Source organism: Anopheles moucheti, chromosome 3 (assembly GCF_943734755.1).
Source record: "Anopheles moucheti chromosome 3, idAnoMoucSN_F20_07, whole genome shotgun sequence".
In the NCBI taxonomy this organism is placed as follows: Eukaryota; Metazoa; Arthropoda; class Insecta; order Diptera; family Culicidae; genus Anopheles; species Anopheles moucheti.
In genome coordinates this window covers 76803626-76872306 of record NC_069141.1, presented here as the reverse complement: position 1 = coordinate 76872306, position 68681 = coordinate 76803626, and the positions used below count along the sequence as shown (strand labels likewise).

Genomic DNA, 68681 nt, shown 5'->3' with positions numbered 1-68681 from the left:
CCTTATAAGTAGTTGATAGATGTGTATCGATCCGCACATCACTACTCTGAAACGATCCCAATCTCAAGGGCCTTAAAGCCTAACGTTTTGAGAAATGCACTCCTAATCTCAATCTACCACGCCTCTTCGGCGCCATTCGGTGTCATTCTGCTGACTTGATCCTTCTCTCCGCCGCTGAGAGAACTCATCGAGTCAACCAAAAAGTGATCAAGATTACTCTTGAACCACCTATTGACCTATGGCGTATGGCCTTGGAACTTCGCGTGATTCGCAACCCAAACATACTCTAAATGCTTAGCAATTTCTGTGTAAGTTCATCCATAACCGGAAATACCTGTAATTTGTTCATCCCCAAAGCACGTGTGAAAAATGCAAAACAGTGCAAATTAATGCATCACCTTTTTTTTGCAAAGATAAGGCATGGACCCCGCACCCGGTGCTATTCAAATGCCACACTAATTCTGTTCCCACAAACCCCAGCTCGTAGCGTTGGGGGGGTTCGACTAATTTGCAAAACCGATGCACCGATGTGTTGGGTGGAAATGATATAGGGCAATTAAAATTTCCAGCTTTGTAGCGAACGATACCCCGATGAAAAGCGGTCGGAACGGCACCGTTGTCATTGTGGCTTGAGATGCCAATCTTATTTTATGGCTCAATGATTTGTTCTGTTTTGCGCTTACATTAATGGGTAGCAAAACGGCAGAAATAGAAAAGCCTGTGCGAGCTGGAGCCGTTTAATTAATTGCACTACACGAATCGAGTGAGATGTGTTTATGATTAAGTTCAATGATAAATTATTGATTCTGTTTTGAGTAAATAGCAATAATTTGTTTCTTTATGATCGAAAAGAGATATGATGAACTATTTTTATGAATGGTTACTTTATAAAAGAGACTTTGACAAGGGTTTTATATTTTTTTGAGTTTGGCCTATAGAATAGAAAAAAAAAGTTCGAACATCAACTACGGAAGTATTGTTTTATTTCAAAAATTATTCTGATTAAACTGAAGCGTCCAAATCACTAGACCGGGTGTTCTAGTGTTAATTATTTTACAAGGGTTTTCGGGAATCTAAACAAGAAATTAAGTCTAAAATCTAATCTAATCTAAAATAATAATTAAGTTGATTATAAATGTTATTAAAATAAATATTAGATACATTCTTGTTTAAAAAATACTCCACGTTTTGCGACATACAGCTTAAGTTGGAACACATCGAAAGCATACGAATAAAACAACAACTTGCAATAGTAATATTCCACTTTTACAGAATAAAATGCTGCTATCCTTTTATGATTCTAAGCACCACTGAACAGGTTCTGCCAATTTGAACAGCTCAACTACGGCTGTTACCAAGTACCGGGCCAGCTATCCTTGTATCTCTAACGAGGAAACTATCCAATCGCTACGGGTAGGGCAACGATTGTTCGCTGCTAATTAGAACACATCGATAACGACTCTTGATAAGCAATTCCACGCTACTCGACACTAGTTTTCCCACACTTTTCCTACTTGCGTGCATTGCAAAAGCAAAAAGCCAAAGCTGTAACAATGGCCGTCCGCTAGACGGTTGCTAATCAGCACGTCAAACTGGTGTACAAAATCCACTTCCCATCTCAAACGCTGGCCGTTGGAGATGCTTTAGTACTTGCGAGTTTTACATTCCCCAACCATCCACAAAAAGGTCCCAATTAGTCCGCTAGCGCACGGTACTAGCTAGAAACTTGAGCGCCATCTCTAGACGAGTTTACCTCAGCGAACATCAATATTTCTTTCACAAATAAATAAAGACATTCCAAACCAAAAAAACGGTGTAACGTAAGAGAAGAAACAAACAACAGCTTTATTGTAGCACCACTTTGCAATCATTGCGCCGTGAAGGGATTGCCGGCATTGGTCAGCTGATCCAGTATCGCCTTGTGCAGGTCCTCTATCTGCTCGTACAGATAGGAATGAATGTCACCGGTGCCGGAGTGATTGTACGTGTTGCCCCGATTGTCGAACGATGCAATGTTGCCATTCTTATCGATTTCGGCGTAGCTTTCGAACTGCTGACCCGGGAAGCTGGACTGTTCGGTGGTGACCGTCTTGGACGTCGCCTTGCCCGCCGGATCAAGGCATTCGCGCGTCACTTGAACCTTGTTCACGTCGTCCTTGGTGGAGTTTTTGACGATCACACACTTGAACGATTCCGGTGGGCATGTGAGCGTGTCACAAATGATGGTTCCTTTTTTATTTACGAGGCAGAATGCAAACAATATTATGCATTATGCAACGTTGACTTCGTCACTTTAAAGAATGTAACACTTACCATTTTCTATTCTAGCATTCGATTCGCCGCTTAGCGTTAGGAGGCTGCTAAGCTGCCGTGGTGCTCGATTCAATGAGGCACCTTCTACGGCCACAGTACCGAGAGCTGCAACGGCAAACACTACCAACAACAGAGTTTGGCCTTTGGACAACATATTGTATTTGAACTTTTTCACAACAGCCAAAAAAACACAGTATCACCAACAACACCGACAACGAACACGTTCGATCCAAACACCTGTACGGAACTGAGCCGGGAAATGATCATAGACGAATGTTTTAAATACGCCCCAACCAACTGGATGCTGCTGCTCGTGGGAACGCAAACAAGTGCATCGATTGTTTCGCGGTGTTGCTGCTGATGCGATGATGTTTTATTTGGGCGAACAACTGTACGGCACTCACAGCACGGTTAGAATACACCGGTGTGACGTTGCTAGCTGAGGTGCTGCTGTTTCACTAAACGCAATTACTGTACCCTATTAATCATCACGGAACTTCAGGCACCGTAGGCACAATCTTGACGCGCCGTACGCCTCGAATCTAATTGAAACCGTTTAACACCGCTTCCGAATAACGCACGCACCGGCAGTGTCTATGGCATCATCGTTAGATCACAACACAGCGCACGTCAGGCAGCGCACTAGCACCTGTATTTGCTGGCTCGTTGACTTACTTGTCGCTGCACGCGATATCAAACCCGTGCGCAGAATGTTGCAGATCAAGCACCGGAGATTACATGTTCCGGAATTAGAGACAGGAACTGTAACGTCAAACCGGACTCGGTGTAGCGTTCTAGATCGCCGTACAATCGATTCAGTAAGTTTCAGCGCCGATCGTAGTCGGGCCGATGAATTGCTGTTACGTTCCGGGCATTATAAATGGGTTCGGGGGGCCGATAACGCTTCGGATGGTTGATAAGCGTGCGGTGTCTAGCCGATGATTTTTTCAATGTAGCAGCTCGCAGTTGTTTGTTGGGAAGAATTAAGAAAAGGAGGCCAGCAGGTTAGTAACGGCATATGTATAATATTTAGGGGGCATATGGTTTTATTATGCGGTATGTGTGATCTGTACGTAGATCGTATTTTTGAAGATGTCCAATATTTTAGTAATCTTGAGTCATTCTGAGGAAATATTTACATACCACTAACTCGTGATAGCATGAACTTCAAGTAAATATACAATCGTAGTTTTACTACTCTCACATATTAATGGGGCAGGGCTTCAGACTAATTGGGAAGCTTTTATTTGAGGTCATGCGCGAACTACTCCAAAGCCACGAGCCCTCACTCCTTCCAAAAAAAATAAGGTTACTTCTTGGTAATGCTAGTTACTCGTTACTCGTAGATCTGCTCTTCCAAGTTCCGAGTTTCCAATCGTTACCTCTTTTTCATAGCAAGTGTCGTTTTCTGTTATTCCCACTGAAATCTTCTTGATTTCCATACAATCCCCAGTCTCGTCGGATTGTCTATGCTTCCCAGTTTTTTAGAGTCCCATAGCAATCCATGACGAAAGCGAGAGCAAACCGCCCCTGACATGGAGAACAGACGTTGCCTACTTTTCCTCTCCAAAATTTAGATATATCACCCATCCTCCCAAGAGTTTAGGTAAGGAATGGAGAGCCTATGTCATCCTTCTAGAGATTGTACATCCATTTCCGTATCTGCAGGGTATCGCTACTACAATGTCAACAGAAGTAGAGCCTTGGACAACAAATAAAATAACTTCAAAAATATGTTTTTTAAATCCGAAAGTAACATTGAACGTTGGTTCTATAGCCTTTATAGCCTGGTGAAGATGCGAATAATGTCCAGATCAATTTCGAAGGCTACATTTTTACAGCATGCTCACCTACCAGGTATCTCTATTGGTTATTGGATTTCGTTTGTTATAGTTATGTCATCCTAGAAGTGATCACGCTTGTTACACTCGCACTAGTTTAATATCTTGATAAGTCCTTGCTAGTCATACGCCATCAGACGATCTGGTATTTAAATTTTGTACAGGTCGTGAAGTTCTGCTGGATCTTGAAATTATAGACGATAACTATCTTGGAATCTGTTGTGAAAACTAGGAAAATCTACCCTTTTGTCGATCAAATCGTTTGCTAGCGACAGAAGATCAAGTCTTGAATATACAGCAGCGAGAAAGTTTAAAAACACGATACTTAATAAGTATACTTTAATACATGCTTTTAGGATACCTGTAAAATATCATATTTAATGTAAGAAATAGTTTTTCGCATATTAAATCTCACACTCGCTTCTACTCACGTTTCTCTTCTATTCATTATTCTTCCGTGCACAAAGCCATGACTTTGCTGAGCTGCGAATTAGATCAGATAACAACGCTATAATGCATTAATTTACAATTCAGGCTCATTCGTCAAACAGCACAATTTTTCTTGTTGCACATTAGCATAAAAAAGCAACAGCAACAAAAACGTGTTTTATTAACGCGAACAAGTTTTCCCATGCATCAATAGTGAACATCATGTGTCACGATCGAAACCGTACCCGGATTAGCGCTACCAATGCTACCGGAAGCTGTTGAAACAAAGCGTAATTTTAATGTCTGTTAGGTTTTTGTAATAAACTGAACAATCGAATTTAATTTTAAAACAAACAAAAAACAGGCCAAAAACCCATCACTTTTCAAGGCCAAATATTTACAAGTGAACGTGAATCAATTTACAAGTGAAGTGAATAATACCCTAACTGCACAAGAGATTAGGGTATTATTTTTTCCTGTTTCTACCCCATCCAAAAACGAATGTTCAATATATTATTACTGTAAAGGTTGTGCGGATATTAGTAGAGAAGATTCCTAATCGTTTACCACACCGCAAAAATGTCTAGTCGTTCATCCCATCAACTGCAATCCATAATCCAGACGGTAAGCTACGGGTGTTGGCATCCTTTCGCTCCCTTTCGTTCGCCCACTGTTCGACAGCAAAAAGGGCGAGCAGTGACGTGACTGTGGCTTGGAAGGCTTCCACCATTTGGCGTTAGCGCTAAGTGCTCAAATCTAAATCTAAATTCCACTCCAAGGCTATCGGATGAAATGCTGTGCCTGGCGCTGGCTACCAACACCAGCAACACCTCACAGGAATGCACTATGCTGCTGGTGGGGAAATATGATCCGAGCTTGCCTTCGATGAGGGAGGCGGCCGAATACTATAATAGTTGAGGTAATTTGGCTTCCGGTTCGGAAACCAAATCCTGCTACATATGCACCCACCCCGTGCGAAACCCACGGTGTAATCCCGCTCAGCAATTATCGTAATACGTTCCGGTGTTTGCCTACCCTTCGTTGGCCAGGCCCCGTGCATTGTGATGCCCGAAAAAGGCGCACCAATCCTTTAACCCAGGGCCTTAAATTCTTCTTCCAAGGTCAGAGTAGCGTAGTAATTCCGCAGTATTTCATTCATTTCGTGCGGGAAAATGCATGACACTCACGCATACTTCAATCTCGAATGGAAACGATTCCATGGGGACCAATACCTCCTTATACTGATGGAATGTTAATAGGAAAACCTTCCGATTCGAACCTCAGTAATTATATTTTCCTTATTTCGAATTAGTTTACTGGCATTTTTCTGATCCGTACTCCCGTTGGGATTGCGTTTAAACTTTATTTAATATGAATTAATTAATCTGTGATGAAAATGAATAGTAATTGATAAAAAATCAAACAAAATTATGACTATTTTTAAACATTTTCTATTTCCCCTCTCTTTTGAATTTTATACAAATGTGAAGCATTCTTTACCAATCCCAAATGAATCAAGAACTATTGAGATGTTAATTAACAACATTGTTAATTGTGAATTATTAAGAATTCTAATGGAACTCGACATGCGTGAAAAGTGTGGCTTGGAGAAAAACTTCAATTAGTAGTTGAAGAGGAACCAACCTATTCCGACAACTGATGTTGCTGCGTAGCCAAGTTGGGATTTAATTATGCTTGGATTAATTTGGTTCTTATGAAACATTTGTAAAGCTATTAAGATGAATAATATACAAGCCATGATGGCATGATAATTTACATGCCGGAAAATTTGACAGTTAGTGTCTATCAACGTAAAGCTACAAACAACGTTAAACTCTACTCACCTCGTCTGAGCCTGCTAGATGCTGAAGGTGGTAGTTCCAGTGTCTTGAATGTTAGGACCAAGGTCTGTGTAGGATAGAGGTCGAGTAATAGCCAAGATAGAGGTTCGCCATTTTGGATTTCATTTGACATTTCGTCGCCCGTGTAAGATTTCTTGCGTCTAGCCTACTTATTTACTATATCCCGATTAATCAACACAACTACACATAAAACATTTGAATGTAAAAGGGCGTCCAAACGTCAAATCACGTGTAACGAACTTTTGGCTTCTTGTCAAATTGCTCTATATTACTCGACCTCTATCCTCCACAGACCTTGGTTAGTACTTTCAGTGGAACTGTCTCACGTGTGCTATGCGATAAAGGTGTGAGTCCAACAGCAAAACTTCATTAGAAAATTTTTAATATCAGGCCAGTTCCAGTTCAGTTTCATACTCAGTGAATTACTCAAAGTTTGGTACTATTGAGTTTAGTACTTAGTCCGGTCCGTTCATGTGAAGATTGGCGCCAGACCGCTCGTTCGAAGATCATTCTTTGGAAACTACTCAACATTTAATATTCAGGTGGAAGTTTTCTTTCACAAAAACACAAAAATGACCCTTAAAATGACGTTTTTTTCCCAAAACTTAGCACACAGTTGAAGCGTTGATACAGTTCCAATGCTATCGCCTGTGTAACATTGGAGCAAGTCCGAATCACCGGAATGTATCATCAAGTTTATAACAAAAATAACATACAATTTTGCTACATTTTACACAAGTATCTTAAAAGTAAACACAAAATTACGGAACCAATGCATTTGCTCCATCAGCTACTCAGTGGTGGCTTCAAGTAAGTAAGAAACACCGCAGGTACTTACCACCTTACTTTCATTGGTAAACGCATTGTTTAGCAGCAGCTGTTTTATGAGCACTTCCCAAAAGGAACGACGGAAATGCTCGCCGAACAAATTGTCTGTAACGCCCTGACCTCGACCACCGGCGGTCTGCTGGTGCACGAGCTGTAAGTGAAGGTGAGCCAACCCTGAAGCATACATACATCCCGCCGGAGCCGCTTTAGCCAGTGTCCTTCAAACGCGCCAACCGTACCAAGTACGTTGGCGACACATTTCGACCGAGCACAGCGAGTTTGTTCACTTTTCTGTGAGATAGCAGACAGCGAAGCACGAAGCATCGAAACGAAGCGCCATAGGGATGCAATCGTTCGAAATACGGAAGCGGCGAGCATAAAGCGCGAATTTGTCCACACGGGGGGGTTTTCCCTCGAGAGGGATATTTGGCATTCTAAAAGCAATAAAAGGATAACCTGTTTCCGGTAAGGTTCAATTATCTAGTGAGAATAATAAAGAGCACCGGGACGGCAGGACGCCCGTACCGACGACATCATGCTGTAAGGAATCGTCCGTCGTTATGAACCTTCTTGTAGCATTTGTTTGTGTGTTTGCAGGAGTTTTTTGTCCTTTCCTTAAACCACACTTTCTTTTAAAAGTACATTGGAATGGGTGGTTTACATTTTCTTTTTGCCACCCAGACATACCAGCACCAGCAGGTCGTACTGCCGGATGGTGGTCCGTGTAGCTGCTGCAAGTGAGAGTGAAAATAATGGTTCCCGGAGCCAGCATGCTCTCGGTGGACAAAATCAGAAGAAATTTAATTTAAGGATCAAAGGCATAGAGTGCAAGCAACCGTTTGCTGTATCGGTATTGTTTTCCCATCGATTTCAAGGCCTTCGCCCCCAGGGCCACTTGTGCCGGACAGTGAAACTGGTCCCGGGGGAGAAATCGCACTCAATCGCAGAAGCCCTTCCAAATGGTCGTTGCAGGAAGCGCGCCTCTTCCACATTCCGGCTTGCAACGATTGTTGTGCGAATTTTGTGTGCGTTTTTTTTTTTGGTTTGTATTGTTTTGTTTTGCTCCCTACGTTACGTTACGATGCGATATGTATGCGAAGAAAAGTAAAAGCATTACAGTTAACAGCAAAAAAAAAAAGGTGTTCCCCCTTTCTTTTATCAACTGGTTCTCGTTTGCATTCATGTGAACTACTTTGTGACTCATAAATAAACAAAACGGATTATAGTGGGCCGGGTGGTAACGCTGCCGGAGACTCGGACGAAGGAGCACTGATTTTTATAGCCCAAAGGATGCCTTGGGATTTACTCTAAGACGATGCGTTTGTATGAACGGAGCGAAAGGTAAAACGTGCAGCAGAAAACAATGAATGAATAAAAAATAAAAGACAAAAAAAAAACAATTGTCTGAATCTCCAGAAAGATGAAGCTCAATATTGTGTCATGCTCGAGTGGAATTTTATTTTGTATGGAGAAGAATGCAATTGACTGGAGCTGGAGCTTATGCAACGATCTGCACAAAATAAGAAACAAAATGTAGTAGTTTAGTATTTTATAGTGGTGTTTTGTAGAACAATTTAGTAGAATTTATACTAGCAAACTTCTTGAGGTAGTTAACATATGTTCGGTTTGGATTTTCGTCCAGACATACCTGACGTCTATGAGACCAAAAGGTTGATATTCGAGAGCTATTCGAGATCACATTGTTCTCCGTGATCGGTAACGAACATCCTAATGTTGGGGAATTATCTGGGCTAGGAATTCTTACATGGGAGGGTCCATCGAGGTCGAATGTATTTGACCAGGAACTTCCAGCCAGAAATAGTGGCTGGAGTTGCTTGTGAAAAACCTATTGGACAGTGGTTGACAAGGACAATGCGGACCAAAAAGATAAGCGCTGACGACTCCCACAACATGTTATCGAAGAATATTTTTCAACGATTGACGATCAATTGAAATGAAAAGTTCTTTCCCTCAGACGTTCGATTCGAGTTACGGAAATTTAGGAGATACTCACTTAATGTCGTCCGGAAGTTGCCGCTTACATCAAATAGTATCATACGGATATTAACCTGGTCTCGGCTTACAATGCAAGAAATCATCTCTAATGTCTCCAAGATGTGACCGTCGAAACCTCAAAAAAGTGAATAATCTCCAATCATTTTGGGACCTACATAAGTTTTTGATCTCCAAGATCACGGAGCAAGATCTAGAGATGTGGCGCACGTGGGCACTGATACATTTTCTTATAGAATACTTGATAAGCTTTAGATTCTAAACCAACAAGACCTAGGACTTTGGACAAAAATGAAATAAATAGATATCATAAGTCTCAGTTCTTAGTTAGAAGTTGGAGAAGGACGAGATATATGCTGACTCTGCCTACTACCCTAATGTCCGATTAATCGGAATACCTAGACAATAATGTACCCATTGCTGTTTCACTTTTGTTTCTATGCACATAAGCACTTATGTAATTGTTGATTAATTTATTTGAAAAAACTCAACGGCTTGAAGTTAACATGAATCAGGTTAAAAAAAACCCATTCAACAAACCGCAGAAACATTAACCCAAAAAAAAGCCTCATCATCAACTTCCTCATCCATTCGGGGCAATGAAACTAATCTGCTTACCATTCCGTGGAAGGATTCTGCACAACCCCCTTCGTTGCAGCAATCTGTCATTTTGTCTGATAAATTCATTGCCAAGACACTCGTTAATTAGCTGATCAATGCGATCGCCGTTTGCTTCACAATGTTGTTGCGCATACTATCCCGCACAGGAAAAGGGATCGCCCTTTATCCCTCCGTACGCAAATTCCACGCAATTGGCGCCCACAGGAGGGCGAGTGTGGCGATGGGGATCACATTTCAGGTCGGTTTGCTGTCTGAACGCGTCCGGGCGCTTTAGTACGACGGCGGCACCGTTTCTTTCATCGTTCAATCAGCTGTCAGCTGTGAGCGACAAACGGCACAACAGGCAATGGGTGAAACTGGAACGATAAACCGTGCTAGAGGCCGACCATACTACGATCGGGAAGGCAACGAACGCAGTTGGCTACAGTGGACAAACAACGCGTGCTGTAGCTTTATTGGTAGTGAGCACCGGTAAGATGGAAAGCAATCGATCGTCTAGCGTTGGACGGCGAAAGGAAACGCGGCAAAAGTCCCCCCGGGTCATTCGCTATGCTGTCATCTTTCTTTTGCTGCAATTCACTCATTCGTATGATCGAAACGGAGGGGCAGCGTTATGCCACCAACGTCGGTTATTTGATACCGTTTCCACCCTACCGTCATCACTGCTCACAAATCAACCTTCAACCTGAGAGATTGCGGACGGTCATGGTAAGAACTACGGATCTATTTGACTAGACTGATTCCCATACTTTTTGTATAATTATTTCACACTTTATTGGCTTTATTGACCCAATTTGCAATGTTTGAGCAATTACGAACAGATTTCTAGTGTAACTACCATCACTGTGCACTGTTGCTGTTTTTTTTTTATCTGGATACTTAACATACTTATAATGCTGTCAACACTGGTGTGCGGTTAGTAAATAGGTGATGAAATGAGTAAATAAATTAAACAAAATCCTTCCCATCACAGTTGTTTTCACGCTGGATAACAAAATTTCTTAAAGAAATGTGTAATAAATTAACATTAGAAATGAGCAGGAATATATACGTCAAGGAACTCAAAAGCATAAGCTAATGGAACAAAAGGTTAACAATAAAAGCTGTTTGAAACATACGGAAGGTTGTGATGAAACGATATCTGCAAGTAATACAACGTAATCACTGACATACCTATACACATAGATGGTTATTATATGTTTGCAATTAATGTGACTGTGTTATACTTTAGATCTTTTTCCTGATTTATAGCGTACCGTATTTGGTATTCCTTTCTGTAATATTGTGTAGCTTGTATCGCTACTTTAACAATTGCTGTGTATATTTTATAATGGTTCTTATTAATAATATTATTATCTACTCCCTTCCCTTACTCTATGAAACATTATTTTTCTTTTGAAGCTGTTCCTTTTTCTTCGTCCCGCTTGGCAACACTTGCTGAAAACTACTTTAACACAACTTTCACCCTTGTTGAAAGTTAGAAAAATAGACATCTATTTTTGCAAGCAATATATCTTCGGTTGCCTGTTGCAAGGGACAAGGGCATTAATGAATGCTGGTAAGAAATATGCATCACATGTATTTGTACGGAATGGACGTGATTATCTTACACGGTATTGAATCCCGTTTAATTTGCATTGTTTTTCGCAAAACTAGAAGTTAATGCATTAGGATTGGATGATTGATTGGATAAGGAAACAAAAACCTACATGCAGGCTTATCTATCACAACGATGCATGATACATGATAGAGCGTTTGGTTAATCAAATAAAATTACTTTTTTCGAAACTAATCCGAACAGTTTAAGCTAACATTTTCATGGATAAGGAATTTTCAAGATAATAATGATGAGTTTGCACTAATTTAAGTACAATTCAGCTTTGAGACTAGACATTCGATCCGAATATGACTGTTAGTGGCGAGAAGCTTACATTCCAGGACAGTAAATAATTATTAATTTATAAAGTTACTTCATAAAGAAGTAAAAAGAAGCAGGATTTCACCCGCCAACGTTTTACGCAACTGTATGTCATTGTACTTTCTTCCTACTTCTTCCACAGCAGAAAGTTCGACCAGGAATCCTGGTTTTCCCTCTTTTACACTTATACTCATCTACTCCCATACCGACCGTTGGTGGCATCGTTTAGCTCATCCATCAGGGACAGCGGAAATCGATGATGTAGCTGTTGATGTGCTTGCTGCTGTGGTTGATGGTGAGCGAGTTGTAAAACGGAATTAAGATTGTCCATTTCCTGCTTCAGCGAGGAGACGCATTCGTGCAGCGGTTGCAGCGAGCTGCGTGTTTGGGAACTTTGCTCTACGAGTGCACACAGCTGATCGATGTCCAGGCTGGTGCAAGACAACGACAGGGATTGCCCCTCTGGACTCAGTACTGCAGCGGATAGATGTCCGCTTCCTTCGGCAGAGATATTCCGTGGATTGAAATTCTGTGAAATTAAGAAGGGATATTTCTCGTTACATATAAATTTACCCCTTTTTAGAAAAAAAAACTCGTGTTGTCACACAAGGTTATCAAAAACTCACCTGTAAACTGTTTCCAACCGCGTTAACCATAGTCTGCCGCAGTTCGCGCACTTCTTCCTCCAGTTCGTACTTCTCTTGCTTTTCCAGCAGAATTGCATCCTGCAGCGATTGAAGATCGGTAAAGAACGTATCCTTCGCGGCCACAATCATTGCTTCCGACTGTTCGTAAAGCTTCAACCGCTCGTTTGCCGTCTCGAGACGAATTTCCTGCACCCGCACCAATTGGTTCAGCTCGTGCAGCTTCTCGGTGAGATGCTTTTCGTTCAGTCCCGCCATCGAAACAGTTTGCTCCAGCGACGAGTTCTCTCCGGTGAGTTTGGACAGTGCACGTTGCGATTCTTCCAACTGCAATACTTTCTCCGTCAGTTCAAAGCGAACGTCTTCGGCTTCCGCCGTTAGTACATCAGCCGCCAACTTCCATTCCGCGATGGAAGCTTCCAGCTGTACGATTTTGGCCGCATCGCGTTGCAGCTCATCGTGCAGTCGAACATTTTCCTTCCGTGCACGTTTCAGCTCATGCAGCTCTTTGAAGGCTCTTTTCAGCGAACCCCAAATGTCACCATCGTTTGTCAGCAGACAGTTGTTCTCGAGCAGATCGATCAATCGATCTTTCTCCGAGCGCAGTGTGGCCGCTTCCTGTCTGAAGCTTTCCACATCGGCTTCCATCAGCAGACAGCGTTCGCGGGCCGATGACATCTCACAGCGCAGCGATGCACATTTCGCATGTTCCTTCGAAAGTTCCTCAACACGCTGTTCGGCCTGTTTCCGCTCGCGCGCATGTTCCTTCACCTTCTTCAGCAGTGTCCTGTTGTTCAGCTCATAGCGCTTCATGCGACGACGGTTTTCGCTTTCGATCGCTTTCAGCATTATACGTAAGTTACGTATTTCCACATCTTCCTCCTCGTTGGTACGCTCGGAATATGATACATTTTCCCAACATTTAGAACCATGCTTTGGACACAATGATTTTTGTCTTTTTTCGTTGGTTTGCTTCTTATGTTCTGGGTGAGATGGAAACAGCTTTCGTTCCAACTCCTGTACATCTTGTTTGAGCGTTCTGATGGTCTGTTCGCTTCTTTTAACCATATCTATCGAGGGGATTCCACGACCGGTTCCATCGACACCATCGCCACCAACGCTAACACACTGACCTAGTTTAAGCTCCAGATCTAAATTTTTCGACTGTATGCACCGGAAGTTCTCCATCAACAGCATCTCGTCCTGTTTTAGGTTCGTTTTTTCCGTGCACATGGTTAACGCGGCCCTTAGCTGCTGCTGTTCGTTAATTAACCGATTACACTGCTCCTGTAGGTCGTGATTACGTTGACGTAGCGATTCGCATTCCTTCGCATCGGACCGTTGGCAATCGCGGGTGGAGAAGTTTATCGATAAAACTTTCAACTGCGCTTTCAGCTTCTCCACGCTGACATCTATCTGTCGTTTGGTGAAACATTCGCGCGCCAGCTGCGCAGTAAGTGTTTCAATTTGGCTTTTGTCAGATTCCCGATGTTCCCTAAGGCTGACAATGTCCTTTAGGGCTTCCTGTTCCTTTTTCGACAGTGTTTCGAACTGTTGCCGCTGTGTCAGTAACGAATCGCGAAGTTGGCAAAGTACGGCATGGAGTTCTTCATTTTGCTGTTCCAGAAGCTCATTCTTTTCCAGCAAATCTGGCACAGGGTTTACTGAAGTGTTGATACTCGTGGTTAACTCTTCCGTTAGCTGTTTTGTTTCAATCTCCTGCATTGCTTTCGATCGCTGATGGTTTGCCCTGCTTACTTCCTGCTGTAAGCCCTCTATTTCAGACTGCAAACGCAATGTTTCCTGTCGTGCTGTTTCAACGAGTGTTCCCTTTTCGGTGCGTTCTTTACACAGCAGCTTCTCTAACGAGCCATACGACTCCTTTAATTTGGCATTTTCATTTTGGCAACGATGTAACTCATCCCTGTACCATCTTTCCGTTGATTTTACGCCGCATATCTCACTGCGGCCATCGAACAGCTGATGTTCCAGGGCTTTTATCTTTATGGCGAGATTCTCCTTTTCCACGTGCTGATCTACAATTGTTTGCTTCAAACTTTCGTTTGCTTGCTCTTTGCATATTAGGTCAAGCTTCACACCATCCAGTTCCGAACGGATGCGTAGTAGCTCGCGCCCATTATGATCCAATGGCTGTGCCTTCAGGCGGGCCAGCTCCTTCCGCACATCTTCTAGCTCCTTTTCCACTTCATTCTTTTCGTCCAACAGTTTGTCAATTTTTTTACTCAATCCAAGCTCAATTTCATTGCGTATTTCGTTCCACTTGTACTTGTACGTGAGCAGTTCGGTTTTAGTCTGATAAAGCTCGGTGTTTAGCTGAACGAATCGCTGATGCATGTCTCCGTGGCCCGTGTTCGCTGTGGCAATGGTGAGCTTTTCCTTGCCACCAGATTCGGATAGGGAGAAGTTGCCCGAATCGTAATTGGTGGCACTTTCGTCTATCTCCCCGAATGGTGCGTGGCGCATCGGCTGTTGCAGCGGTGTCGACGGTTGACTACCGACATCCGTTTGGATTTCGGAGACATACGACAGCTGCGAGGAGGAAGGCGATGGATACAGCAACATATGGTGCCAGGTTTGGCTGGGACGTGCGCCATTAGCTTCGCCCATTTCACAGTCCGGAGTCTGCTTCTTAATGTCGCTTTCATCGTGAATTGGTTGGCTGGTCATTTTAGCTTCTACTGCTAAAACGAGAGCAGATACTCACTTGGAAGACGGAGCGTTCATTTAACCAAGCCGAGGATGGTTTACAATACCATAATTACACTATTTTTACACTGCATTGGCAACGCGAGAGCTTGCTTTATTTTGCAAAAACGAAAACCGATTAGAAATGACGTTGCAAGCAAGAAATGCCCAATGTAAACACTGCGCAGCTGACAATCGGAGTGAAAATTTTGATACAGTAGCTGCCGTGCCAACTCTGCTGATGCGTTAATATGACTGCATATAAAATAGAGAGTTTATTTGTATAATCTATAACGCTTTCTTCATTTAATGATAATCTTATACAGAGATTTACAAAACAATCAATCATTTATCTACAACTTACGTAATGCTAGAACTGTGGCATACAAAAATTGATATTTCATAAATAAAATGACAAATAGGCTCAATTTTCAACCGCAAACATCGTATTATTTTACAATCTATACAATAATACATTCTATACAATCTAATACTATATATGTATTAATTTTATTGCATTGTTTACACACTCGTATGTCCATTGAACAACCATACTGTGCACCATTTTCCCACCTTGTTATTGTTTACCAGCACGTCAACCGGGAGGACCCACGACTAGCCCACAGTGAGGCGGTGCATCTTTTTCGGTTGGATCTCGTTTTGTGTACAGAAATGTTCTTCAAATTACAAGCGTGTGATGTTTTGGTGCGTTTTCAAATCAATTATCAGGCGAAATAATTGAACGTGGTTATCGTGACGCGCAACAGCAGCTGAAACGGCACACATGACGGTGAATACAGTAGCAGTTTGTTTACCAAACATCGATCCTGCTGATCAATCGCTTCATACATGGGAAGGAATTGGCCCCCGGGGCTGTGGGCGTAGAAGAATGAAAGCATTCTTTGGCTGGAGATAAACCAAAACGATTGCAACGCGTATCTTCCATGGCCCAGCCTATTGTACTGCTGACATAGAAACTCACCCCCTCCTCCGCGAATGCAGCCGATGCAGCTGCAATGTTGCTGCTCGCTAAACGATCGTCTCTGCTTTCCATTGCGAATCATACACGCCCTCGGTTCGTTCGTTCATTCCACGCTCGCATCCCCGTCGGTTGAGTCGTTGAGTGCGTCTAGTGCCAGTCACCCGTTCTTATGCTGTTTTTCGCAATGGAAAATGTGTATGAAAGGTGTGCAATAGATAGGGAATAATATTTCCACCACCGTCAAGCGTGCGTTTGTGTCCGTGGAAATTTATATTCCCCATCGGTTCACGATACTGCATTTTTGTTGGTATAAAAAAACCTCCCTCCCCAGTTGCTTCGATCCCAAACGATCACGATCGTTCCGAACCTTCCGCAAAAGCCACAACAGCTGGTGCGTTCTGGTGGAAGTTTCTAGTGTTGTATGGTGCTCGGTACGAGAAGTGTCACGGTGTCACCATCGATCTAACAGGTTCTGATCGCTGTGCAAGTACTTGGTGGAAATCATCGGCCACCGAATCAAGCGTATAGTAACAGTTGTTCAGTCTTTGAACGTGATACAACAGAGTGTCGCCGAATTTCAGCGTGTGTTTCAGTGCAGAAGAGCATGGCATCGCTATCGTTACCGCGCGTACTGCAGCACCGGAAGTCTCCCGTTGAGATTGAGCGTGAAAATCTCGTTAAAAATTTGGTATGATTACAGTCCCATATCATATGGTGGTGTTTGTCTCTGTCTGTATGTCATTATTCTGCGCTACGCGAAAGATCATAGAAAATGAATAATGGGCCCTCCAAGAACCTAGCAACCCCCATTCCCGCGGAGTGTGTTTGTCCACCTTTCAATTCCTTTTTGTTTCTTTTTTTTTCAACCTCGAAACCGCCCTTATGCTCTTACACTGTATTACTGTACATCAAAACCAACAGCACACAACAACGCAAAACACATGTGGGCAACACCTGACACACGATGACTCAATCGTCCCATTCATCGATTCCCACTGCATGCACAAAACGCTTTGTCGCCCAGCACACTAACACCACGCACTTTACACACGAATCTCCGCTGTGACCACAACAGCGAGTGGTCGCTGTGTGTATTGTTGATATCATTTGAACCAAAACAATATTAACATGTGTGTAAAACAAGCGCTGTACAAAGAGAAGGGCACACTTCCGTCCGGCCGCCCCGGCACCACACTCGCCACCAGCATGACCGCAACCGTTTAGTCCACCCATCGACAACACCGCAAGAGGAGTGGCATCTTCATGCTACCGGAAAGCTTCGGCTTCCTATGTGCGGTTCTATGAAAGCCGAACCGGAAGTTTCCGTTGACGATCGATTAAAAATGGTAGCATTAATTGCGTGGAATAATGCGCCGGGAGGTTTACTCCATTAACGTTACATTCGAATTTCTATGTGGGTAATATGACCCACGGCGAGTTCACTGTTGTAGACATTCTTTGTCGAAGGTCACCGGCATACAAAACACGCTTTAAGTTGCACTATTTAGTTGGATTATTATTCGAAAAAGAAAGATTAAGCTTCAATTCGTTCAGCGTCCATTTTGCCCGTTTTCGGAAAAAATTGGCCATAATTGAAATCTAATCGATCGGTTGCAACGGTTGTAAATATCGCTTTATATCGAAACCGTTTAAGCGCAAAGATCGCACAAGAAAGTGAATCGGATCAAATCTCTCCTTGTGTGTGTCTCTGTCTGTGGGCTTTTCATTCCACTGCCACGCATCGGTGAGTGCGAGTAAAATGTGTGAAAACTCCACTACAACTTCCACGAATGGTCCCCCTCCTCGGGGGGGAAAAGTAGATCCACCCATTTTCCACGGGTCTTTTCTCTGTTGTTGCCCTCCGACGGGTGCAGTGTTTGGCGGAGGTTTTGGTGAAGAAAAATGCATTCGTTAGGAATGGTGTGTACGCTGGTAGCTATGCCCCGGTCTCGAGCATTATAGGTGGCCAATTGGAAAGTGCATATCGTATACCACATCATAAAGGGTGGAAGAAAGTAGTTTTACGAAGAAAAAAACTGTTGTTTTTTACGTTGCTTCCCATGGAGGTTTTCATTAATTCGGTATAGAACAAATGCGAAATTGTTTGAGTTTACAATATTGGTGCCATAAGGAGGTTCTGGGCTCAAGCTCCAATATTGCACATGCCAACGGTGCATTAAATTTATCTAAGATCCTTGAATAAAGTCATAGAAATGGCCGGCCTTTAAACCTCTTGAGGTTGTTAAAGATGGTTTCGAAGCACCCACAGTAAATTGTCTTGACTAAGAGGCTAGAGATTAAATTTAAAATTGAAATTAGATTCAATTTGGCGATGTATTTAAAATAGCAAGCTCAATGTCAAGTGTCTTTGCTATCATGGAAACATTGCTCCAAAATATGTGTGACAATGTCTATTGCTATTAAAATACAAAAAAATAAAAGTTTTTAACCAAAATATCAAAAATGTTAAAAAAAAGATAAATTATAAATGCTTGACCACAAAGAAAAAAAATGTTTATAAAAACCCTCCCCCTGTGATTGTTTGTACAGCCAAAGAGCAGAATAACCATAGAACAATAATCATTCGGGAATTGTTAAGAACCAACATGCGAAAAGATGCGTTACCATCCAAACAATGAACGATCGATCATTGCGTAAATAAATAAACCACAATCCACACCAAACCTGATACACCTGCTCCCAGAAGAACGTGAGTGTGTGTTTTGGTGGTTCGGCAGTGAGTAATGGTAAAAGGAAGAGAGGGCTCAGAACATGACACACAACAGGTCCATTGGGGCCTGTTTCCGGAGTGAGCTAAAGAAATCCATCCGTATCCGCATTCGTACACTCATGCTTAATCGAATAGAAGAATTATGGTGACTCAAAGAAAAACAATAAAAACGCCTTACCTACATGCACCGATCTACACCCCGTACACACTTGTGTGAGAGGACACTTGTTTGAAAACAGTGTACACACAGTCAGTGCGAAAGTGTTTTGTATACCTACTGGATTTTTTTTTGTTACTCTTCTTATCGCCCGTCTATCGAAATGTTAAACTGATTAGATATGCCCATTTATCTGGGCTGGGCAAGGGCGTACGTTGCGGTCAACATCGGATACCTTCGGCGGTAACCTGACTGGAGCCCCTTCAGTATTGATTTTGAAAGTGAAACAGACAGGATCATCTTGGCGGTTCCTCGCGGTGACTGTTGCCAAAGAGGAAGAGGTAGGATCTATCATCCCGATTACACACTGCCCAACGCTCTGCAACGTTCTGAAGCTTTAAGCAATTTTTTTTGGTCTTCATGCTTTCTCGCATATCGATCGAGAGAGCACGCCGCTACTGGTGTGATTGGCAATGCTTAATTTAATTTGTGCATTATACAGCTGGCCAGGTGGCCTTTTGGGTGAAAATGTTTTTTCCCCCTCCCCCGACTCGCTCCGGATTGTTTCGACCGACTTCTGGGCAATACACACATTGGCGGCCACATTTCGTCCCGATCGTGAACCGTGTGCAGTCCGTGAGTTCCGTACTTGGATGTAGATACGTTTTTTCTTCCGATTGTGGTTAAACCATCATACGTAAGCGAATGATAATTTGAAGCCCGACCGGTGTGATTCACCGACCGCCGTGTGGACAGTTGATGGAACGGGCCAAAACAGATCGCAATGTGTAGTAACGGACCCTTACGGAGATAAAGCCTTTCCTTATCATTTATCAGGCATTTGTTTGGTAGCTCCGGTTTGTTAGAGTGCGGAATGTGTGCTAAAGTTAGCATTAAAAGTTCATTTGCGGAGTGTCGCAGAATATAAAACAAAAACTTCGTGGGATTTAATAGGATTGCATTATTATTTGCTGGCTAAAATACATTACGTTGTGGCAGTTAACGTAATTTTATTGGTGAAATATACAGAGCCTTGAATGTGTACAGTTACAAAAGTGATACAACGTGCAATATTCGCTTTAAACAAGTGTTGTGCTATTATTTGAACTCTGAACATATACTTATTGAAGCTTTATGAATGTTCTAAGCAGTAAGATTAATTCATCTTTCAATAAATGAGTGATATTGTAATTCTGAAAGTTTAGAAATTCTTTCATGTTGACTCTTACGAAATCTTAATTCAAATTCTACATTATTTTCATTTGGCAATCTTCAGAACTCGAGATATCTGAGGAACAAAAATTCAAGTATGAATTTTGGGATTTGAGCGCAATTAAGATAAATTCTGAAATTTCTGGCCCCGAATGCGTGGAATCATAAACGTGGACGCCTGTGGAAAACTGCCTAAAGTGATAAATATTCAGAGATTCATAAATCGCTGAAGATTTTCGAAAGGTTTGTTAGAGTTGCAAGCATCTTTTGAGACCTCGAATTCATAATTCGAACGATTCTTCACTAAAGATCCCTACGAATGACTGCTCTCAGAAGTCTGACTCAAGTACATCATATCAAAAGTAATACCATTGTTACTCCTTGTGATCATTTGATTGCGTCTGTGGTATAACAAACAATCAAATACCGTTGAATTTCACTCTTAAATGTTACGTTCTACATAGAAGATGCGCACGTTTCTTCTCGCAATTAACAACAAACAATTGCAATAGGGGCACGTACACGAGAGTATGAAGACTGGCATCCAACAAAAACTTTTCGTTGTTTCCATTTGGCCACTAACATTGTAATCACTATTGAAGTTGCAACCGTAGAAAAACACAACATTTTGTGTCAACGTAAACATAATGCGACAACGTTTTTGGGAGGCGAGCTGGGTTTATATGTGCATAAAACTATGTCGTTCAAATTGTCTTTTGTATGGGAGATCTGAACTTGTGAGCGCATGGGCTTTGTCCATCCATACATTGTAAATATTTTGTGTTCCTTCCCCAGTACCTATAGCGAAGCATTTCTGCACGGAACTATTTGTAAAGCAAAGCATTTTTGACTGTAAACATGTCGCTAACGGATAAGGAGTATTATAATCTGGTAAGTAGGGGTTTTGTCCACAACACGCGTCAAATGTGATTATAAACCTTTTTAGGATTATATAACGCTTTTCCAGAAAATTAACTGTTTAACTCCATCCTTTTTTTCCGCTCTCCCGTTCCGACAGAGCATCAGTATTTCCAAAGCGCTCAGCAATGTGGAAATGCCCATCAAGGTGAAGCACGTCCGGGCCGCTATCATCGGCACATTCCACAGCAATGGTGGCCACGCGTTTTGGGCCATCGCTATCCGGCAACCGATACAGGACAATCGCATCGTGGCGTGGAAGTTTTGCCATCTGCTGCACAAGATATTGCGCGAGGGCCACCCGCTCTGCTGTGCACATTCGATGCGGCACCGGGCGATGCTGCTGGAGGCGGGCAAACTATGGGGCCATCTGACCGATGGCTACGGTATCTGTATTAAGCACTACACGAAGCTGCTGGTGACGAAGCTCGAATTTCACGATCGCAACCCGCGCATACCGGGCAGCCTCTCGCTGCGCCAGGGCGATCTGGAAAAGATAGGCGAAGGAGACATTAACATTTAGTAGGTGTCTTGTGCTTAAGTGTTGATGATGGTTAACTTACATTGCAAATGATTGCTTTCTATTCTCAGCTTCCAGCTTGCCGTTGAGATATTCGATTATCTGGATGATATCGTAGCGGTGCAGGCGACAAGTAAGTGGCGGTGTAGTAGTGTAGCAAATAATGTAGTGCATTGCATCACTTTCGCTCCTTCTGGTTGCAGTATTCAATTCCATCACAACGTTCTGCGTCAGCTCGATGACGTCGGCGGGTCAGTGCCGGTTGGCACCGTTGATTCCTTGCATCCAGGACTCGAACCCACTGTACGATATGCTTGTGCGGGTGATGTTCAAACTCCACGCCAACTTACCCTCCGATCTGCTCACCGGTCATCGGCAGCGTTTCGGTACGCTATTCCATCAGCTGAAATCATTCTACGGCCAGTCGCGTAATTTGCAGTATTTCGTCAACCTGATCACCGTACCGAAGCTACCGGAGGCACCGCCCAACTTCGAGCAGCAAAGCGATCTCGGCAACTACCAGACGCCGGTGGTGGTGATGCCCGACAGCGATCCGATCGACAATGAGCCGGAACCCCCAGCGATTGACAATCTAATAGATACGGCCGAGGCAACCCCACCGATACCGGAGCTACCGCATGTGAACAGCCACCATCAGCAGGCCGCCGCACCGGTCGTTCCGGTGGCACAAGTGATGGAGCTCGAGCGGTTGATCCAGGAGCGGGACGATCTCATACGCCACCTGCAGATGGAAACGCAACGATTGTCCAACCATCTGAAGGCGGTTTCGATCGAGCAGCGTGATGTGCAGTGCCGTATGGAAGGCCAGATAGCTACACTTAATGCACAGCTCACCGAGAGCCAGGGAGAGCTAACGAATCTACGGTTTCAAAAAGAGGAGCTTGAGCTGCGTACCCAAACGGCACCAAATCTGGAGCGTAAGTGGAATTGCAATTCATGTCCTTCGTAACAGGAGCTTGTTCATTCGATTTTCCGTACATTGCAGAGCGAGCACAAGCGGAAGAGGAACGTGCGAAAGCCAGTGAGGAAAAGTTCCAAAAGCTAAAAACAATGTACACGCAGATACGGGACGAACATGTCAACTTACTGCGTCAGGTAAATATTACTAATATAAGTTCCTTAATACGATATGTAGAATACTTTTGAGATGTTTTCTGCAAACTTTGCCATCGTTGTTTCCAATACGTTATTTTATCAAATTCACTCTGCTCTTTTATTAAATGCATGCACGTATGGGGATGATATCTGTATTATTATTTTCTTTTAAAGATGAAAATTGATCAGTACAGATTAATGTGCTATAAAAAGGTTAGTAAGTTTGAGTTTCACGGCAAACGAAACATGCGATCGTAGAAATGCTCGATTTAGCTTGTGTCTGTAGGTGAAATGTTTTAAAATGGGGATTTTAGTGGACACGTGTTGATGCCAATAATTAGTTAGGAACATAGGAACATTTTGAGAAGAACATCATCATTTAGACTATCTTTCGAAGAATCGTTACTATTTGCATCGTATTAATCTGGCCATATTTCCACACTTTCCAGCACGGTGAAATTAGCAAACAGTTAGCATCATCAACGAAAGTGGCGGCGGAAGCGAGCAAAGCAAAGGAAGAACTGCAATGCCAACTGCAGGAGCTCGAGCAAAAGCAAGCGCTTGTGGCGAACGCCCTACAGCAAAGTTCGAACGACGCACGACAGGAGCAGGAAGCTATCAGCGAGCAACTGCAGAACATGACGCAGAAGTGTGAATCACTGCAAGGTCGCTACGATGAGATGGAAGCATCGCGCCAAGCAGAAATTGCGGAGCTTCGCTACAGCCTGGAACGGCTGGAGGGTGAACTGCAAACATTCCAGCAAGATCGTGACACCCTGTCGAACGAGAAGGGCACGCTAGAAGGCCGGCTGTCCGAGATACAGAGTGAAAAGGATGAGCTGGGTTTGAAGTACGAGCAATGCCTGGGGAAGATTGCTGAGCTTGAGCTTAAGACTGATACGTACGCAAAGGAGGAAATGTCTTTGCAGCAAAGTGTAAACGAAAATTCACTTAAAGCACAGGGTAAGCGATATGTGGTGTGGTTATGCGTTTAAGGACTTAACTTTACCCATTGGTTATCAAATTTATTTCATCAGTTTAACCCACTGACTACAGACAATGTTGACGTAATATTTTTAATCATTTCTGATAATTTATTTCATTATTCTTTATTTAATATGGAATGCAATTTACCTTTTACGTGATTGTTTTGTAAGTTTGATTCTTTTGTAGCAAGCTAGCATGTTAAACTACTATTTACTAGCTACTAAACTACTACTATTTACTACTACTAAACTATTTACTATGTTACTGTCATGTTTATTAATTTGATTGTACTAATGTAATTTTTCAACCTCGTTTGTAGAACTTTCCGATCGAATCGAACAACTGCGGGCGGAAAATGATGCACTCAAACAAAACTACACCGAACTGGAAGCAGCCAAAGCGTCACAGGAGGCAGAATACCAGCGGACGCATCAGGAGGAACTGCTTAGGTTCGATTCGTTGCAGACGGAAATGGATGAAAAGCTGACCGCTCTCGCTACGGAAAAGGATTCGATAGCGGGTGAAAAGCAACAAACATGGGAACAACTGTTAATGCTACAGTCCGAAACCTCCCAAAAGCAGGCCGACTTTGAGTCGTTGGAAAAGGACCTTAAATCCGTTCTGGAGCAAAAGGATCACGAACTGGAGGAGCTAAATGCAAAGTATCGCGAACTGGAAGAGAAATATCAGGTATTGGTGGTGACGATCATTACAGACAAGAATATTGCTTGCACAAAACCGTTCACAACCTCTCCTTCCGGCAATCATTCGGGTGTGGTGTGTTGTTATTAGCATTGGTGTACCACATTTTGGATCATATTTGCATCTTCACTATCCCAACCTCATTTTACGTCACAAAACCAGGTGTGCTTGACAGTAACATTCATCTTGCGCTAGCATTCAAACAAAACCCTCATAAACTATGTGTTAACAGTACGTCTGTGTTGTTGCGTAAGTGTGTATGCGTAAACACAGAAACATATTTTAATTACGTTTTTTTTCGTTTCGTTTCTACCGCCCTTTTTGCAACGGTTCGTTGTTGCACCCGGATATTGTGTAATTTCTTTGTCTTCCTGCCCTGCGCATAAAGAGTCTAGATGCAAATATGGAACGATTGCTTTCCGAAAAGGAAACGATCGAAATTGATCTGCAAGATTTACTTCACCAACAGGAGCAAACGGAACAGAAGCTGCAAGCCGCGCTCGCGCGACTGGGCGCGACAGAGACCGCCTTGATCGATAGTAAAATTAGTGGCGAAACGGCACTCCGCACACTGCTGGAAGCGTGTATTAAATCGTCGGAAAAGTTGACACTGCGCGCCATCGGCGAGAATGAAATGCCCGGTGCCGGAGGAACGCCGACCTACTTCCTGATGATTGCCGAAGAGCTGCAGGAGGTGCTCACTAAGCTGAAGATGGTGCACGAGAACTACCTGAAGGATAATTCGACGAACGTTGAATCGCTGGCACGGAAAGTTATTAGCGGTGCTCACCTGCTTGCTTCGGCCCACGTACAGGGCATGACCATATGCAACCGATCGGCCAACATTGAAAGCGGCGAACGTAAGTATTTTGGTTCTCTGTAACTGGCTTGGATGTAGTTGTTAGCTTCAAATTTAAGTAACAGCGTGTAAGTGTACAAGTGGCGCAATTGGAATAATATCTGATTGCTTTTAAAGTGGAATGCGTAAAGTCAGTTGTGGATCCACTTCAACTTGAAAAAAAAATCCAGAAACGGTAATTCCATTACCGCTTGTATCCGCAAACTTTGTTTAACACTAACAGAATTTCCTAGTTTAGGTGGCTAAGCTGAAACCATTTCTAAATACTGTTCAGGCAGAACTAGAATTTGTCGAATCAGAGTCTTTTTTCTTATCACTTTTTGGGTCAATTACTAATTTCAATCAATTCTATTTAAAACATTCTCAACTGACACACTTCACGGTTGTGTGAGAATTGACAAATCTTTAAACAGTAAATCTTTAAATAATTGGTTCCTGTTTATGAAAAGTTCCAAAGTGGGAAGGATTTGAGATTTCATTCGACATATTAAAGTGCATCCAGAATTGACATCAACTTAACCACTCGAACTGGACTGAACCCTATAATAGTAGTTAAACTAAATGAAATTAAATTAATAGTTTTATTTTCGTACACAATGACTAATGATTTTAAAAGAATTATGATAAAATTTTTATTATTTCTGTTTAAAAAAACGTTTTCTACTGCATGCACTTCATTCTTATTTGCTTACTAATTTATTCGTGAGTATTTTTCTACACGTTTCTTTCCTTTTAAACCGATAGGAAAAAATCAAAATTCCTTTTCAGAACAGTTTTATTTGTAGAAGAACATAAACTTATATCTGCTTTATGACCACAGGCATTGCAGAAGAGTTGAAAAAGCTCGGCCAATCGATCACGACCCTCTTCCAATCGCTGCAGAAAACGAGCGAAGCGAGCACAGTCAGCGAGCATATCACCGATTTAAAGGTGAAGCTGGAAGAGGTAACAACGATGATCGTGGATCTTGGCAAGCAAACCGATGGCACCGAGAATTTGGGTGATATGGTTGAGTCGGAACTGAGCAGCATGGATAAGGCGATAGAGGAGGCGGCATCGCGTATTCAGGTTGGTTGAGTTGAACGATTAAACCCCACAGGCGTAAGCAATAATACCACGGTACCACATCCACATCTGCAGGAAATGCTATCGAAATCCCGTGCCTCCGATTCGGGCATAAAATTGGAGGTGAATGAAAAGATTCTCGATGCCTGCACGAGTCTCATGCAAGCGATAAGAGTATTGGTGCAGAAATCCCGCTTGCTGCAATCGGAAATTGTCGGACTCGGCAAGGGAACCGCTTCGGCGAAGGAATTCTACAAGCGCAACCACCAATGGACGGAGGGATTGATATCGGCGGCGAAGAGCGTAGCCCAAGGAGCCAATTTCTTAGTGTAAGTTTTGTTCGCTCTTGCATTGCAACAAATGAACGCCGCCGTTACTAATCGTTTTCCTGCCCATGTACAGCACGGCGGCAAACAAAACGGTTGCCGGTGGAGCGAAACATCAGCTGGATTTAGTAGTTGCCGCCCAGGAGATCGCAGGCTGTACGGCTCAACTGGTAGTAGCTAGCCGCGTGAAAGCGCCCCGCTCCAGCACCAACCTGACGGCGCTCGGTACGGCATCGAAGAACGTTACGCAAGCCACCGGGATTGTTGTTGCCACGGCAAAGGACTGTAGCCAGCGGCTCGAAGATTCGCAGGATCTCGATCTCGGCACACTGACGGTACATCAGGCCAAAACGAAGGAAATGGAGATACAGGTAAAGGTGCTGGAGCTGGAGCAAGCACTGCAGGTTGAACGGATGCGATTGGCTTCGTTCCGCAAAAAGAACTACCAACAACCGGTGGAGGAGTAGTTACATCGGTTACAGTTCCCGGGACAATCACGCATTGTTTCTCCCAAAGTATAGACGCTTTTTTAGTGTAAGGGGGATTGCGGGTCAAACGTTTGCAACTATCCTTTTGTTTCCTAAATGGCGCCCAAACGATACGGAACACACACACCGAAATCACATCTGTCTGTGCTTCATTAGCTCTCTGGTGAAGGAGATGCATTACTACCGTTTGTGACCTTATTTGGCAATCAATGCTTTGAACATCAAATAATGTTTATAGCAATTCACAGCACGAGGGCTGCACGTGACGACAGATTGTTTAATTGTTTTAAAAGTTTGTTATATTTATGTTACAACGCATCAGAGCCACGCATATCAACCTAAGCAATTAAGGGCAACGATAGGCAACATCGACATTATTCGGTAAGAATAGCGCTTCATCAATCGTTATAGTGTTAATGGCGTATTTAAAGTTTTGTTACATTTAAGGCAGCGTAATGCAAACCAACAACAAAAAACCCGTTATATTGAACATGTATTTCTTGCATCGAACATTGAGTATATTGCTACATACAAAATAAACATCGTGATTAAGCAAAACTGAAATCGCGTCGCGTTTGACTGTCTCTTGCATGTATGCAGCTCTAAACACTTCTGCCCGATTTCTGGCACACAGCAAAAAGGTTCTAAGGCATACATTATTTTTAAATAAAAACCGGTCCCTAACAGAGCCGGTTTTGGGTTCGGAGGTGTGTGGATGTTTTTGGGAGCACAACAAAACACAAACTCAACTGGATATGCCTAACCAGTTAAAAACATCCGACGTTCGAGTGGCTGATAAAAACCATCGCCTGATCAGTGACATGATTTTAAATATGCAAAAAAAGAAAAACATTTGCAACGCATTTTTTTGGAAAGGCGAATAATGTTTTGAAAAAAGTATGAAAATTTGATGGTTCTATTTAATTAACTAGTTTCACTAGCTGTTTATTAGTAATTGAATGTATCCTTACTTTACTATGTTATTTAAATTAATTTATGTTGAAAATTAAAGAAAAAGCAAGAGTGTGAAACAAAAGCCCGTAAAGGCCACATCACACGTCGCTTTAAATTATATCTAAAGATGAAGATCGTGTAAAAAGTGATTGCTTTATTATTGTGAGGTTAGCACAATCGGCCCTAAAGGGCTGAAGCCGAAGAATCATTACTTTAGTATAACATTTTGGACATAAAAAGGGTTGCTACAAGATGGTTGCCTGATCTGTACTCAGTAAATTCCAATAGATTCTATAATCATTTGAAAGCATACTACGTTATATTTGCAAATATCACCATCACGCAATAAAACTTAACATGATTGTACCTTCATACTAGCCCTCGAAGTAGTAAACAACAACAGCATGCAAAACAAGGGGACACTCCGCAGACTAGCCGTTCCGAAGCAACGACGTCAACGTCGCAAGTACCGCGTAGATGTAAACAACTTGCTGGAGGCTCGGCTATCTAGTACTACGCCTGTGCCCACCTGTCCAACGCGTGGTTTATCTGGTGTACCGCGGAACCTGACCACACATGAACGGCATTTCATTGCCATCGCGGCGTATTAAATATTCAAACCTGATTCATTGCAAGATCGTTACGCTTCCACGTGTGGACATGACTGTTACTTTCTTACGATCGTTGTTTCTAACCGTTGGGCAACACCTCAGATTACTAGAGGAATGTCCGTCCGTCGGAAATGCGTTGTCTCCAGGGGGAAAGTGTAAGCACGATCGGAACCGTGAAAGTTCTATTCTCTTGTAGGCTAACATTTCACGCAGCATACCATCTCCAGGACCGGTTTTTGGGGAACCATTATCAACGGGGACGTCATATCGTGGATCGAGTTTGTATGTGTAATTCATTCCGCTCACCCTATCAACAGTGTCACCGGTGAGACGTTAGGAACAGGCGTTTGTTCTTTCGTGCTTAGCAAAACAGGATCTCAAAACCCGTCCCATGCGACATGGTTGTGTCCGATCGATAAGCGGAATGGCGATTGAAAATAAAAACACTTCACTAGGAGACGACCTGTTTGGTGTTCCCATGGATTCGTACCGATGATCAATTCGAAGCTATAAAAGATTCAACCGGTGGGAGGATTAGAATCAGTTTTTCTTCCAGCGTGCTTTCGATAGCGTGGTGTTGTTGCAGTCCGTGACAAAGGATCATTGAAGTGGGTGGGTGCAGATTCAACAAAACTTTAAGCTGTGATCAAGCGTTGTGCATTTGTGTTAGAATCCTTTCATTGCGTGCTGTTGTTCTTTTTTTAAAATAATTTGTTGGTTAGTTTCTTACGTCCATAACCGTACTATGGTGAGTGGTTTTTTTACACTAAATAGTGAGCAAACAGTGTATTATATGGTATCATTACAACCTGCACATTCGTCATGTGTTTCAACCCCTGCAGACCACATACACCGATAAGGGACCCAAACCGGACGGTGGAAAGTTTCTTGCGTTCGATCACATCACATTCTACGTGGGAAACGCCAAACAGGCGGCCAGCTACTATACGACGCGTTTCGGGTTCGAGGATTACGCGTACCAGGGTTTGGAAACGGGCAGCCGCCAGCTGGTGAAGCATGCCGTCCGCCAGAACCGGATCGTGTTCGTGTTTGTGTCGGCCTACGAGCCGGGTCACCGTGAACACGGAGATCATCTGGTACGACACGGAGACGGAGTTAAGGATGTTGCTTTCGAGGTCGAGGATCTGGACGTGATCGTGCGCCGTGCGAAGGAACGGGGCGCCAAGGTGGTGCGCGACGTATGGGAAGAGTCCGACGACCAGGGTACGGTACGGTTTGCGACGGTGCAAACGTACGGCGATACGGTGCACACGTTCGTCGAGCGCCACCGCTACCGGGGACTGTTTCTGCCCGGCTACAAACCACCGCTGTATAGGGACGTGCTGCTGCCCACGCTGCCAACGGTCGGGTTGAACTTTATCGATCACGTGGTCGGCAATCAACCAGATTTGCAGATGGAATCGGTTGCCGCCTGGTACGAGAAGATGCTAATGTTCCACCGTTTCTGGTCGGTGGATGATAGCCAGATCCATACGGAGTATTCGGCGCTTCGGTCGATCGTGGTGACGAACTACGAGGAAACGGTCAAGATGCCGATCAATGAACCGGCCAAGGGGAAGAAAAAATCCCAAATCGAGGAGTACGTCGAGTATTACGGTGGGGCCGGCGTGCAACATATTGCGCTGAACACGAGCGACATTATTGCCGCTATACGTAACCTGCGCGCACGGGGCCAGCAATTCCTGTCCATCCCGGACACGTACTACGATCAGTTGCGCCAGCGGCTCAAGTCGAGCAGCGTGAAGATTAAGGAAGATCTGGCCGTGCTGCAAGAGCTGAAAATTCTGATCGATTACGACGAGGATGGGTATCTGTTGCAGATATTCTCCAAGAATATGCAAGACCGGCCGACACTGTTCATTGAAGTTATACAACGACACAACCATAATGTAAGTAAATCTTCAAACCAGATAAAGGAATAAGTTATTGATATTAAATCATCTACTTCACAGGGTTTTGGTGCTGGCAACTTTAAGGCACTGTTCGAAGCGATCGAAGCGGATCAAGAAAAGCGTGGAAACTTGTAAATGAAACCCAGAACACGAATTTACACGGCTAGAATATGATATCTATTATATCAAGCTCAATGCAAACGGGCATTTGCTTTGTTTCGGCAATGATGCAAACGTAAATAAAAATAAAATTTGTGCATTTTAATCCTTATTCGTTTTTTTCTTTGTAAAAGCATATAGTTGTAACAGCAAACAGGCAGGTGGCTTTAACATATTCCACCATAATATTAACAAGGAAGATAGCTTACAATTAAGGCAACTTACATGGCAATCGTTGATGGCAAAACTGGTTACTGTGGTGTGGGAAGAAAATCCGGATCCCAAAATCCGGGTGGTGTGTGATGCAGCTGAGCCGTCCGGCAGCCACGACAGTTGCGTGTTAGTTTTGAAAGGGCCGCATCGTTCGATATGCCACGTGCGGTGTAAAATTTGTAAAGCTTCATGCAATCATTACACAAAACTTCTCGCAGTGGTTCAAGGTTGTGTTTGTACAGCGGATTGTTCCCTCCCGATGGTCCTCCACCAAAGTCGTGAGTAGTTCTGCGAAACGAAAAAAATATAGAAATATTATGTTAATGGGGCCGTTAATAATGAATACCTCTGTTTTCTTTTATCACCTTTGTACATTATTGCAAAGTATGGAATTCATTCCTTTCCCTGCCGGTTCCCTCATGCGGTTAGCTTGTTCGTTGTGCAATTCGGTAATAAATTCATCATTTTCGTGTTGTGATTCAACGACAGTTATAATGGACTGTTGACTAGGTGTTCGTATAAGTATTATTTCATTCGATTCAGAATCTTCGTTTCTTATCCGCTGCTGGTTCGTAGCCAAGTCAGTCCTCTTAAACGCCGGTGGTTGTTTCGCCTTCTGTGAATCAGGTTCCTGCTTTATGTTAACCGATAGATCTTTTACAGTGTGGTGTATTGATTCAACTCCCGAGCAATACGTTTGGTTAATATCTTCCTCCTGAGACAAATCGCGTTTACAATCATCACCAGTTGTGGCGGATGCTGTAGTCAGAGAGCTTTCCTTGGCCGCTGATCTATCGCCATGCCCTCTGGAAATCATTGAAGATTGCTTTTTCATTCGTAAACTTCTTAACATTTTCGATTTGTTTGCCACTGATGGTGGCGTTGGTACAACAAAGTCACTAAACAGTGTGTCATTCACTGTCTGGTCTGGTTCGTTTCCGGGCGAGTGGTTGTTTTGGCGTGGAAAATTCAACTTTGCTTGACGAAAACGTTGCTTACCATCGGTCAACGAATAGAACCGTTTAAGTCCAGTCGGTGTGTGTTCCACGCTGCTGGGAGACTCTAGTTTACCTTTCTTTCCCGTCCATTTGCCGGTTGAAGTGGGAGTAACAGTGGAAGGGACGATAGGTTTTACCCTATATCCGGAAGATGCTTCTACTGCATTCAATCGGTTAGCTAATTTGCTTTCGCGAATAATTTTCTTCGGTGATTTAATTTCTTCGCCAAACAAAAGCTTTGTACGAGCTGTGGAAGGTTTCGAACATGCGTCATTTCTCGGGGAAAGAGCTTCTCTCACTGGTGGACCGGGTGATGGAGGAGTTTGCGTGAGGGCAAAGAATGGTTCATCGGAATCTATTATATTCTGCTCGAGCTTCGACGACACATCGGAGTCTGACTTGTGTGGAAAAAAGGTAGAATCTTCCAGTATGGATACATTTTCCTTGCACGCCGAAAGCGATGAATCCAACGATTGTACCTTGCGTTTCTTTGCCGGCGATTCAGAATTGTGCGAAGTCACAACTTTATGCAAGTATTTCTGTTTTACTGCTATTTGATCGTCCAGAGCTGCTAACTCTTTATTTGCTTCTGCATGTTTTTTGTGAATTTCTGTAAAACGGGAAAGATTATTTTATATGTGGCCGACTTTCAAATGCATCGCCCCTGTCGCTCTCTCACTTACCAAATGCGTTTTCCAGTATTCGATCAATGTACAGGAATATATCGTTCTCTACTTTGCTGAAATTGTTGTATTTCAGGAGTAAACTGCTCAAATTGACCATATTTGAAAGGTTTTCACTTTGCATTACTACACTTTCAGCGCATTTTAAGCGAATAATTTCTACTGCGCAAGCGGAAATCTGTGTTTACTTTGCGGGCTAAACCAGGAGCCCGCACTTTTTTGGAATGTTAAAAGGGGTAGGGTACTAAGGGTATTTGTTTTGATCATAGAAAGTATTTTTTGTACAGTACTTTAAACTCTTTTTTGTTTTTGAAATCCTTTGAAAATAGTATCTTTCATTAGAAACACTTTTAAGCACATAAAAACAAAGTAAATAACTCAATAGGCTTGAAATTGTTTGAAAAAATCAATATACTTTGATATGACTGTCCTACCCCATACTGTCAATTTAAATGACGTTTCCGAAACATCAACAAATCAAGCAGCCCATTTGATGTAAACGAAAATAACGAAAGCTTGGTGTAGATTCTGTGAAAACCTCCGCAAAACGAGAAGGTTTTTTTTATTGAAAATCAGCAGATTACATTCAGTTCAACATGTCTTCGCCCTCGGACCACAACCCGGAGCAACGGAATAATACGTGCTATAACGACAAAAGCCCCCCACTATATCCAAGTACGGATCGGTTTAATCCGCTAGGATTCAGCACACCCCAGCAGCGCGGGAATTTCTCATCTCAAGCGAGAAATTATTATTCTGTGCAGCCAAAGCACATGTTGCCCAGGGCTAAAGGTTCGGATGGACGCTACCGACACAGGCAGCAAAATACTCAATACCAGGATCGATCAAGCCACTTTTCTCAAGATCATTCACATGATGGCGCAGAGCAGGGTAATGCTGATTTCAGTTCCGGAAAGCGGCTTGGCGTTGGTCACAGTTGGAGAGGATATCAGAATAAAAACCAACGTTTTGGAGGGTACAGATCACAGCACAACTATCGACAAAAGCATCAGGTACGTGTGCAATCACAAATCGAAATATGGCAATACGCTAATGGTTGTACTTATGTTTACAGGCCAAACCCGAGTCATGTAATATTGCGGATTATTTTCACCCCTCTATGCTGGAAGATCCTTGGAAGTGTTTCGGGCAAAATGATGAGTATGCAGCCACCAGTCCAACATATGCTCCAAGCAGTCCATCATATAGTCCAACCAGTCCAACAAATAATTTAAACAGGTATCCAATCCAAACTACAAGTCCTTCCTATACGCCACATGAAGATATTGGCAAATCAGTTGAATGGCAACTAATGAAGAAATAGTTTAGTAACGTAGCAAAAAGATCAAACAACCCAGATCATTCATTAACTTGGATGGTGTAATGGACGACGATGCATAAGAATTTTGTATACTTCTACATTATTGCAGGAACTAATTCCAAAGCAAAGTAGGAGAGGGTAAATAAGCATTAATTAAACATTAAAAGATTATCTCATTGCAAAAATGGGAAAACAAGTAGATGTGGTAAAACCTTTTATTTCCCATAATTTCTGTCGCCGAAATTTAACAAAATCAAATTAGCTAAATAAATTATTCTGACTGAAAAAATAGATTCTTTGAACCTAGACAAAGCTTCCAGATAAGCAGCATTGAAGTTGCATCAGCTTTTTAAACCGCACTTAAGAAGCATAGACGATGAAAAGTATGAAATCGATAGGCTGCATAATTAATCATCTTTTCCATACATTAATTTAGGAAAAGCAGAGTTCCTGAGAGATTTTATGTGTTTTACTCTATATGAAGTAATACAGTTAAAACATTTTAGCGAAATATCCAAATTTAAAGTTGCAGTCAATCCAAATAAATTCATGAGTCAAAGCAAACATTCATCCGCATCAATATTACGCTTTATTGCAAACATCTTTATTCGACATCTAATGAGGGATCAGACTGTTTATGGCAAATGTTTATAGACAGAAAATCTTGTCGAAAATAACAAAAAAGGTCCCTCCAAAAACGTTCGACGTTGAAACGACGCTTAACTGCTGCCGTCAGGGAACGCAATCGATGCCCTGTCAGTGTGTGCGTGTCACTTGCATTCCATTCGTAGCCGCCGTTATGTGGTGGTCGCTTAGGCCGCAGGCATCGCAACCATGATCAATGACTGAAGGGACTGCGTAGAGCACGCTTGCAAGAGCCCAGCTCCGAAGATCGTTCGTTGTGCATAGTTTTGTGAAATTTATACATAAAAAAAGAGTAAGTGCAGTTGTTTATAAATTATCATCATAGTGTAGCGGTATTTATGTGTACAAAGTGATAAAAGCGATGTGCTTGTTTAATATGATTAACGTGCTTTAAAATGTGGTTAAATATGAAAATGGTGTTCGAGAATGAAAATACCACCAAACCGTGTATCGTTTTCGGTGTGAAATTTCAAAAAGCTCACAACGTAAACCAGCATCCTTGGATTGTGCAACTCAAAATTCAATGAAGCAACTCTAGGCCGTGCTATGATGATGCACGCGGTCTCTTCTGCGGGACGGTATTGAAGGGCGAGGTCGTCAGTTTCTGGAATTCTGGACACATTCCTGTACCTTATCGATGTTTCGATCAGAATCGGAACCCGCGTACAAGCGCTACAATACCATGGACTTACGGGGGGCCCTTACATGCTGTTTGTGTGCTTCTATGTGCTTTGCCTACAGGGATCTTGTGCTGCTTTGCGTGTGCCAAACCAGCTTGAGAGTGCCTTGTTCGCATTTTTTCCGGCGCTTTTTTTCTCTCTCTTTTACCCCGGGTTGCTAATAGAGACGCCCGGTACGCGTGCACTGGAGCAAAAGAGATGATCGTTCGCATCTTTTGGCCGAGGTCATTCCATTGCGTGTCTTGTCGCGCAAGATGTTAAACTACGTTTTTTCGTGAAACAAATGCACAAAGTTCTGCGTATGATCATATGCAGGAAGATTGTTGCGTTTTCATATGTCTGTTATGTGTCGTGACACTGATGAAAGGGAATTTAGCTATCGCTTTAAGGAGTGCGTGTAACATAACAAAGGAACCGGTGTTTTTTTTTACTTCTTCCCTCCTCCGGCTAATACAGTTGCTAATGTTTTGTTTTGCGTGCATGTGTTGGTGAAACTATGTTGAGGTTGAAAGGAGATGCACTGTGCAGATGCTGCAGTATGTGTGGTGTGTGCGTCTGTTTATGTTGCGTGCGTGCAGAAGGAAACGAGACAGAAAAGTGTGCATTTAAGGGTATTTTGGAGCGGATGAAAGTGTGTGAACAAAGGATATAAATTGGTACAGACCGCGTGCATAGATGGTGCTGTTTGCTGGTACCGCGATGTGTGTTGGTGAGACGACCTAGTCCGACAAAACTGCCTCCGACGTTCGACGCATCCCATTCAAAACGTTGCCAATGTACGTGTAATAGCCGCACACCAGCCTAACCCGTAGCAATGTGAGTGGAAGGCAAAAATATGCATTCTGATGCATATTGCATGGTTTGTTGGGTTTCTGTAACCCGAGCAAAAGGGCGTGATAAGCCAAATGGATGAAAAATGCAAATGCAAATTTCGGTTCAGGCTTAGAAAATGAAAATATGTTCTATTTCTTTCCCTTCAGGTTGTCTGTTTTGAAAAGATGAAGGGCGTGCATGTGCAGAATGCACACAGTTGCATGGATGGTACTATTCTAATCGCACTCCTGCATATGCTGTCTCCTACGTTTGATACGCGGGCATGAAGGTTAACGCGTCGGAAATATGCGTCTACCCAAATAAGAATTCTCACCCAACCCTGAGTCGGCCCGAAGAAGGCGAACTCCCCCCTCTGAAAGCACGGATCAAAGTGGAAATAAGAAAAAAGCCGGTTTAGTACGGCGCTAGTACCGCCAGCTTCTTGGTACGTCACACATTCCAAGGTTCGGTTCGGTCGCAAACATGCGCGCGTGTTCCTCCCTTAATGCAACGACCCCCATTTCGAGGTGGGGGATTTTGGTTAAGCCGATTCCCGAATGTTTCATAAGAGAATCTAAACACTGTTAACCATCGGTAAAGCAAAAATTTTGATCTATTGTCAGTGCACAGTATAGGATATATTGATCAGCAGGTACAGAGTTCAGAGCAGATATTCATCCAGGAGTTAAACAAAAAAAAGTCATTTTTGAGATATTTTAATCCACATCCGTAGAGAGAGTGTTTAGGATGAATGGCGTTTGGGAAGTACCTCAACTATTCGAGTTTTTTAGTAATTCTCACGACATTCAAGAATTTATGGAAAAAGTTGTAACAAAAGCCCATAAGTTGAGGGTCCTTTCCTCCCAGTCAGCCCGTTTTTGAAATTTTGTTTGTATGACAATTGGCTGGAATTGGAATTGGTTGGAATTTTATAGTAATTTTCACGACATTCAAGAATTTGCGGAAAAAAGTTACAACAATTGACAGTTTTGGTAGTCTTTGTTCGAAACGCTGTGAAAAATGTCGTGTTTGTTATTTCCAAAATCCATCATCAGTTCATTTCATCAAATCCCATGCTTATGGTAGTTTATGGTTTTACTTTGGTTTTTGAACTTTTACTTTGGTTTTGAATCGAACTGCAGATGTTCGATACTGTATATAACACATATAGATATCGTACCCATATTCTTTAACTGGTGGCGGACCATATTTGACACTCATATCAAACATATATTGAGTGTGCTCTTGCACGGGAAAACACACCAAGAAAAAAACGACCAAACCAACTCTGCAGATGCACTTTGAAGCGAGACACAAATCAGTGCTCCTAACGGTGCCGGCAAGATGTATTTAGCTGCATCTAGAAGCTCATTTGTTTATCATCAAAGCGGCTTTTCCGAGCGTCTCCTCCATGTCCCATCCCACTTGTCCCAACCTGCTGCTTGTACAATAGCATCCAATCATACAGTACCATGCAGTTGGGTTCGAAATGTTTGGTAAGGCCTGGGCCCGGTTAACCTCCCCAGTTGAAGTTTTCCATCCGTTTCGTATTCCCATTCGATTATTTCATTACCTCTTTGCTCTCACATGTTATGTTGTGACTGCGGTCCGGTTTTTACGACCATTTTCCAAACCCCCTTTCCGGCGGCGGTGCCTTATGGGCGCGATCAGATACGAAACGGGCGATGCAACATCGACGGCAAACGGGCGAGATCATGATGCACAATGGAGATGAAAGTATGCATGTGTGTGTGTGTGTGTGTGTGTGTGTGTGGTGGTATTGGGTAAGGGTGGTCGATGAGGATGAGGAAGTATGGCTTTCTCTGGTTTGTGTCTTAGCCCTGCTGGCATTTGCATCGCGCCCACGAAACGTTCTGCCACGGATGATGTTCGCTCCATCGCGTTTGATTCTCTCCTCGCGGTTGGACTCGCGAGTGCATCAAAATGAGGCAAATGGGAACCTCGGGACAGATGGGGTGGAGGATGAAGCAAAGTTCAACGATTTGTACATAAAATGCGATGCATTTGTATGCGTTCGTTCTGTGGGCCGTTTGTTGTTGCATCTGCGTTTGCGTCGTCGTGTACGGACGACGGGTTTGTCCGTGTGATGAACTGTCTGCTATTTCTGTGCCCGTGTCCTCCTCCCATACTGGGGGGTATTTGTTTTTAGGGAGGCAGTAGCCCCACAACCATATGGTTCGTATTTGAACATGGAAGCTTCAGTTGGTTTGCCGATTGCTTTATGTCTGTCGCGTTTACTCAGTTTATTGTGTGAAAATAAATCCCATCTGTACACCGCTTCCTTCGAGTCTATTAAACTGTTCATAAATATGCTCACAGTGTTTTAGAATAATTCTAGAGTGTATTAAGGAATGGAATGGGTTTATTTTGCTGTTATGCAGCTTCATTTTGCTCCCTTTAATCATTCCTAAACTCCCTTTAAGTCTAGGACACTATTGCATACCGAATTTAGATCGACAAATGTTGAATTCCAAGATTCGTTGATCAAAATGAACTTACTTCAACAATCTTACTGTCTGTGGTTAGACACAATACAACCTATGCGTTCCCAACGTATTAGTGATGGGAACGACGCTCCAAATATCGCTCCTTCGAACTATCCTAATGTTTCTTAGTGCTTTTGTTGTGAAATTTATCTTCGTTTGAACATCCAGGAGGCTTAAATCGCTGTCGTCTTTAAAAAGCAGTTGGAACAGTTCCTCTTCTTTTGCAGGGAGTGAACGGATTCGCTCCGCTCCTTTTTTCAGAACCTTCCCCAACACACTACAACGCAACAATATTAGCTGTGATCCATAGCTTTAACGCATTCTATCCAGGAATAGGCTTTAATACACCAACATTGAATAATTGCAAAGCTCTGGAATACATTAATAGTTAATTTTGTTCTCAATCTGATTTGTAGTTTCCCAAACAGACTGACAAATAATATTCAAATAAATAGTCTTAAAATAGCTGCATGACTAAGAAAGCATCAATAATAATGAAACAAAGGTACAATAATGCTTTTTTTTTATTATTGTTGTAATTAAATACGCTTCGTTTATCACTATTTTATGGCGTAGTTAAGCGATCAATCACGTAACGGCTTCGGTTATCAGTGCTTAAAACCCTTTTTTCTTTCGAATGCAATTTTGGTTAAATCGTTGCATCGCTTCAACAAAATCTTCAAAACTGCTCACGCTTTGACGCTCATTTGCATGATCTAAAGCAGTGGATGCAAAGCTGCAACAGATACCGATTACGCTTACCGCAGCCGGGCACCATTTTGTGTTTCCGTTTTTCTCATTTTTCCCATTTTTATCTCGTACTACAACTGCTTGCTCGAGTGAGTTTGGTGGAAAATTCGTAATAATGAACCCAAAATGCTCTTGTGGAATAATTTGTTGTATTTTTTTTTGCACTATTCATTCAATTGCTGGCTGCGGGAACCCGCGAGTTCCACCCCTGCATTGGGAGAGGATCGTTCGATCAGCACTTCTTTTCCTCTAATTACAACGACCGCCGGTTTTAGCGATCGTGAAATTTTTGGCCAAAAGTGAGTGAGAAAATCGAACAATAATCAGCCCGCGCGGGTTATTAAACGCTGGGAAGGGAGATTGTTTCCCCGCTTCACCCGCTTTTTTGCCCGTTGTTTTGTTTCCATTTCTCGATCAATTGCCATTCGATTGGCTGGATGGAAATATGGCGTTTTGGAGTGTAAGGGGTGTGTATAGCGAAGGAAACTGTATCGGCATTACCGCGCACACCGATCGAGCGAGGGAAACATGAATGTCTTTTTTTTTTGTTGCAGGCAGGAAGGAAGAATGAAAAGAGATCCACATCGAACGTCGGGAGCCGTAGGCAGCCGAAACACCGGAAAGGTGTGTGCGTGCCTGTTTCCGTTTGTTACGGTGGGGGGAGGGCCGCGATCCAACTGAAAGGGAACGAACATGGCCCTCGAATCTGTGGTGCGTGAGCATGGCTTGGGTATGCTGTGGTGTATGCTAATGCACAGCGGGTATATATCGATTGCTTGTACACCGATGCCTCATCATAAACGGTGTTAGACATGAAACTTCAATTCTCCGCAGTTTTTTTTTTTTTATTTTCGTTGAACTGCGGGACACGCGAGCATAGCCTGAGGTTCTTGCGTTGTAGGCCTCTTTTTTTGCCAAAACTGCTTCAATCTCTGACGTACGTTGAAGGCTTTCCGACTGGTTTGTACAGTCACATCTGACAACGACCTGCTCCGGTACTCATGGGGCAGGGTACATGGAATCGATTCGTACCATAAATGGGTGCAAACACGCACGCTGGGAATTCTACTCCACCGATCATACTTAGTACAACGCCCGGTAGAATTGACGAAAACTAGGGCAAGATAGATTTATTAAGCATATTGGCAAGCGACTTAACAACGAAGCCCATGTGAAATGTTAAACAATTTTACATGTCTTACATGATCGCTTTATATTATTTCAACACATTACATGGTCACGGTTGCAATTCACCATGCATCGCGATGCATTTCGATCCGCCTGACTAGTGTTTATTGTTCAACCTTCCAACTCCCCCCTTTATGCAGTTGCAGTCGATCATGCATGTCCGCACCAAAACCGTGAGGGGGTTTGGAATTATATTTTAATCGACTGTTCGAATTTTATGACTGCAATAGTGGCCCCCTCTTGCCGACACGGGAAGCAACCTTTCGACGTTTATTTACCTCTTCACCATCTTTGCTCTCGTCGAACCATAATTGTATTCGCTTGCCAATAAATAATTTGTTATAGTTGTGCGAATTTTCCACTCGAGCCGCTTTTATTAGCTTGCGCATTTACGCAGCCTTGTTTGCTGTTAGGCTTTACAGTGCAAAATGGAAATAAAATCCCAGCTGTTTTTCGTTGCCCTCCGTCCCGAGTGGACACGTTTGCCGCGGAAGAACGTGAGTCTAGCTGGACTGCATTTTGTGTAGCCCGTTTTTTGTTTTGTTCTTCCCCCGGTACGATAAGATACTTTGATTTATTTGCACAACTGCTTTACGCGGAACGTGCTCTGACGCATGTCTTGCGGTTTGATGCGGGAAATAGAACAAGAATAAAGTTACAATAATAAGCCAGCGAGCTGTGCTGAATGTTTGCGGAAATTGTTGTTTAGTTGCTGTTTAGTTTAATGAATCGTCTTTACGATTTTTTTCCAGCGGTGTGCAATGTAGAAATTTATACAAGGGATTCGAGTTCTGCTGTCAACGAATGATAAAGTTGGTTCCATTTCTAAATTCTCTGCAGCTTGAAGTAGAATATGCAGAGTTAGATCAGGTTTATTTCTATATTTCGCGAGCTTTCGATACATAAAACGGATTCGGTTATCTCAAGTTCCGCATTGAGGGAGTTGGGAAAGCTTCGTACAGCAAACTGAACAAGATTCCAGAGTTACTAGAGTAATGGAGTTGAATTACTTTTCAACTTGAAAATTAACTATAAACGGCTCCAACACTACCAATTGAACTCCAAGAAGACGTTTCTGGTTATCTGTTCAAGTAGAACTGCAAGGAGTTACAGTTCTACCTTTTCCCAACTTAAGCTCGGAGCTTTAAACTTTGGGAAATTTTTCTAGTGTGTGTAATGTAACACACTTTCAAATAGACATTCTGACCATATCAAAACACACAATGGAACGTTGAAATGTACAATCCTTCACAATAAATCATGCATAGAAAATGAGAACTCTTCCGAACGATCATGCCATCCGGAGACTATCCGATCAGGTTAAGAGCCATCTGCAACTTCAGCAACGAGTATGGCAACTTTGTATGGCCGGAAAACAAAATCATACATGCGTAAGCACGAGTTCAGTCGAGCGCACAACGCTTAGTTCGAACTGTGTTTTAACGCCGAAACGATCGATCGATCGTGTGCGTGTACTACCTTTAATTGCAGCTGAAAAAGGGTAGCTTCCCCAACCTGGGTTTAAAATTAACGCACCAAAAAAGAAAAAAAAACAACAGAAGCATTGTGGCTGGAAGCGTTTTTTTTTTTGGGGGGGGAACGTTGGATTCTCCCCCCGCATTCCGTTCCGGAAGTTGTGAACTTTCTTCGTTTTGCTTTACGTCTCTATTTCAGAAGGTAGCAGGCAGCGAACGAAAACCATGCCACCACACACTAGATCGTCTCGCGCGCGGTAAACTTCCTACTGCTCGCGATATTATTATTGGCCTCTCGGTCCCGGGATTGCCCCAAACAACAACAACAACACAAAAAACTTCCCCCTTTTCCGGCATTAGCGTGTGGGGGGGAGGCGATGGTGCGTATTCATCTCGCATATGGCAACAACTTCCGGTAGGCGTGATTCGCGCAATAATGATCGCTTTGGGTAGTGTGCGTGTGTGTGTGTAGAGGTTGTTTTTTAATCTTGTGGGCTGTTACTCGAACGGGTACGGTGACAGTGTTGGTTGACGGTTCCGAAGTACGGGTGATGATCGCGTCGTAAATGCATCCACAATTTATTATAGCACGTCCCTGCAGGCAGGCTGTTTGTACTAAATTTGGTAATGTTAAACCCGTCTATTGCATACTTGCAGCGGTCAGATTTAATGTGCTGTGATGTGTAGTGCTGTTAATCGCCACGAAGTGCTCCGACTACCATTCGAACAAGAGAAGCGTTGGTAGAATAATAAATGCTAAATATGACGCACGGTAAATGGCCGGTGAGAGTGTTACAGTGAAGTGCGTACGTTTGTGTGTTTAAATGTGATTTGAAAAAACCAACAACAGCAAGGCTTTTTCATTGTGTTCGTCCCGGAAGTACCGTCTTGTGCCAAACGGAACGGAAATGGGTAGAGAAGAATGGAAAATGCGCGAAGAAATCGGTGTAAAGCAGGGAAAATAATAAAAATGCGCCGAATGCAAGTGTTGTAAAAGTGGTTTGTTTTGTACCGTGTCGAAAAAATAAAGGAAAGGAAGATGTTATTAGGAAGCTGTGTTTATGTGCGCATGTTAACGCTGCCAATGGTAAACGACAGGAAGTTTGGTGCGCAAAAGCGAGCCCCAAATATGTCATAGTGTGCCGAAAAAGCATAAACGTTTGTGAAAAATACTTGAGCAAATTCGGCACTGCCCGCTGTCGGGTGGTATACGTTTGTGTATAAAACAAAACAAATAAAACAAAACCTACAACAAGCCACAGGATGGGTCTTGCCTCGTCCAAAGCCGTCAACAGTATTGCGTCGCACGGTGCCGGCCCGGAGAAGAGCAATGGCCGGCTGAGCAAGGACAGCGTGATCGTCGAGACCACCAGCTACCCGTCGATGTCGACGGATATTCAGCAGCCCTGCTCGATACTTCCGTCGCCATCCGGTAGCAGCAGTATCGACACCTGGAAAACGTCGAGCTGTCACGTCCGCCAGGCCAGCATACGTTCGCGAAATCTGCAACCCATGCCGGATGCGGGCGAGCTTGATCGACGATTCGCGAAAGTGTTGGTAAGTTGATGAAAACATTATTTACGTACCCTTCAAACAATTAAACTAGGGAGCGACTTCAGGATATTTAGAGTTAATTCGTCTTGTTTGAGTAACACGGTTCCTTTTATACGCGGATTCGGAGATACGCGGTTTTTGCAAATTTGACAGCTGAGCTAGTTTATCTAGCACACAATCTAAGCAAAAGAATGAGAATTGGTCGAAAATACCTTTTTTTGTCACATAAAACATTTCTTTCTAACTTATTTTAATGTATTCTTTCTTAAAATCGCCTGATTCGGTAAAAAAATTAAGTCCAGAGAAGGAAATCGACTCTGTGACTTTGAAGTATAAACCAAATTGCACCAGAATTCGACTTACACGGAAATTCGAGTTACGCAAGTTTTTCCCTGGTAATAGCGCTTCGCTATAATAGCGTATCTCGGAGACTGCCTGTATATCTTAAAGTACAAGTGCAAATGATCGTCCCTAATATAGCAATATCCTTTTTAAGCTTATTCCCTAGACTTAGAATTTGACATTTGTCTACTCAGTGAGTTTATAGCAAAAAATTATAGCAGACAACAAAATCTCAAGAACTGCTTTAGTACAAAACGCATCTCAAAATCTACAAACTTATTAATGTTATAGACGGAAATTAAAGCTCGATTCGACGTATTTAGAGAAATGGGAGTTTTGTGGGATCTTCTCAGTCCGATCGTATTTCGTCGGCTACTTGTAATTGAATAGTCACAAAACACTAATTGAATAGTCACAAACACAAAACACAGAAGCGAGTGAAGGGGTATCTCGATGTGATTCGCTACCTGTATTGCCGCTTAGATACCGGCAGCACTAACACTCCAGCCAACCAGGCCGTCCCAAGCTGATACCGCTCAGAACGAATCAGTAGAAATCAACTAACTTCCAAGCGCGATCATTCCCTGTGGTTCTCACTTCCCTTCCAGCTATCCAATATCTTAATATCTACTCCCTTTGCTGCGCTTCTATTAAATAGCCCACAGCAGTGGCACATTATCGTGCGCTCTAATCCGCATCATAAAATGTAAATAAAGTAACGCGAAAATATTAGTCAATGGGCAATTATCGGTATGTTTTCTCCCACCGGCAACTGGCAACCGTTCTGCTGAAGAAGAAGGTGCTGGTTTTCTATTGTTTTTATTTTTTTGTTTGCTAGGCAAAAAGAATTCCTTCTGCTTCGGGTTTGTGTGAACAAGCTCTAACAAGCCATTTCACACGCACGTTTTGCGCATCGGCATGAAACCATGGGAAATACCCAGGACGTGCCTGGCCATGTTTCGTGCACGGTTCGATACGCTTGCAAATTTCGGTACCTGGCTGTAAAGCTGCAGGAGAGGAACGATAAATTCAGCAGTACGGTCGTTGGACTGATGGCTGAAGTCACCTTTTTTGTTGGAAGGTTTTTAGCGAGCAAAACGTTTATTACCATCGTACCATACGTTCATCAATAAAAATAGACGCTAAAATAACTAAATTTGGGCCACATTTGATTCATCCTATGAGTCACGGTATCGTTCCAGTTGGCTTCATCGCATTGAATTGGTTTGATTTGGCCATTATGCATGACCTACAATGAACGCAAAATTGTCACACCCATTATCTTGATCATAATGTCCGCCTGCGAATACGGAATATACTCATGGGCGACGCACACACACAAAGGGAAGACAGCTTGAATTGGCTTGAGTCATAGGATTCTCAGCGTACGATTGAAAAATGACTTCATCAATCGGTGTGTTAGGTGTCGGTGATAAAATGCGTACGAGTCAACTTCAACCCATCGAGATATACCACCCCGCTGTGTATGTCCCGTGGAAGCACTTGAGCTATTTCCGAGGGTTTCCACCCCTGTTCCACTTCCAAAGCGTACACATCACACACACAGCCACGGAAGCTCTATGGGGCGGATGTTGGGAGCGAACATAGCGAAACTTCACCGTTTCATCGCCACCGTCACACCATCCGTGCGGGGCGCGCTGATGGCGAAGTTTGCCTTGAGCAGCAAAATGCGCCTTTGTTATGTGTGCTTCAAAGTTTGCTGCGGAGGATGTCAACGAAGACTGCGTCCAGAGACCGGCGAACGCTGTCATCCGTGACGGGCTGAGGATACGGCGGAGGATGCGCGGGACAGGTGTGGACAGGAACACAGGATGGGAAGTGCATCAATATTGACTCATCATTACGCTTCCCCGTTTGGGTAGCGCTCCGTACTTGGCCATGTGTGTGCGAGTTTCTCTGTTTTTTCGGTTTCTTCAGCTTCAATTCTAAGATGCTGCTGGCAAACTGGGTGAGCTCATGCTCAGAAGAAAAACATAATTTCCGGTGAAAGATGCATCTTGAATGCGCATGGGCTTGAGGGGTTTTATTTTTTATTAACATGCTTCCGGAACTAAAGCCCACATGCGCAGGGATACAGTTTCCCACAGCTGCGCTTGGGGATGCAGTGCCGAAGTGCTCCGCAACTGACAGCTCAGTAACAGTGCTGCGTTGTTCTACATCGGGTTCGAATCCAACCGGCACGATCATGTTCTGAATTAGTCTGTTGTTGTTGTTTTCCGAAGAAGATGAAAAAGCGAGCAAGCTGCTGCTGCTGCTCGGGTATGGAGGTCTTTGTAATATGATTTTGTCTCAATAAGCATTCTCAGTAGCATCCAAAAGGCAGCAACTAGCTATGCTATAAATTATTTAGTACACTTTTAGTACAAAACGATGCAGTCCAGTCCAGACTCTTGGCGAACAAATGGCGATTAATTTGTTGTGTGGTACAAACTTCCCGCAGCACAATACGTGCCAATAGTGCCATTTTTTAAAACGCTTTCCTTTCGTACAACACTCATCGAGCCCCGGGAATGATTCCGTTTGCGTTTGCCTCATATCAATTGATTTGTGCAACAACTGCACATACGGCTATGGGTATACGCTTTTTGTTTTGCTTTTGCATCGAAAACTGCTTACGCGTCATCAGGTATATTGGGTATGGGTCAGATGTTGCGCAGGCATAATAATTCCCGTCATTTGTTACGCCGTCGTTTGGCGTACACGTCGAGTGCAGCGGGGACAATATTGGTATGGGTGTTTGCTACGCAAGATCTGCCTGCCTGGTATGTCGATCGGATCGCTTGTACTAATACCACGCCATTGTGTGATCATGTGTCGCATTTAGAACAATTGCGCGATGTAGAGCGCTGGAGAAAAAGCTGCAAAATATCTGGCAAATATTACCATTTTATTTGCACTTTCTCACAATTTGCTTACTCACTTATAGTTTCCGTGTTTTAACTGTTATTTTTTAATGTTAATTTGTATATTTTCCCGTCAAACAAACTGATATGAATATTTGACGTGAAGATATGATACGCGTGTGTGTGGAGAGTTTGAAAAATTATTCATTCGTGCGAGAACAATCATCGTGACAAGTTTCGAAAGTAGTTCAAGCGTGACCTCAGGGCCCTCGATTCAATGCCACTAACACTGTGATCTGTTATTTGTTTAACTTTAAAAAAACAGTCATGATATGCGTTTATGTGTTATTAACTCCAACTCCTGTACGTATATTACTGCTATATTTTACATTAGAGTATTAAATTTTAGGATTTATTTAAGATGCGTCAAGTGATCAAATTGCGATGCAATTTGTGTAGAGCTACTTCTTTCGTGTTGTAAATTTTGTTGAACAGTATGTTTTCTGTGCCCTATTACTGCAACGGTTCGAGGGCAACAAGATGCAAATAAATGGATCTTTCATGCGATATGGCACAACGGTATGGCGGGGTTGATTGAAAACGATGGCTATTACCTTCAAATGTCCACTGCCGACGGTGCGGAAGGTAGCAACAAACTCGATGGCGTTGTGGTTGCTGCGGTCCAACCCGAGGGTGTGCCGGGGGGTTCTATGTGGTTTAATGAAAATGACCGACACCAAGAGGGCAATCAAATTTACGAGACCCTGAACTGTTTCTGCTGCTGTTGCGTGCCCACCAAACAACATCGCTCGAACATGGGGGTCGAATATTGAGGCATGAAACCGTTGTGACGTGGTTTTGCAGTTTTTTTGGTGTTTGGTTTCGCTCGTTCACAACATAAACACGACGGCAGAAACTTATCGCGTGAGCTGCATATTGGCGGTCTGCGCCACACTTTCCTTTTTGGGATATCGATGAGGGGGAGTGAGGGGGAGGAATATTGATCAGCAAAAGCGCCTACAGTACATTATCGATAGCTCGTATCGATTGATAAATCATATTTACACTTCCTGCTCATCGTTTGACTTCCAAGAACTTCAAGTGGATAAGAGACCTAAACATTACGGCTTTACGATTTGGTGGACAGCCTAATGCTGTCACATACACGAACGAAAGCTTCATAACCTTCGAACATGACGAACACAAAAATACCCAGACCAGACGTTGCCTTGTAAAAGAAACCTTGCCTTTCATCTGTTTCGAATTGTACTGGTACACAGATACGCACCCGCATGTGACAGAGGAGAGGAGTTTTGTATTTGAAAGGGCGCATAAAACTTCACGCTTTTCACCCAGAGCTATCGACACTTTCCTTGCGTGGGATTTGAACCCCTTGCATTGGGTGGCTACCAACACGCCAGACGCCAGATAAGCAGACTACATCGGCTGATGCTTATCAGTCGGAAACCGTATTTGCGGTCCGTATCAAGAAATGGCGGAAATAAGAGTGAACCATCTTCGATGCTGCCGCAGTTGAGTGTTGCTCCCTGTTGAGCTTTGTCAACAAACAAATGGCTCTGGTGTACGACCGTGTGGTTGGCGTAGAGTACCGTAATGTCAAAGATTATCAGTGAAATGTTAATGCACAGCTGGCTTTTGCGGTACATTCTATTCATCGTGAACCGGAACGTTTAAGTGCCTCGACGGGGAGCACTCAACCATAAGACCTTCGCCCGATCGTTGCAAGTCGTCGCCATGCGCAAAGGGCTCTAGAAGCGTTGTGTGTGTGTGTATTGGTAGCGGCCTGGCTCCTTGTGAAATCAGTCAAAAAAGACGGCGGTTTGTGATTTTCGTCTAAAACCTCAAACAAGTCCGATAGAAGCAACACACAACATTACGCCGCTGCACACCGAATGCGTGCAGCGTACAATTAATCACTCACCTCGTGTTGTTGCTCGGCACAAGTGACTGGATGGGTTTGGATTCTCGGGACCTGATTGCATCTGGTGGAACCGGTTGCCGGTGGAGGCATCGTTCCAGAAATAACCACAAACAGAAAAACCGCTCCGCGAGCGTAAAATGGTTTCATTCCGTAGAGTTTCCCTCCTTCCATAAGGTCCATAAATTTGGTGGTTCCGTTCCCGATTAGAGAAATGTTCTTATTTAGTTTACGGAAAGGCAGCAATGACGGGCAGAGATTGACGGCACTAATTGCATTTCCACTTGGTGCGCTACTGGTGTTTTGAAAAACAAAAACACCCCGGTAATGCATGAATCTCGATGAGGCTCAAATTTATTGGCAATCAAAATTAATAGGAGCCTCAATGCTTTGACAGGGCATATGGGAAACATGTGCGATAAAACATATGCTACAAAATGTGTTTTTTATTAGTACATATAGCCTGGAGCCAGACTAAATGTCTTTTTCGTAATGTAATGTTAACGGTAACGGTGGTAAACGGTGCTGATTTTAATTCGACAGTACACAAAAACAATATGAGAACCGCATATGAGAACTTGCCCGTAATAAGTCCAGAAATTCTTAAAATTTCAACACATTTTTTTAAATCACCCATGGCATTAGGATAAAGCCCTATAACACTGGAGTAATTGTTAAAATTGATTGAATTGTAGTAGTATAGGAATTAGACTAATATTTGTTACATTAAATAACAATAGCCCATGATGTAAACTGAAATCATTTCAAGGTACCAGAGCGTGATCTTCGCTTGTATTAAATAGTTCCGCCATGCCGCGTTATCCTGAACAAGGATGCGAAATGATACGGAAAAGAAATGAGCATCGGTGTATGTACAAGATATACAAGATCTCTTTCTAATAGTGACTTCATGGCGCCGGTTGTATGGATTCCCATTTGATATTTCACCCGGATCTGGACTGTTATCAGTGCTATAAATTGTACTAAAATTTACTACCAAAAAATGGAGTCGTAAATTTTTCAGTATAGAGATAACAGAACGCCATTAAAACTCATGCCAAGTGTTGATGAACGGGCGAATAAAGTAGGAAAAAATGTGTTTTATAAAAATAATTAATAGTCTTCACATTTCCCAGTGAGCTAGAAAGATTATTTTAGTACATTCAGCGTGAACCAAACACATGTCTTCAAACTGGACACCATATCTATCATTTCAGGAACAATATACAACGACCACTGGTTGCCTAAACAAACACTTTAATCGAACACTTTATTCAACCATTTGATTGGTCGTGACATACGAAACTGGAACACAGCTTAGCCAGGCGTATGATCTGTTGCACACCTCCTACATGAAACTGGTGCACGATCAACTTTCTTCGCTGGCCAGCCGAAGCCCACGGACCGTGTCGTCGAGTGGGAGTGAACTTTTTTTTGCCGTTGAACTGTGTAACTGTAGAATTGAGTTAATTACGAAATAGTTTATTTGAATACCGGTTTCAATGGACAGCAAGCGAACGGCGCAGAAGTGCCCGTGGTGTTACAATCAACATATGCAAAGCATGCGATGTACTAATATTTTTTCAAATTGTTAAAGATGTATTAAAATTCATGTATTCAGTATAATTATAGTATAATCATTTTAAAGGAAATGTTTATTATCGTCACACATTTTTCCCTCTTTTGTAGCATGCACGGATCGTGCACTGTTATTTATTTTCACATCTTCTCCCCAGACATGATTGATGCTGACAATGAAGCCACATAAGACTTGGAAAATATTAACTGAATGAAACGACTTTGGTTTGACGGTTGCAACAAGAATATTTGATTGCAGCAAACAAAAAAAAAAACAAAACTATTAAAACCACACTCACCGACAGAGCAAACATTGTTCCAGACGGAAAATAAACAAACGAATGGGAACACAAACCGCAAAACAGGCATCAAGGACCCGTAATCGATCTGACACAGATTTCCTGTTCATTCATGAATGTATCGTTTATTCATGAGAAGCGAATCGTCTGTTAGTAGTAAAGGAATTGTAGCAACAACGAAGAAAAAAATCGGGAAAATGATGCAGCTTTAAGACGAGCAAAACGTTGCTTTGTTTGGGTAAAATGTTACTACTAAAACATAGCTCTAGTACAATACACTACTTGTATAACTAGACTAACAAACTAGGTAGTTGATGCTTTTGCTGTACGAAATTTCGTCGTGCTGTGTTGATTTGCCAATTACTATAAAAAGTTGTACCTTATGTCGTTTTTTTCATTCCTTCAATAGGAATTATCAATTGTTTACTTCATAACATCATAAAATTTTTGTTTTATTTTGTTTATTAGTGTTGCTTACAGGCTTTTCTTCAAATTTACTAGATTCAAGCACAATACAACACATATGTTTTTACTTATTGATATCATTTTTAGCAAAGGTTTCATATGGAAAATTCATGACGATACGTTTAGCATATGTTTTCAAGTAGAATAATAATAATAACAAAAAATAATAATAATGTTCAAATAGTTGTTAATCATTGATGAGTTATTACTCAATCAGTATCTATTTTCTATGTTGTCCGTCTACTGAATGCCACAGGAAGGTTTTACATCTAAACTCTTATTAAAAAAGCCTTACATTTGACAACATGTTTAAAGAAAAATATCTTTCAATTCGTCTCCCAAACAGTCATATTCACTTCATGCCATACGCTTCATACGTAATTCGTAAAGCAATTCAATAACCAGCGCCATTTTCTTTGACTTCTGTGACAATGAATCACTAACCTTACGCAACTGTGTAGGATCGGAACGGAACTCGTCAGCATCCATCCGCAAAAATGGAGTGAGAAAAAAACAATTCCAAATGTTACGCTCCCGGCAGCGCAACAGCCATCGGGGTCGAGTAACGCTGTAAACACACGGTTCAGTCAGTCAGTCAGTCGCGCATGTGTCGCCATTAATCAGCGTGTGCTTTTGGAACGCTGAACGCTTAGGCTTTTGCTTAGGCTCGCTTTAGGACTGTCCTTCGGGCTTGTCTAGTCGTGTCTGCCCGGGCGGGAGACGCATCGCAACGCCTGCACAAACAAAGTGTATGGAGTTTTATGGTTGTGCATTCATTCGCCGGTGAAGCAAAACAACAAAACCGGTGGCTTTTCGCGACCTGCATATTGTCCGTAGGTCGTTACCGGAATGTGGCGTTATGTTTTAAGGGGGGTTTGTTTTCTGGTTTTTGTTGGACCACTGCCTTCATTCGTCTGACTATCGAACGAAAGTAAAAGCAATTGGTAAATGAATCTTACCGGAGGGGTTTTTTTTTTGCATGCCCACTACATACATTTTACGCTCATTAACCTTCATTTATGGACGGGCAGTGAGATCTTCTGATGATGGTTGATGTGTAGAAATATGCAACGAGAAGAAAAAATAACCAAACTGAAGGCACTTGGTGTACTAATAATTAACAGATTTTTTTTTGTATAAATAAAATTTATTACGAGATGAAAAGAATAATTATGCATCATTCAAATTGTATTGTTGAAAAATTAAGACGAAAACGATTGAACCTCACAGCTTGTTACGCGTACGTTCCCTTAATTAACATTACGTTTCTTTTTTCTTTCCTTTCAGGCATCTATGGACCTTCCGCCGGATAAAGCGAAGCTGCTAAAAAACTATGACAACGAAAAAAAGTGGGACATCATATGTGATCAGGTATGTTGGGATGCGGACACCACTATGACGCTCGATAACGATTTGCATAATTGTTAAGGTGCTGCACGGTATGGATTCTCCGTGCGTTAGCTTACAGTTCTGAACGGTCGATGCGTTACCCTGAGAAAGTACTATAATTACCACCATTGTGTGAGTGCAAGTGCATTATGCATGATGTTGCACTAGCGCGATACCGTGCAACAAGCAGAAAAAAAACGTTGTGCGATCAATTGTTATTACCTCGTCTGATCGAGCCATACTTTTCATTTAATACCTCTCTTTGGATGAACGTTAGCGTGAGTGTGTCATGGGGTGATTTATTGTTCAATTACACGACCAAGTTCCGCCCAGCCCCCGGGACAAAAGCACCGTACGAATTATGGCGACCACAGTCCACCAGTCCGAAGCGCACGATATTGTGGCCAGTTGAAGGTTTTCTATTCTATTCTATTCTAAAAAAAGGTTAGACATTCCCAGCGTTGTGTGTTCTGTGGCGTGCCGTATCGTAACAGGTTTCGTATGACATCATCTCGGTGGAATGCATTTTTAATATCATTTTTAATAAGTGAATCTTTTTTATAGCATGTGGTATTTTTATGGGAAATAGGATCAAGAGGATCAGTTTCTTTACTCTAGGTGTTTTTAATCCTTATTTCAGTCTGTTAACTTTATATTGCTCTGGCGCTGTAAAAACTGCAGTCGTTACCACTGTGCCACTAGAATGTACCAATAAGATGAATGACTGGGATGTATTAAAAGCAAGACAGGCTGAAATGGACAATATAACGTCCACGAATGTCGTTCCAGGTGTACTTGTGTTGCTAACATTTGTATATGTATAGGGATCATTAGGCTAGATCAAGGTTGTATGAACCAGTGCTCAATAATACCCTCTATATTTGGAAGCTAACGATCATTGTGCGCCATTTGTTATGATCGAGGTGTTACTGTGGCGCCTAGATTGCGTTAGTTGCACATAAATTTGGAAGCTGTGAACATAGCCTAAGAGGTGTTAATCGATCCCTTGTTAGTACCCTGTGTGGAATGTGGCAAACTGTAGCTAATTTGATAAAGAGATGATGACTCTCAAGAACATTATGAATATACTCGAATATTTGCATCTAGAAAAATTTACATTTTTAAGTATTTAAATACATAAATATCACCCTTTTCTAAGCTACAATTAAGATTTAAATATTAGATTATGGAAAAAGTACTCCAGAGTTGCAGATGTTTTAGGCAATGCACGTAAAGCGCTTGGCAAAAGCAGCTCGTCCCGATGTTCTCCAAAAACAGCCATCCATTGCCTGTTCTATACAGTCCAGCACACGATGCATGTTGAAACATTCAGTGCCATTGGATGCTCGCCTGCGAAATAGAAAAGGTTTACGCTTTATGCAACTTCTAACCGATTCATCCGATTGATAGTGTGCCGTGCCCCGGATCGTGTGCGCACCGTTTCGTTCCCTGTGGCTGCACAACCGCCGGTTTGCCGAAAGATTGCCCGCTTGCTTAAGGTTGCTTTTGCATCGGTCTGTAATTATTTCGGATTACGGCATGCCTAAATTCAAAGTGTCCGATCGTCTTGAAAGCAGAAACCACCATTACCTTCGGCAGGACCAGTCCGTACGAGTGAGCCTAAATCGTATCGAAATGTCCATCACTTTGTGGGCTTATATAGGCTTGAGCTTTTATTTTAAGATAATGGTTGTTCATTATAGAGCTACATTAAGCAGCGTAAGTCTGTAAAACCGCGAGCTAAATGTTTACTGGAAGTGGCTGGTGGATAGCGTTACAACTTTATTCGATATATTGATGTGGCGTTGTACTGTCCCTCTGAATAGAGGATGGTGGTTTTGTGGATTGATGTACGGGGGGAAGGGTTAGAAAGGTCAGACGTCTGAAGACATTTGTCAAAGATGCTTACTCACTTAGGATTATGTCATTAGGCTGTTGGCTGTTCAACAAAGTACAAGCTAGATGTAAAAGAGCTGCAACTACTACACTCAACGAGTGATGATGTGATATATTCCTGTGCTCTTTTACGATATCTCATCGTTCTGGAAAAAGAGCAAGGAATTGGCAAACCTGCAACCCGTTACAAAAATAGTACCCGAAGTCAATATGAAGTTCTGCCGATGTGCAGAGTTATAGTACCGCTAAAAACACCTCATGTAAATATTTATCCCAAGCATCATTAGAAAGAGGAAAAAAAAAGGGACCAGAAAAGCATTTCTGGCAAAGTGTACTGCAACGTAATGTGAACTTGTTTATTCCATTTATGCGTCCATAAACTCACTAATGGGTCCGCTAGCACGAACTGATGATGATGATGCTTCTTGCAAACTGTCCGGAAGTTGTCGGGTGACGTGTTGCATAACGACACGTCCAGTCGTCCAAAGACATCTTGGAATTGGAACGGTTATTCAACGGTTGTGGAAGAACTTTACGGTGGATGGATGGACATTCATATTTTTTTATAGCAAATTATGTTCTCGTAATGCTGAACTATGTCTAGACCAAAAATTAGATCAGAATACTCATATCAAGTGAAAGAAACCATCAGGAGTTCTGAAAATCTTGTTGTGCCAGCCAATCTTAAACCTAGACAGTTATATCGATTATTATTCTAAAGTTCTTCAAAGCAGAATTCTTCACAGACCAGATGGAATTTATATTTTACAGACGAAAATAATGATTGCACTACTCAGAGCACTAATCATCAAAGACCACAAAGTCTTGGTTTGTGTAAACCCTTGGCAGAAAGTGTTCCAAAACGTTTAAGAAGTACTCCAATAGTCATGTCTAATCGTAACAAATAGCCATCAAAGTCTGATGATCTTTTGTTGAAAGTCAGACTTTGCATTTGAGTCACTGTATGTATATCTGCTTTTAATTTTAACAACCATTGTATGTTAAATAACATTTCTACAATTTTCTATGCGCAAAATCTTGAGCTAATTAGTGTATAAATATTGTAGCAAAATTACGTTATTGTTGTTTCTTTTGACGACGATCGCATCGCTCATTATTCCGCTTGCTCTGAATATTTCTGCGGCATCGCTTGATAAGCCGGCGGTAACAGCTGCAAAGCTTTTACTTTCGCTCTGGCCCAGGCTTACGGAGCCGTGCTATGATAATGCAGCTAAAATAATAATAACTCTTGTGCAACGCACGTTCAATATGCGCCACAGTCCCCGTGGCTCGCTTTATCGGGCGCTTCGTATTTGTTTGCTCCGACCGATGCATCGTATGACCGACTGACCTCACTCACTCTGGACAGATGATTTCATGACGCCCGGTGACGTTACACGCGTCCGACTGCACAGAGCGAAGATCATCCTCCACCACACGTGGTGTGCTGGGCGTGGTGTGAGATCATTTGGTGATAAATCATCAAAGCGGCGGTGATGTAAGACGGTTCCATGAATAATCCATGATCGCGGATCGATCAAATCATGGAAATGCTAGAGAGATTTTACAAAAGTTATCATGCAAGCAGCGCGCCATTTGTTACGACATACAACACGCGGTTTTTGTTTATCGGCACACGATCCACAGCTCTAAAAATAATGCTCATAATATGAAATGCTCTCGTTTCTCGGAGTTGATAAGAATGGTGCGATTGTGCGAAGCCAACTTTCCTGCATCTGGAAAAGCGTGTAAACAGCGTATGAATCACTTATGACTACAGCATTTTGACTCTTTCCTTCTTTTCTCATTTCTGCTCTCCAGGAAATGGTACAGGCAAAAGATCCCCCGGCACACTATCTCACCAAGCTACGCACCTATCTCGATCCCAAGGCATCCCGCAGTCACAGGGTAAGTAATGGACAATCGCCACTATTCGCGGGTGGCAGCAAAGAACATCGAGATAGGATTTCAGGCGCTGATTTCACGTACTCATCCGTGTTATTTGAGCTTCCCATCGGAAGTTCTACGTTCACAACTGTACCAAGTTGTGGGTAGATTTGAATGTCTGGATCTCCCTGGCCCTGAGATCTCCGTTTCCGCTCGAATCGGAAAATGCGACCAATGTCCACGGCCATGGTTGCGCTAAAGCAGTGCTGGCGGGAGTTGATTTACGGCAAGATATCGACTTTCCCGCAATGTCCCAGGTGTTCCCGGGTGACTGAGTGCCAATTCTTTCCCACCGGTGTGGATCAGCTTACCCGCAACGCTAATGCCATTTGCGTCTATACACACCCAACGGTTGGGGGTAGTAGTAGTCGACCATGCGGAACGTCCATTGGCGATCGCCGTATCGCTGTCACGTTGCGCGATCGATTTCGAATCGGCTCGAGGGAACTCTCGCGATGCATGTTCGTGTCCTAAAGGCAGTGCAATATTTTACGGCTTCATGGTAATAATGACATGGATGAGAATATCTTTCCAGTACAAATTGGAAGTTATTGCAGAAATTGTTGCACATCAAACCCTAATGCCTTCGTGCGCAAGTGTACCAATAGCGGAGAACCTCAATTCTGATGTCAGTGGGCGATGATTGAGTTGTTTATGCGTAGTACTCTACTCATTTGTTAACTAGCAAATTATATGTGCGCAATGTTTTATTAATTTCACAGAAACGCAAGATGGTGGGTGAGTCGACGTCAACGCAGGTGTTGCGCGATCTAGAAATATCGCTCCGGACCAACCACATCGAATGGGTGAAAGAATTTCTGGACGATGAAAATCAAGGCCTCGATGCGCTGATAGACTATCTCAGCTTTCGGTTGGCCATGATGCGGCACGAGCAGCGCATCCTGGAGGCAAAATCCGAATCCGACGAAGGCCTCACCACGAAGGAAACCGCGGCTAACAGCTCGTACGGAAGCAACGAAACGACACACAAAATTGCACCGAACGGGTTCATGCGTCCCGGTCTGGGTGACATGCTGGACAGCCCGAGCATAAAGCGACGGTCGCGGCACATAGCCAAGCTGAACATGGGCCTCACAACGGACGACATACACGTGTGCATCATGTGCATGCGCGCCATCATGAACAACAAGTACGGCTTCAACATGGTGATCCAGCACCGGGAAGCGATCAACTGTATCGCGCTCAGCCTGATCCACAAATCACTGCGCACCAAGGCGCTGGTGCTGGAGCTGCTGGCAGCGATATGTCTGGTGAAGGGTGGGCACGAGATCATCCTGTTCGCGTTTGACAACTTCAAGAAAGTGTGCTCGGAGCAGCGCCGGTTTCAAACGTTGATGGAATACTTTATGAACTACGAGCTGTTTAACATCGACTTTATGGTGGCGTGCATGCAATTCGTTAACATCGTCGTCCACTCGGTGGAGGATATGAACTACCGTGTGCACCTGCAGTACGAGTTTACCGCGCTCGGTTTGGACGAGTATCTGGAGAAGCTACGGCTGACGGAATCGGAGGAACTGCACGTACAAATTTCCGCCTATTTGGACAACGTGTTCGATGTGGCCGCCCTGATGGAGGACAGCGAAACGAAAACGGCCGCCCTGGAACGGGTGAACGAGCTGGAGGACGAGCTCGGCCGGGCACTGGACCAGGCGAGCGAAATCGAGCGGGAGGCACTGTTTAAGCTCGGCGAACTGGAGGCAGAACTCAGCCGGACGCGTAACGAGCGGGACGATTTGTACAACAAGCAGCTGGCGGTGGAGGACGAAATTGTGAAGCTAAATCGAGCGCTGAAGCAGCACGAACAAGAATCCCAAAGTCGACAGTCGATGCTGCTCGAGCTGGAAAACCTCACCAAAACACTACCCAAAGGTACGTCCATTGCGGACGTATCGAACCTTCTGGCGAAGGGTGGCCTCTCGGAACTAAGCCCCACCGGATCCGGTGCGGCTGGACAGCAGCAAGCACCACCGATACCACCACCACCCGCCCCACCCATACCACCCTCGGCGGCCAATGCGCCAATGCCTCCGCCGCCGCCCTGTCCACCAGCGCCACCGGGCGGGCTGTTCAACGGAAGCGGTGAGCCACCGAAAGCACCACCCAAACCGCCCACATTCATTCCAGTGCCACCGCCGATGGGTGGACCGCACGGTGGTTACAATCCGCTGCACTGCACGGACGGTGCGATGACGATAAAGCGCAAGGTGCAGCCAAAATATAAGCTTCCCACGCTCAACTGGGTCGCGCTGAAACCGAACCAGGTGCGGGGTACGATCTTCAACGAGCTCGACGACGAGAAGCTCCACCGGCAGATTGATTTTGTCGATTTCGAGGAGCGGTTTAAGATCGGTATGGGCGGCCCGGTAAGCAACGGCAACTGTGATATGGATGGGCTGACGGCGTTCCCCAGCAAACGGTTCAAGAAACCGGAACACATTTCGCTGCTCGAACATACGAGATTAAGAAACATTGGTAAGTACTGCTGGTGTGCGCAATGCTTTACCGTACCGGCGCGCTACTAATAACCGTCTCATTTTGCAGCAATATCTCGAAGAAAGCTAGAAATGCCGGCAGAATCCGTTATCAAAGCGATCAACAATCTCGATCTCAAGCTGCTGTCGTTGGAGAATGTAGAGCTGCTGCAAAAGATGACACCGACCGATCAGGAACAGAAGCTTTACAAAGAGTATGTGATAGAGAAGAAAGATCTGAACCAGTTGACCGAGGAAGATAAGTTTATGCTGCAGCTGACGAAGGTCGAACGCATCTCGTCGAAACTGTCCATCATGAACTACATCGGCAACTTCTTCGAATGTTGGCATCTCATCAGCCCGGTAAGCTGTCGTTTTGTGGTGTTGTGGTGCATAACTCGTGGCGCTTTCGCATGTGTACTAACAGTTGCGAATCTCCATTTATAGCAAGTGTACTCCATCATGTCTGCATCCTCGTCTATAAAATCCTCGAAAAAATTCCGCGCCGTGCTGGAGGTGATATTAGCGTTTGGTAACTATCTGAACAGTAGCAAGCGTGGCCCTGCGTATGGGTTTAAGCTACAGTCACTCGATACACTCCTCGACACCAAGTCGAACGATAAGCGGATGAGTTTGATGCATTACATAGTGGCCACCATAAGGCAGAAATTCCCCGAATTGATGAACTTCGATACGGAGCTGTTCTGTATCGATAAGGCGGCACAGGTATCGCTCGAGATGCTCATATCGGACGTGAACGAGCTCGAGAAGGGTATGGAAACGGTACGCAAGGAGGCGGATTTGCGTGGCAAAGGTACCCAAAGCCACGTGTTGCGCGATTTCCTAGCAAACTCTGAGGAGAAGCTGAAGAAGATCAAAACCGATTGTAAAACGGCACAGGTATGTCGGTGCAGGCGTCAACCCCATGGTCGAAACTGAACATTGTAACAATAAATATTTCATCCATTGTAGGAATCATTCAAAGAGTGCATCGAATACTTTGGCGAATCTTCACGAAATGCGGATGCAAATGCGTTCTTCTCACTGCTAGTCCGATTCGTACGAGCATTTAAGGTATGGTGTTGGTGGACGGTCAAGCCAGCTTGCTATATGTGCCCGTGATAAACCCAATTTTTCTTTCCACTAGACCTGTGATCAGGAAAACGAACAACGACGACGGTTAGAGGCGGCTGCACTGCAGGCGTCCGCTAAAAAGGACGAAGAGGAGCAGGTGGTGCTACGGAACAATAAAATCAATAATCAAAAGAAGCAACAGGTACGCCCATTGGCCGATGGTAACCCTATCCGACTATCCACTACCTTTCTACAAAACCTAACCCATATGAACCGGGAACTTCAGCACGTGTTTGGTTCGGGTACTTCCTTTGTTAGCTGAGTTTAAAAATGAATTGTTAAGAGCAAGGAGGTCGTTAAATTATGCATACCAGACATGGATTTCGCTTGGGAACCATTTTGTGGCTCCCCGGTAGTGGGGTTTATTCTTTAAGGATAATGCTTGGTGTGTGTTTGCGTGTGTGCACTAATATTATTATTATTTATGTAAATCATTTTTCTGTTCTAAAAATTTTCCGTTAATTACTTTACGATAAGTAACAACTCCAAACAAATTGCCATAATATGTTTTCTAATTCCGGTGCTGTTATTTTGGTTTTCGGTGGCCTTACCTAGCGATACATGCTGTCAACTTGTTCGATTATCCTTCTGTGCTATATTTCATTGTTTTGCGAAGCCATAATTGTACCATAAAGCCCATCGTCGTACTAATGCCCCAAACAAACAAAGGCGTCAACCGAACGCAGTGAAATGCGCATAATAAAGTGCATAATTTGTGTAAATGTGTATGGCTTGAGAACACGATAGAATATAGCATATGCTGTAATTATAACCATAATAATAAGCACGTCGTGCCCCGAGAGTGACGCTAGTTGCATTTGATTGCTTTATACGTTATAAATAGTGTTGCTCCGTAACAAGATTCATTTATGTGCGTTCAACATGCAGGGTTTAAAAAACGAAAAGTACATAAGCATAGTTATATAAATAACTTTCCGAACATATCATATATTTGACGGATAAAACCAAACCATTTCGAACAACTAGCGGGAGTGTAAGTGCGTTTTGTGTTGAGTTAAAAACGTCTATTTGTATGTTCATTAAAAAAAACTAACGACGACATGAGGTGCTGCAACCCTAAAGCAGTCGATTGCTTGTTATACGAATCGTTATAGCTCCTAAATCGCGATAATACCGCTATTTGTACATTCTTTGCTGCTGTTTATGTTTCGTAAACAAACGAACAAACTTCACAATGTTCTTAATGATTTAATACCTTGTTACTCTTTGTCCTTACTTCCGTGGCTTATCAAATAAATTTAACTTCATCCACAATTCAGTAGTTTTACAATGCACAGCAATATTGCTAGGGATTTTATTTTGATGTTTTTATTTCAGAATTATATTTCAAGTTAAGGTTATGGTTGGTAAGCTTACTGTATTATTTATTATCTTTTTCCTGTTAAATCACGCTTGCGGTATATGTATGTGCACCAATGTTTAGTTTGCAATTGAACCACTGATTTCGTTATGGAAAGTTTAGCAATTTATGCCAAAAATTATATCAAACCGTTAATTATTTAAAGGAGAGTTTCAAGAAAATTGGGCAGTGATTTATAATGTCTTATTGATTTATTTTCTATTTTCCTATTTCACTTATTGACTTATTCACCCTTTTTTAACATGGCTTTGCACTGCATGTAGATATGGTGGAATGCGGACACTTGTACAGTATACTAATTAAACAAATTCATATATTCCTTTAATGTCCATTACATGTGAACGAACGAAGCACTACCTGTTAGCTTATATGAAGCACCAAATACCAGATATTGGTCAACATAAAGCAAGCACTGTTGCACCACCATTCGGTGATATTCCATTACGACTGAACGTTTCGTTACTGTATCGTATTCTAACTTGCAGGAGGCAGTCATCAACGAGCTTAAGCTGAAAGCACACGCTGTGCGTGAAAAGAAGCTGCTGCAGCAGGACGAAGTGTACAACGGTGCGCTGGAAGATATTCTGCTGGGGCTGAAGAACGAACCGTACCGGCGTGCCGATGCAGTGCGAAGGAGCCAACGCAGGCGGATCGACAGCAACAGGCTGTCACGAACGATGGAAGAGGTAGAAGTGTAGATCGCGACTAGTGACTAGTATCTCCCGATAAGCGCTGCAAGTTGTAAAAGATGTAAAATACTGTACTCGTAAGCTAAATGCCCGTACAGGCACCAATCTCCGCGAGCGTCGTATGATTTAAGGCAAATTTGTATATGGTTTGATAAGCACCGGTTAATCGTTCGTCGGCCCTGATGTATCATATTCGTTACAGATTCGTTGTACATAATTGATTTTAATGACATTAGTTCAAACAGACACGGGACGACAGGGGAAAATGCGTCAATGTTGTTTTTTTAATGGTTTGTTCCTAATAATTTTATACTAAGAAATCCATATCATTTTGGGGACGAAAGTTGAAGCGTGTGAAGGGGATTTGTTTTTTGGTTTACCACGCTGTATCGCGCGGAGAAAAACAAACGTATGACAATATACACAGCAAACGCACATTCCGTAAACAGGCGCTTTTTGTCTCAGCATAAAGCTCGTTGCATTTAATGGGAAGTGAACGAAACAATAAAAAACATATACGCACAAACTTCGGAATGTAGTGACAGGATTTCAAGAATGTTTTGCAACTTGAAACTTTCGAGAATATATTTTAGCAAAGCGGCGCTGATTTCAAATTCATATTTGCCAAGGCTTTTAGAGATGCAATAGGAAGACAGGGAAACGATCGTGTAGATCGATGATCAAAACAGTGATATTCATGCCAGTCAGAAACGAAAACACAAAGCCTTTGCAAAACGTTAAACAAAACTAAGCACAATACTGCAGCAACACTAAAAAGGACTGAATGAAAAATCAAATCTTTTGGTAACGTTTTTTGCAGACATTTTGCACAATCTTCTCATCGTAGAAATTTAACCATTTTACGTCCAAAATCTTTCATGACAACACAGTGTAGTATAGGCGATGCGAAATCAAAAGCGAAGGCAGGAGGAAAAAATTGAAGTTGGTGCTTGCTAACGTTGAAAAACGTGGCGGATAAGAATGCTTTCGGTACTGAATAAGGGAACAAGGGAGCATCGCGCGTGTATATCGTTGTTTTGCAAAACAAAGCGAGCAAGTATGTACCATTTTCTCACAATATTCTTGATACGCGATTTGTACCACTCTTCAACCACTTTTTGCTTCAATATATACACAAACTTAAGAGTAACGTGGTGATATTTTTTTATAATTCCCAAAAGAAAACAACATTCTAATCGATGAAGAGATAACTCGCGATGGTTTATGAGTCATAAGCGAAAGAGCTAACTATACTCCGATCGCCTAAATAATCCATATCAGTGTGCTGCGTACAGAAATACAGGTATATCTATACTCAATTAACTCAAAAATTAAGAAGCGATAAGTAACTAAACCGAACTAATCGCTTAAAAGAACGCGTTAAGAGCTACAGGTCGAACGATCAAGGCGAGCGATATAGCTCGTACTCGCTTGTTCGAGCTTTACTCTCGAATGTGTTGACTCAACACTCTTCTTCGAGCTCTATATAGTTCAACGCGCTCTTTCGCTCACTTTAGCTCATTTGCTCAACCAGCTCTGTCACTGAGCGGATGAACGGAATAAAGAGCTACTTCGCGCTAATGACTCACCTTGATCTAGAGCTAAGTCTAAAGAACTTTGGTGGACGAGATCGGTACACTCTGCACTCAATACTGCACACAACGCCTACTGACTCTGTTCACGACAAAGGCTCAACCGATAGTTTTATCCATTATCTATATTGTTACTAATTATTATTTTCTGCCACATATTTGCCAATACTCTTCATCTGCTCCGCAATCTAAATCACGTCTAAAATGTCTCCAACACCGAATCGATAGCGGCACCGGTACCGAGATGAATAAAGTTCACCATTTCGTACGGCATCCGATGGCTGAAGCTACAATGTTTTTCCTCGTTAAACCGAATCGAATAATGCGTCTCTTTCACCCGGATCTCCAGCGTGAACGGTTCGCCCACACCGATCGGACATCCGCCGGAACGTTCCTCGTCCTGCCAGCACTGATTGACGTACGTGTTTCGCACGATCCGCCTGTCACGCGGCCGAATGCTAAGATGCAGCGCTGTATCGTCACGCGGCTCCACCTCCGGACCATACTGCAGGTTGATGTTGAATCTGTGGGTGATGGAGCACAGTAACAGAAGCATAAGACGGATGTCATATCATACGGTCAAGTGATTTTGTGACTCCAAACTAACCTATCGTCCGTCAGTGTGCCCTGCACGATGAGTTTCTTGCCCGGTGACAAACCACCAAGGATTGCTCCGAGACAGGGAATGTCCTGCAGTTAAGACAAACATTTTGTTAAATCATAATCAAAAGAATGCCCACTGGTTTTACCGACCGGATTGAATAATGGAAGCATTAGTGCCATGATGGATGATGCGTTCTACTCACAAGAAACCTTTTGACGCGTTGATCGTGAAAGACTGCTGCACCGAACTCTTCCATCGCTCGTTGCGAATTTATCTAATCGATTCCGATTTGCAAGGATTTTGTCTTATCTTTGCAGTTGTGACGAATTTAGTTACAGGTTTTGTTTTGTTTAAATAATCAAATTACGCCATTCTTTATGCTCATGACCATTCCAAGGTTTATACTGCAACTGTCCACCGAAGGGCACAAGTCATAGGGGAATGTTGTTAAAGTGCACATTCTATCCCCAACGTTCCCGTTTGATGTGATACGAAACAAAGACCACAAAGGGATGTCTACCGCCCTGAATCGTGTACGAAAAAAACACTTGTAGAAATTGTTATCAAACAACCAACTGCCCCACCACCATATCTGCGGAGTAATCGGGAATGATTCAGTGAAGGGTTTTGCGATAACGTGCGGTGTCTAAAAAACTCGAACCCAGTGTGGCTTTCGCATTGAACCTAAACCGAACCGAATTTATCTATCGCCTAGCGAACACGTTAACCGGGTGCTACAGCGACGGGGCATTCGGGCACATACACCACACAGCGGAAACCATGTCACAGCTACCCGTCTACAATCCGGTAAGAACTTTGTCATCCGTACTCGAAATTTAGTCACTGTGTACCTAATCCTGTTTTGTTTCTACTTTCTTTTTAGCCTTCACCATTCCTTGGTATACTTCCGGCCGGGTTGGGATTGTACCGGAAGATCACAATCCGTGGAAGAATGACTCACGACATGTAAGACCCCGGCGCGGTGAGGTTAACAGCTCACATCCGGTCTCACCTCTGCGTGTTCTTACAACTCTTTCCCGCAGGTTCAACATTAACCTACAGTGCGGACCGAACGTTGATCCGCGAGATGATGCGGCATTACACATCAGCATTCGACCACGGGAAGGTTTAATCGTGCGGAACACGTACCAGTTCCGTAGCTGGGGTGTCGAGGAACGTTTCGGTGGCTGTCCCGTGCAAAAGAAGTCATACTTCGACGTTAGCATCACGGTGAAACCGGACAGTTACGGCATAGCCGTGAATGGGTGCCACTTCTGTGACTTTAGCCATAGACTGCCGTACCCGTCGGTACGATTCATACACACCGGTGTCGGAGCACAGATCGATGCCATCATTACGGAGTAGCGTGTGTGATGTGGACAGTCTAATTCCAGAACAGGACAGATCGGCGCTTTGTGTACGGTACGAGAGAGTAATAACTAAATGCTAATTTAATATGTTTACAATTAATGGAAGGTGTACGATCCATCTGGCGAAAGAACACTGTGGAGTCGATATGGACACGATTAGTGCAGTCGTTATCGTTATCCACGCGACGTTAGAGTAGCAAAAATCCCTTATCGTCGTAGCAAAAGTAGGTGTAACCTTCTGATGCCCTAGGAAAATTGATATACATCCGGTATCGATAAGACAAGCCACACAACGTTGCCCCACACTCAAGGTTTTCTATATCATGGTTCGCTTTGACTAAAATCAATTGTCCATCAACCATAACCTAACAAAAACTAAATAAAATTAGGTTATGTACGTCGAATAAAACATTTTTAAAGGCAACGAATGATGAAAACAGGTGAGTGACATGGTTTATTACAGCGGCACAACCTTAAACGCTATTGTTGGCAGGTAGCTTGTTTCGTTAGCACGTCCTTTATTCTGACGTGATGGCGTCCACTTTCGCACCTTCGCCGATGTGGATGAAGCGAATCGACGCGTACGGTAGACGATGGTTGAAGTCACAATAGTGCGCACCGTTCACCGCAATGCCGAAGCCCTCCGGTTTCACCGTGATGGTCACGTCGAAGTAAGACCTCTTCTGCACCGGACATCCACCGAATCGTTCCTCAATGCCCCAGTTGCGGAACTGGACCGAGTTACGTATGATGACACCGTCCCGGGGTCGAATGCTGATGTGCAGTGCCGTATCGTCACGGGGGTTCGTGTTGGGGCCGGTTTGCAGGTTAATGTTGAATCTGGAATAAAACACGTTGGACGAGTTGTGTAAGAAAGGATATTTGGGAAACCGCTTAGACGAGTTGGTTCCTACTTACTGGTCATGAGTCATTTTACCACGAATGGTAATTTTCCGATAAATTCCAAGCCCTGCCGGCATATGGGCCAGGAATGGGGATGGCTGTGTGGGGGATAGTAGAGGTGCGTTATTGTCAAAATATCCCACGATTTCTCTGCACAGGAGAATCCGTATTACTTACCGGATTGAATACGGGTAGTTGAGACATTATGGACAGTGGACACTATACTCCCGAGGGTCACCAAAACTTAAACCACCTGTGCGTCAGGGCGTTGCTTCGACAGAACTGACTGTCCAATCGCGCATCGGGCTAGATCGGTAAGCATCGATGAAGAGATAGTGTAGGAAAGGCAGTATTGAAAAAAGAGAATAAAGGCACTGCTGATAAGATTATTTTATCGGCCACATTACGCGTGAGTCAGCGCGGTTTGATATACCAACCCAGCGGCGGATCAAACGGTAGGCGGAGTAGGCGGTCGCCTAGGGCCTCGCCGTGTTGGGGACCTCAAAAAATTTGTACCGATTGTGCCATTTTTGGAAATTTAACAGCAGAGTTAATTTATAGCACAAATTCTAAATCTAAGGTAAATATTTGATCGAAAATAGCTTCCTTGGTTATATAAAACATTTGTTTCTATTTGGTAAATTAAATGCAGAGAAGAATATCGACTTTGTGACTTTGAAGTACAAACGAAATTGTACCAGGATTTCCGAATGTATAGTACCAGGAGACCGGAAAGTTATGCAATGTTTAAACACTAACTTTCCCGTTGGTCGATAAAAGTACAGGTAGTTCTCGAGATACGCGGAAGCACAAACAAGCGATTTTTGGTTTTCTGTCTCGATCGACACGGAAAAAGCATCCTCCTGCATTGGATGCTCTCCTGGTATCGGAGCTTGACCAACTGGTCATTTTTGGCGCGTTTTCTGTCTCGATCGACACGGAAAAAGCATCCTCCTGCATTGGATGCTCTCTTGGTATCAGGAGCTCGACAAACTGGTCATTTTTGGCGCGTTTTCTGGCTCAATCGACACAGAAAAAGCATGCTCCTGCGTTGGATGCTCTCCTGGTATCAGAGCAGTGGAGGATCAATCCCCTTGAAGGCCCAGGGCGGAATTATAGTTGGGGCCTCTAATTTTAAAAACGATGGAGGGAGGGAAGGGGAACATTGAGGGGACTTAAAATGCGACAAGGCGAAAAGCGCAGTGAGAAGGGGCCTACTCCGCCTACCGTTTGATCCGCCGCTGGGCCGTTCCTAATCATCTTCTTCAAATGGACCGCCAGGGTCATCACCATCTTCGAATACAATATCGGAACCGACTAAATCACCACCAACACCAGTTACCACTGCACCTGTACTCTTCTAAATGTAGCTACAATCATAGGTGCGCCAACTTCGAGAAGCAGCACGTGGTGGAATTTACAACTACAGCATCCAAGGAGCACTTTGCCATCGAATTGGTTCGCTCGCTGTGCTTCCGGGATATTCGACATGCAACACTCAGTTATATTTCTTCGATCTTAACTTAACTTAAAAAAACACTCAAGCACCAGTAGATGGTGGTGGACTTAACCGATATTGTCTGTCCTGCAGCGAGTATTTATCACACGTAATCTCCTAACTCGGATGTTCAGTCATACATATGAACGCATGTCTGTTCGCGATGAGCTGCTCCTTTGCCTCCTTTCACGTATACCAGGTATTGACCAGTGCCGAAACAACACACCGACTGCAGGTGAGATGGGTCATGTGTGTTTGTGACGATATCGCCGGTAGCACGGAATAGACACGGAAGATTGTGCTGCAACATCGTGGTACAGGATCCTTAAGGCCAGTGTATGAGACCAACCAGATGATGTATCCACTACAGTACCCGATCCTGTTTCCACGGGGTGAAGCCGGTTGGACTCATGGTATGTTTAAGATACGTCGCCGAGGAAGACAGCCGAGACCATCGAGCACGGGGACAAACACAGATAGTGGTGCCGTCATCAATGAGGATGATCCCCAGATGGAGCCGAATGGAGAGGAAAATTCATCCAATCAAATTACTCCACGTAAATAAGCCGCGTATATATTACACATCCTGGTGGG

The 68681-nt window shown here is 43.2% G+C and overlaps 10 protein-coding genes across 14 annotated transcripts; 5 read left to right on the top strand and 5 right to left on the bottom strand.

Moving 5' to 3' along the window:
- Positions 1-1827: 1827 nt before the first annotated feature.
- LOC128304467 (uncharacterized) lies at positions 1828-2543 on the bottom strand. Its single transcript, XM_053041657.1, has 2 exons — positions 2314-2543; positions 1828-2229 (listed from the first exon to the last, which is right to left on the bottom strand). Exons 1-2 carry the CDS (start codon positions 2465-2467, stop codon positions 1868-1870), a joined length of 516 nt encoding a protein of 171 aa, XP_052897617.1. The 5' UTR covers positions 2468-2543; the 3' UTR covers positions 1828-1867.
- Positions 2544-10687: 8144 nt separating this feature from the next.
- Positions 10688-15181, bottom strand: LOC128302101 (coiled-coil domain-containing protein 18-like). The gene is made up of 2 exons (XM_053038830.1): positions 12452-15181; positions 10688-12354 (listed from the first exon to the last, which is right to left on the bottom strand). Exons 1-2 carry the CDS (start codon positions 15155-15157, stop codon positions 12016-12018), a joined length of 3045 nt encoding a protein of 1014 aa, XP_052894790.1. The 5' UTR covers positions 15158-15181; the 3' UTR covers positions 10688-12015.
- A 741-nt stretch (positions 15182-15922) lies between these two features.
- LOC128303692 (huntingtin-interacting protein 1-related protein) lies at positions 15923-27791 on the top strand. 4 transcript variants are annotated; one of them, XM_053040737.1, is made up of 12 exons: positions 15923-15965; positions 21053-21148; positions 21276-21697; positions 21767-21828; positions 21899-22633; positions 22702-22811; positions 23261-23774; positions 24118-24488; positions 24889-25360; positions 26180-26427; positions 26500-26753; positions 26827-27791. In XM_053040737.1, the coding sequence occupies exons 2-12, from the start codon at positions 21116-21118 to the stop codon at positions 27215-27217; spliced, it is 3612 nt and encodes a 1203-aa protein (XP_052896697.1). In that variant the 5' UTR covers positions 15923-15965; positions 21053-21115; the 3' UTR covers positions 27218-27791. The 4 variants fall into 4 exon arrangements, with proteins under 4 accessions (XP_052896697.1, XP_052896699.1, XP_052896696.1 ...); XM_053040739.1 differs by lacking the exon at positions 15923-15965 and adding an exon at positions 16719-16845 and having other exon boundaries at positions 24970-25360; XM_053040736.1 differs by lacking the exon at positions 15923-15965 and adding an exon at positions 16719-16845.
- Positions 27792-28657: 866 nt separating this feature from the next.
- On the top strand, positions 28658-30975 carry LOC128300412 (4-hydroxyphenylpyruvate dioxygenase). Its single transcript, XM_053036453.1, has 3 exons — positions 28658-29551; positions 29646-30713; positions 30777-30975. The coding sequence occupies exons 1-3, from the start codon at positions 29549-29551 to the stop codon at positions 30849-30851; spliced, it is 1146 nt and encodes a 381-aa protein (XP_052892413.1). The 5' UTR covers positions 28658-29548; the 3' UTR covers positions 30852-30975.
- LOC128300411 (uncharacterized) lies at positions 30968-32945 on the bottom strand. The gene is made up of 3 exons (XM_053036452.1): positions 32770-32945; positions 31454-32696; positions 30968-31376 (listed from the first exon to the last, which is right to left on the bottom strand). Exons 1-3 carry the CDS (start codon positions 32891-32893, stop codon positions 31127-31129), a joined length of 1617 nt encoding a protein of 538 aa, XP_052892412.1. The 5' UTR covers positions 32894-32945; the 3' UTR covers positions 30968-31126.
- A 339-nt stretch (positions 32946-33284) lies between these two features.
- On the top strand, positions 33285-34487 carry LOC128304483 (DNA-directed RNA polymerase II subunit RPB1). Its single transcript, XM_053041677.1, has 2 exons — positions 33285-33788; positions 33845-34487. Exons 1-2 carry the CDS (start codon positions 33366-33368, stop codon positions 34091-34093), a joined length of 672 nt encoding a protein of 223 aa, XP_052897637.1. The 5' UTR covers positions 33285-33365; the 3' UTR covers positions 34094-34487.
- Positions 34488-34940: 453 nt separating this feature from the next.
- Positions 34941-63268, top strand: LOC128305792 (formin-like protein). 2 transcript variants are annotated; one of them, XM_053043401.1, is made up of 10 exons: positions 34941-35027; positions 42806-43705; positions 52477-52560; positions 56296-56382; positions 57144-58917; positions 58987-59279; positions 59364-59816; positions 59889-59990; positions 60064-60192; positions 61917-63268. In XM_053043401.1, the coding sequence occupies exons 2-10, from the start codon at positions 43412-43414 to the stop codon at positions 62127-62129; spliced, it is 3429 nt and encodes a 1142-aa protein (XP_052899361.1). In that variant the 5' UTR covers positions 34941-35027; positions 42806-43411; the 3' UTR covers positions 62130-63268. The 2 variants fall into 2 exon arrangements, with proteins under 2 accessions (XP_052899361.1, XP_052899362.1); XM_053043402.1 differs by lacking the exon at positions 34941-35027 and having other exon boundaries at positions 43609-43701; positions 60064-60200; positions 61895-63268.
- Positions 63269-63886: 618 nt separating this feature from the next.
- On the bottom strand, positions 63887-64549 carry LOC128305793 (32 kDa beta-galactoside-binding lectin lec-3-like). The gene is made up of 3 exons (XM_053043403.1): positions 64466-64549; positions 64320-64402; positions 63887-64236 (listed from the first exon to the last, which is right to left on the bottom strand). Exons 1-3 carry the CDS (start codon positions 64493-64495, stop codon positions 63912-63914), a joined length of 438 nt encoding a protein of 145 aa, XP_052899363.1. The 5' UTR covers positions 64496-64549; the 3' UTR covers positions 63887-63911.
- Positions 64550-64994: 445 nt separating this feature from the next.
- LOC128304103 (galectin-4-like) lies at positions 64995-66033 on the top strand. Its single transcript, XM_053041238.1, has 3 exons — positions 64995-65123; positions 65200-65282; positions 65360-66033. The coding sequence occupies exons 1-3, from the start codon at positions 65097-65099 to the stop codon at positions 65679-65681; spliced, it is 432 nt and encodes a 143-aa protein (XP_052897198.1). The 5' UTR covers positions 64995-65096; the 3' UTR covers positions 65682-66033.
- A 94-nt stretch (positions 66034-66127) lies between these two features.
- LOC128304187 (galectin-7-like) lies at positions 66128-66876 on the bottom strand. Its single transcript, XM_053041346.1, has 3 exons — positions 66767-66876; positions 66605-66687; positions 66128-66526 (listed from the first exon to the last, which is right to left on the bottom strand). Exons 1-3 carry the CDS (start codon positions 66791-66793, stop codon positions 66205-66207), a joined length of 432 nt encoding a protein of 143 aa, XP_052897306.1. The 5' UTR covers positions 66794-66876; the 3' UTR covers positions 66128-66204.
- Between the last annotated feature and the right edge of the window lie 1805 nt (positions 66877-68681).

Coding starts and splice junctions, on each gene's coding strand:
- LOC128304467 (XM_053041657.1), bottom strand. CDS start 2,467: ATGTTGTCCAAAGGCCAAACTCTGTTGTTGGTAGTGTTTGCCGTTGCA. Junction 2,230..2,313: donor GAATGCTAGAATAGAAAATG/GTAAGTGTTACA, acceptor TAAATAAAAAAG/GAACCATCATTTGTGACACG.
- LOC128302101 (XM_053038830.1), bottom strand. CDS start 15,157: ATGACCAGCCAACCAATTCACGATGAAAGCGACATTAAGAAGCAGACT. Junction 12,355..12,451: donor CGGTTGGAAACAGTTTACAG/GTGAGTTTTTGA, acceptor TTAATTTCACAG/AATTTCAATCCACGGAATAT.
- LOC128303692 (XM_053040737.1), top strand. CDS start 21,116: ATGTCGCTAACGGATAAGGAGTATTATAATCTG. Junction 22,812..23,260: donor ATGTCAACTTACTGCGTCAG/GTAAATATTACT, acceptor CACACTTTCCAG/CACGGTGAAATTAGCAAACA. Junction 24,489..24,888: donor AACTGGAAGAGAAATATCAG/GTATTGGTGGTG, acceptor CTGCGCATAAAG/AGTCTAGATGCAAATATGGA.
- LOC128300412 (XM_053036453.1), top strand. Junction 30,714..30,776: donor TACAACGACACAACCATAAT/GTAAGTAAATCT, acceptor TCTACTTCACAG/GGTTTTGGTGCTGGCAACTT.
- LOC128300411 (XM_053036452.1), bottom strand. CDS start 32,893: ATGCAAAGTGAAAACCTTTCAAATATGGTCAATTTGAGCAGTTTACTC. Junction 32,697..32,769: donor AATACTGGAAAACGCATTTG/GTAAGTGAGAGA, acceptor CCCGTTTTACAG/AAATTCACAAAAAACATGCA. Junction 31,377..31,453: donor CTTTGCAATAATGTACAAAG/GTGATAAAAGAA, acceptor TTCGTTTCGCAG/AACTACTCACGACTTTGGTG.
- LOC128304483 (XM_053041677.1), top strand. CDS start 33,366: ATGTCTTCGCCCTCGGACCACAACCCGGAGCAACGGAATAATACGTGC. Junction 33,789..33,844: donor GACAAAAGCATCAGGTACGT/GTGCAATCACAA, acceptor TTATGTTTACAG/GCCAAACCCGAGTCATGTAA.
- LOC128305792 (XM_053043401.1), top strand. CDS start 43,412: ATGGGTCTTGCCTCGTCCAAAGCCGTCAACAGTATTGCGTCGCACGGT. Junction 58,918..58,986: donor TACGAGATTAAGAAACATTG/GTAAGTACTGCT, acceptor CTCATTTTGCAG/CAATATCTCGAAGAAAGCTA. Junction 59,991..60,063: donor GATTCGTACGAGCATTTAAG/GTATGGTGTTGG, acceptor TCTTTCCACTAG/ACCTGTGATCAGGAAAACGA.
- LOC128305793 (XM_053043403.1), bottom strand. CDS start 64,495: ATGGCACTAATGCTTCCATTATTCAATCCG. Junction 64,403..64,465: donor TGCTTCCATTATTCAATCCG/GTCGGTAAAACC, acceptor TCTTAACTGCAG/GACATTCCCTGTCTCGGAGC. Junction 64,237..64,319: donor GGCACACTGACGGACGATAG/GTTAGTTTGGAG, acceptor CATCACCCACAG/ATTCAACATCAACCTGCAGT.
- LOC128304103 (XM_053041238.1), top strand. CDS start 65,097: ATGTCACAGCTACCCGTCTACAATCCG. Junction 65,124..65,199: donor AGCTACCCGTCTACAATCCG/GTAAGAACTTTG, acceptor CTTTCTTTTTAG/CCTTCACCATTCCTTGGTAT. Junction 65,283..65,359: donor GGAAGAATGACTCACGACAT/GTAAGACCCCGG, acceptor TCTTTCCCGCAG/GTTCAACATTAACCTACAGT.
- LOC128304187 (XM_053041346.1), bottom strand. CDS start 66,793: ATGTCTCAACTACCCGTATTCAATCCG. Junction 66,688..66,766: donor AACTACCCGTATTCAATCCG/GTAAGTAATACG, acceptor TCCCCCACACAG/CCATCCCCATTCCTGGCCCA. Junction 66,527..66,604: donor GGTAAAATGACTCATGACCA/GTAAGTAGGAAC, acceptor GTTTTATTCCAG/ATTCAACATTAACCTGCAAA.